The sequence below is a fragment of the Lacerta agilis genome, chromosome 7, assembly GCF_009819535.1.
Source record: "Lacerta agilis isolate rLacAgi1 chromosome 7, rLacAgi1.pri, whole genome shotgun sequence".
Lineage (NCBI taxonomy): Eukaryota > Metazoa > Chordata > Lepidosauria > Squamata > Lacertidae > Lacerta > Lacerta agilis.
In genome coordinates, this window is record NC_046318.1 from 62,969,306 (window position 1) to 63,041,029 (window position 71,724).

Consider the following 71,724-nt stretch of genomic DNA (forward strand, 5'->3'; position numbering starts at 1 on the left):
CTGAAATAATGAGCTGGCTACGCAGAGACATTCTGCTCTTTATCTACAATAAAGTAGGTTTTAGCCAAAAGGCTTGTGTGTGTTGTTTTCAAGCTGGGAACAACCGCATATTACAAACGTGCTCCTGGACTCCAGAAGCCAGAGGGCACGGAAACTTCGTCCGCCTTGGGGGTCAGTCTCTCAGTCTGCCCCCGCGGGAAGTTTTCATAACACTAACATGAGTTTGACCAAACTGCAGGAGGCAGTAGAAGACCGGAGCGTCTGGTGTGCTCTGGTCCATGGGGTCACAAAGAGTCGGACACGACTAAACGACTAAACAACAACAACAACCCATATAGAAGCATATGACTACGGTTGAACAATGGACCAATTGAAGCAACCTTTAAAGGGAAAAAATGCAATTAAAACAACCCCAAATTTAGTTGTAGAAGTACATTTTGATCCTGCAGGAATAGCTAAAGCAAAAGTTTTGCAAATCAAGCCCTTTCCAGTTTGTTGTTGTAAAATAACCTCTGGCGAAGATAAAACCCAAAATGTGTTTGGCTGTGCTCATTGGATCAAGTGGCCATCTAAAATTAAAACTGGGGACAGTCTGATCTGCACAACTTTTGCTTTCAGCGCTTAGCAGTCCTAAAATGATCAAGTTTACTTCTGCAGACAAATCTGGGACTTTTTGATTTGCAAAATATTAGTTACAGCTTGCATATATCCAAAGACAAAAACTGAAATGTGTTTGGCAGTTTTCATTGAATAAAGTGGCCAATTAAGATTAAAAATGAGGACTGTTTGATCTCCCTGACTTGCTTTGGTGGTTAAGCAATCCTTATACAACCACATTTCCTTCTACAGACAAATATGGAACTGTTTTATTGCAAATTATGGCTTTACAGCTCATTTATATCTGGAGAAATGTCTTTCATTAACATGATAGGTTTTATTCCATAATTTCTACTGCATGTTTTATATGGAGACTGTATTAAAGAGAGTGGTTTAGATGAATGTTGTGTGTACTCCCAGATCAACCCCTATTGATGGTAGGCTTTATGAAATCACATTCATATCAATGGAACAGGGTACATTTTTGTGCTTATCTGCAAAGCTGGGATGTGTTAATAATGTAATATTATTAAATAATTTCTGAGTAGACGTGTAGGATTGTGCCAGCTGTTAATGGCTGCTTACACACCTACATTTAAAGCACATGACTTCCCCTAAAGGATCTTGGTAACTGTAGTTTACACCCATAGAACTACAGTTCCCAGCTTCTTTAGACTACAGTGCCACAGCACTGGAGCATTGGAAAGAGGAAGCGCACAGCCTAGAATTAAATAAATATGTGGGAAGAGATAAAAACAAGTTCGTAGGAATTAGGGGGTTGGACTAAATGACCCTTGGTGTCCCTTCCAACTCTACAATTCTATGATTCTATGAATTTACTTATTGGAAACTTTCTGAATTCACACTTCTCCAACTTTTGCAATGCAGATCTTCAGCCAGAGTGTGATGAGGTGTTCATATGATTGCATATATTCTTGGAAGTACCATGAAACGTGCATTATATTATTGAAGATTATTTTTGCAAAAAATGTGTACTTTAGGGAAAATTGCACTAATATGCCACAAGAACTAAAAAAACAAAAACCCAAACCCTGATATGGAAATGTGGAGAACTGAACATTTAAGATCAGGGGTAGGGAAATGAGAAACTGAAATTGAAATATTAGCCCATTCCTAGACTCAACAGGTTTAAATAGAAGAGTTTTCAGCTCCATGCGAAGTTGTGTGGGTTTGGCAGCTGGTGGCGTTCTGCTTGGCCATTAGATAAGACAGCTATTTTGTGCTCTTTTGTAGACTAGTATTTGCCCAGGGCTGACCTGCATTTGACCTGCTGAGCGAACAGTGCTTTTCGCCAACCATCAGAATGTTCTCCAAATACCTGCTGGCTGCCTTGAGACAAAAGCCAAGCCGCGTTTTTGCATGGTGGGATGAAAAAGAGAATGTGGCTCATCTTTGTTAAAAGGCTCTCCTCACAGCCCGGTGCATTTCATGAGAGGAGGAGGCGGGTAAGGTAAGAAGACTGCACCTGTCATGGAAGAGTGCGGTAAGCAAACAACATTCTCCTGCGGTGTTCAATAGAATTACTCAGGTTCCTTGCATGACCCTCTTACTCAGCTCCCCAACGCTAGCTGCCTGACAGATCTTGCAAGGCTAAAAGATCAAGCTGGAAAATGCCCTCTTAATATACCGAGCAGATGAGGTAGGTGACCCTTGACTCCCGCCCATTAAGTTAGCAGTTTGAGCTTTCGCTTTTTAATCTGGACACTTCCTCAGTAGCTTTACGTGGTTCGTACATTCATTGTACGTGCAGAAAATTCACTTGAAACACTTCCTTGCTCCACACAGTCCAAAAATGCTCAACATCCATGAGGTTCTTCTGTGACCTGCCCAAGGACACCACACATGGTTCCCCCCTAGTCTCCGAAGACCATGAGAATACCAGTTGAGATGCTCTTTTATTAATACTATTTTCTTGGAATTGTTAAATTGGCTGAAGGAAAGAAAGCTGCTACCAGGTCATGGACTCAGCTTGACAACAGGATGAAGCAAGATCTGATTCTCCCATTGGTCAAATGAGCCAGAAGCAGGTGACATGGTCATGAAGGGGCTGGAGGCACCTGATACAACCTGATACCAGATCAGGCATGCAGGAACCAGGCGTCAGAGGCAGGACACATGGCTATGGGCAGACTGAAGGTCAGGTGCTGGATCAAGAAGACGGACAAGGGAAGCATCTGCTTTGCTAGCTTACTTGTAGGGAAAAGTTTTATTTCAGGAGTGGAGAACTGGATGCAGCTGGAGTGTCAGATCCTGAACTGGCTTGGTGTCCAAGGACCATTCTGACATTTAGTTGTGGTCTAAACCACTGAGCCTCTTGGGCTTGCCGATCGGAAAGTCGGTGGTTCAAATCCCCACAACGGGGTGAGCTCCCATTGTTCTGTCCCAGCTCCTGCAAACCTAGCAGTTCAAAAGCGCACCAGTGCAAGTAGATAAATAGGTACCGCTGTGGTGGGAAGGTAAAGGTTTCCATGCCATCACGGTGTTCCGTTGCACTAGAAGTGGTTTAGTCCTGCTGGCCACATGACCCGGAAAGCTGTCTGTGGACAAACACCGGCTCCCTCGGCCTGAAAACGAGATGAATGCCACACCCCATAGTTGCCTTTGACTGGATTTAACCATCCAGGGGTCCTTTACCTTTTACCTTGACATTTTAGTTGCCTATGAATAACCTGATTTTCATACAGCATCAGATGATTCAAACATAAAGCTGCAGCTCAGAACGGAGCAATGGAGAAATTTCTGGGACAACAGTGGGATATCAGCTCCGCCCAAGGCATGATGGAGAACGGCAACAACCAGGAAAAGAGAGACAAAACATTTTACAAGGACAGGAAGAAACACCACGAACAGAATAATTGCCATACACAGGAAGTACAAGAATATAGTCTAAGTGCCTCACCTGTAGTTCTATAAATAATTTAATGTGTCAACATGAATGGAAGTTATTGATATTGCAGTCGTTGTATAATGGAATATTATTATGATTGGAATGTAATTGAAATTAATAAGATTTTGGAACGCAGAAATGAAGAAAATCATCAAACCATCAATTCTGGCATGCAGGGGGCCACCTAAAATTATATAATTCGGTATTTGAATGATCGGTATAAGTAATTGTATTATAATTCGGCATTGTTATAATGAGGTTATTATTGGATTGTAATTGTAAATTAATTTTAAAAAATTATCAAACATAAAGCTGCTGCAGCAGGAGTGTGCACGGACTAAGATTGTTTGCTCTCTGGTGGTAAAAGGCAGCAGCATGCTGCTTTTTAAAGGCTGGACAGAGGCTTATCTCAGATCCTAGCACTGTGGAGAGAGAGGTACTGCCTGCTATTTGACAGCAGGCAGAGGCTTAGCTCCAATATCAGCACTGTGCTGCTAAGTGCTAAAATCAGAGATTAGAGATCGCTTATCTTAATGCTTAGACTGGAGATAACAGCTCTCTACACTTGATGTCATATGACAAAATATGACTGTCAAGAGGGCGTGGTTGGCCCAAAATGGTCTGGTGGGCCTAATTAAGGTCCAAAAAGTCCCCGCCAATATTGGGTCTAGTGCTCTGTCTCCTAACTTGGTGTCCTCCATATGTTGTTGAAATACAACTGCCATCGGTCCCGGTCAACACAGCCAATGGCCAGGAATGAGAGAATTTGCAGTCAAACAACTTCTGGAAGGCACCAGGATGGGAAAGGCTGGGTCTAGGCAATGTAATTTCATTTATTATTATTATTTGATTTATTTATTAAATTTGTATAGTGCCTTTCATCTGAAGAGCTCAGGGTGGTTCACAGCATAAAAATACAAAATACAGATACAAAAATAAAATTAAATAAAACCCCCACCACAAAATACAATAGAAAAACAAGAGTCAAAACAAACCAATAGCACCCACACACAAGCACATCTAAAAGGCTGTAGAGTATTAATCAGCCTGTTTGAAGAGGAGTGTTTTTGCCTGGCTCCTAAAGATGTATAATGAAGGCGCCAAGTGAGCCCCTCTGAGAAGAGCATTTCACAAATGGGAAGCCACTGTAGAAAAGGCCTGTTCTCTTTTTCCCACCCCCTGGACCTCTAGTGGGGGAGGCACATGAAGAAGGGCCTCAGAGGATGATCACAGGATCCGGCTCGTTTCATATGGTAAGTGAAGTTAGCTAGATAGACCAATGGTCTGATTTAGCATAAAGCAGCTCCCAACGTCCCTGTTTGATGGCCCACAAGCCCTCCTCTACCATGTCCAAACAAGCAACCAAAATTAAGCCCCCTGCAAAGATGAGGGGCTTTTGGTGTTTTGTCTAATAGTGTCCCTCTGATGAGAAACTTTAGACCTCTTTATGGAATTGCAAGGTGTGAGCCGGGAAGGTAAAATGCTCATAAAGGGCAACGTCGAGGCAGGGGAAAGTGTGTTAGCATGAGCTGAAGATACATGTTTGCACAATCAAGTATGCGTTTTTTGTTTTTTGTTTTAAAGAGAGATTGAAAGTCCTGACAAAGGTTCAATGCAAAGCCTAGGATGGAAGGAACTGCATAATATTTGCCCAGACTGTTTTGATTGGTAGTCGGATAATATGGGAAAGAACCTGTGCTCACTTGTTCTGCAGACTCTGGAGTAAGAGTTGTCTATTTAGCTTTTTAGCACGCCACTCTGACGCTGAGCAATAAACACTGCGCCAGGAGTGAGGAGCCTGTAGCCGTCCAGATGTTGTTGGACTACAGATGCCATTAGCCCTGGCCAGCATGGATGAAGGGCTGGGATGAAGGGCATTGTAGTCCAGCAACATCTGGAGGGCCACAAGTTCCTTCACTATATTGATGTGGAGATTGGTACTTACGTGTATTCTGCCACTGTTGCATGCTAATATTTATTTGGGCTCTCTGCACATTGTATGAATCTCTTTGCAAGGCTTTTTGCTCATGACATTTCCCAAACATCGTCAGTTTTGTTATGAAAGGATGTGGAGCAATAAGACCACTGGCTTCTAAATGGTTTTCACAGCAGAATAAGGCCTGACCCCTGAATTCCAAGTGACAAGTGAAATGTACTAATGACACATTTTAAGAGTTCTATTGCAACAGATCTATCATTCCACAAATTGTAGGTTATAAGTAAACACATGTAATCTTTCAAAAACTACAATCTCTAAACAAAGTCATAAATTGAGCAGGTCAATGCATACTGTGCAAAGGTGATATTGTATCTTCTGTACTGGAGGTGTGGAATAATATTATTTTAAAGACATTGTTTATAGCACACAGTAATTTATGCAAGAGAATCCTTTGGCGTCAAGTATTTCCTAATTGGAAACATTCAGTTTTATACATTGTTAGCCTTACTCAGGACAGACCCATTAAAAACCAGGGATATGAACTTAGGTTCATAAATTTCAGTGGGTCTACTCTGAGTATAGAACAATTAGATACAACTCATGGGGAATCAGAAAACTCTGGGAGCAACTCCATGAACAAGAAGCTGGTGTAAAAGAATCCAGTGTAAATTAAGACATCATAAAGTTACACCCTGTTCAGCTGTTCTGTCTAAGCCTGGCAGAGGGGAAACATGTCTTTAAAATAGTGTTCTTTGCCAGGTTGCCAGGTCATGTGACTTAGCTGAACAGGCTTAGGATCCAGTCTAAGTCCTCTCTCTCTGGTCCCACGCCTGCAGACTGCTCCCTTTTGGGGGCTCACACTGGCCTTGGCTCAGCCAACTTTGACTGAGCCCCAGCTAAGCTAGGATGGACCTACACTGGCTTATCTTCAGCTGAGCCAGAGAGCCGCTGAATCCTAAGCTGCTCGTCCCCTTGGATCTTGCCATAGGTTTTCCTCCTCGGTGCTTTGGGCTACAGTTGCATGCATGCTTATTTGGGGGACACATTAAACTCAGGACTTCTCCAGACTATCTTTCTTGCCACATTTCTAGGCACAGGGCTGAGCTTTAAAGTGCTTGCCTGCCTTCCTTCCTTCCTTCCTTCCTTCCTTCCTTCCTTCCTTCCTTCCCTCCTTCCTTGCTTTCCCTGTGAAAACCCACTCTTTACTGCTGAATTGGAATGAATGGCAATCTGCAGAAAACACGGATTGCTATTTGTTCTGGTTCTTCATTAAAAAGCGGGTTTTTCTAGGGAAAATGACAGGCAATTTTTTTTAAAAGTGCTTTGACACAGAGCTATAAAGCATGGACATGTACCTAGGAAGCGTAGAGACAAAGGTAAGTGTGGATAAGCCCTCAGTGGGGATTTCTTCTGAGTAAACATGGACAGGATTATACTGCAGTTTTCTTCCATACACCAGATCCCCTTACAACACAAGACAAATGGTAAGGCTTTTAAACACTACCTAGGAAGTTGCAGTCCTCACAAGACACTAATAGCCCATAGGTTGGAAGAATCTTGTTTTCCAGTTGTCTTCCTTCTAATAGATTGAATTAATCTCTTATAATCGACTCACATTTTAATTATTCATATTTTCAATATCTCATACTCTCTAATGCCTGCCTCCCAAAGAGGGAGGATAATCTTCAGTTAACATTTTTGCTAATGAATTCACAATCATTTCTAATTCATGCACTAACAGATACCACTAACATGGTTAAATGGATCTGTTTTCTTTTTCTTTTGGTGATTACTACTGTAATGTCACTGGGGAAGGTCTTGATAAATGGTGCTTGATTGTAAGTGTGTGTGTGTGTGTGTGTGTGTGTGTGTGAGAGAGAGAGAGAGAGAGAGAGAGAGAGAGAGAGACATAAGTTTTTAAATTGTTGCCCTGGAGTCCTTTGCCTCTCCTCCCTTCCCTTGAAGAATTAGTGGTCTTTGACATCCACTGGTGGGCGCCATATCTTTTTACACAAAATCACGTTTTTACCTGTGAAAGGTGTGCTATCTGTACAATGTAAGCACGTACAAATACTCCCATATGGCCATGGAACATTGTTTCCAAATTTCAACGGAATCGGTCAAGCGGTTACGGAGAAGATCGATCGGTCACAAACATCCACCTTTTACATTTTTTTATATATACATATATGACGGTCTTTCTGGCCCCACAGCCCAACTCCCAGCAGCTGTGAAAGAGGCTCTGCTTAACTCTCCTTGGCACAGAGGATCTGCAAGTCTAGCTAGGGTGCTATAATAATCAAAATCCTTTTGGGGGCATGGGTTAAAAGAAATGCAATGTATGTGGGTGTGCCATCTTCATGGGATTTGGGTGTGAACTTTGCATACTGTTCCTGAAAAGAACACTCCAGAGGAACAGCTGCAGATTGGCAACCGGGGGTGAGGTTCCCTTAACTTGGTTGTACAAATCAGACCATGTAAAGTGCCCACATTTCACTAAGGGACAGGGACTCTGATTTGGAAGCAGATCTGGATGCTCTTGCAGAGGGGGAAATATTTAGATTCATAAATATTAATAGTCCAGCTATTCCTCATGTTTAGGATGGCTGGGTGGGATCAGGGGATGGTGACTTTGGTGCTATTTGGGGGCAAGAATGCTCTGGGAACAAACAGAGAGGGACAGAGACTAGGTAAGTATCTGCATCTGGGGATCGGCTCCAGCATGAGTGTCACGCATATGCTCAGATGGAAATGGCCCACAGACCTCTGCATCCTCCTTCCCACCAGCTGTTGTTGTTCAGTCGTTCAGTCGTGTCCGACTCTTCATGACCCCATGGACCAGAGCACGCCAGGCACGCCTATCCTTCACTGCCTCTCGCAGTTTAGCCAAACTCATGTTAGTAGCTTCGAGAACACTGTCCAACCATCTCATCCTCTTGTGTCCCCTTCTCCTTGTGCCCTCCATCTTTCCCAACATCAGGGACTTTTCTAGGGAGTCTTCTCTTCTCATGAGGTGGCCAAAGTACTGGAGCCTCAACTTCAGGATCTGTCCTTCCAGTGAGTAAACATGGACTGACTGAAGGTAAGACAAAGATAAGTCTTACCTTTGTCTTACCTTCCCACCAGCTACACTATTAAAATGAGACTTTTGCTGAGGGCGATCCAGCTATGTTAAAATACTGAGCCAATCTACTGGTGTGCCATGCATTTTTCCACTTGTTTCATGAACACCATTTTATGATTGGTTTGATTCCCACAAGAGGCCGTGACGGACACCATCTTGGACGGCTTTGAAAGAGATTTGACAAATTCACAGAGGAGAGGGCTATCAATGGTTACAAGCTACAATGGCAGCGATGCTTTTGAATGCCAGCTGCTGGAAACCACAGGAAAGGAGAGTGGTCTTGTTCTCAAATCCTGCTTTTGGGTTTGGCTTTTTCATTCGGAACAGAAAAGGGCAACCAAAATGATCAAGGGGCTGGAGCAAGTTCTCTTATAATGGAAGATTCCAGTGTTTTGGGGCCAGGTCATATCTATACCACACATTTAAAGCATATGGCTTTCCTCAGAGAATCCTAGGAAGTGTGGCTTACACCTTACAGAGCTATAATTCCCTGGACCTTTAACAAACTACAGTTCCCAGGATTCTGTGGGGGGGGTAGACCTGTGCTTTCAATGTACTTTGTGGGTGTGACCAGAGATCTCTAAAATTATTCATGGTGTGCAGACACTTTCCCCTAATATATACACTTTTGCAAACATTGGCTGGAGCATTGCAAAATTTGGATAAATGCAAATTTCAAAAGGAATCTGAGTTTTGGTTTGCATATTGTTTTGGAAAGTGCAAAATTGATAGATATTGCATTAAATGTGTAATGGATCATTGTTTTCTTCCATCCTTCATGGAGACCTTTCCCTGGTAGGAATGTTGGTAGGAGCTGAATTTTGTTCATTGAATTTTCATATTGAAGTCTGGTTTTTAGCTGATTTTTGCTGATTTGCATTTTATGCTGTTGGAAGTGGCTTTGAGACTTTTACACTAAAAGGGACAGATAAATGCAATAACTAATAACTACAAGTCAACATCCTTCTGCCCACTAAACTTCACAGACTGATTCTAGTTTTGCTTCCCTTCCCCCTCAATTCCTGCACCTTGCCAGACTTCCAACAGGCTTAATCTGAACATCTTCCACTAGATGTAAACTGTTAATGGACACCAGCATGTCAAGATAAATATTTGGCTCTCAAAATATTACTGAAGTACACCTGGTCTAAGTAGGTTTTGCACTGATTCAGCCTGCAAGAGACATCACACAGGAAGCGTTTGACTCTCATGCTTGTCCTCTTACAGGCTTCCAGCGATTTTATGCAACAAAATGTGCCCATTTCCAAAAAAAGAAGGAAGGAGACAATAGAGTACTGTAGAGTGTAATAGAAAACAACAGCTAACATTTCATGGAATCAAGTTATTTTGGGATCTGATGCTGATAATCAATTTGGGGTGCAGTCTGGCGAGTATCCGATGCAAATGTATCCAGCATTATTTTTTTTTGCCAACTGGGAGCAGTCAAGAAATGCAGATAAGTTAAAGTGCACTATCAATGAACCATTCATGAACTCAGATAGTGCCCTGCTTGTGTACAAAGTAGACACAGGCAAACCTTTCTGCCTGTCATTCTGGATTCTTTTTTTAATTAGCAGTTGTGAATCACGCTTATATGGTGTGTCAGGTACTAAGGAGGGAGCTGTGTGCCTTTTGCAAATCAGCTTCAAGTCTACTTAAGAGGGGGGAAATCCCCTGAAATACAGGAAGGACTGGATATCATTCCATCTGCAAATAACTGAATTCCATCCAAATGATAATGTGAACCCTTCTCATAATTCAATCCATTAAAAATGGAGACATTGAAAGTCAAGCCGCTTTTGGGCTGCTATTTGAAACAGCTGCTAGAGCAGTATCTCCCCTCCATGCTTTTAAAATTAATCTAAGCTTTGTGACTTGCTGGATGATGAAGGACTGGATCGCATCCAGGGTTATGCCATGTCTGAAAAAAGGCCCCTTTAGAGGCAGACGGGGCAGTCCGTTGCATGACTACTCAGCGGTAAGCACCACTGAGTTCAATGGGACTTACTCCCTGGTAAGTCACTCAGGGATTTCAGCCTAAATTGCCTGAAGATTTGGCCCTGTGATTCTAAGCTGCAAAGAAAACCTGCTAGCAGATCAGCAGCTGGGTTCATCTTAACTTACTTCTCTCTCTTTTTGTGTTGTGCATGCTTGTTGGGTAAATACAATATTCAGAGGCACATGAGACAAAGGTAGCTAGATTTCTAGACCTCTTTTTTTAAGCTTTTTAGCATTTATTAAATTCACTCTGTAAAAAATCTGACACACATAAAACCAATGAGAGATAAGGAATGGAAAGTGACCCCACCAAAAGAAACTTTACAGTACAAATTTAAATCCATACAATTTAAATTGGCTTAATCTTGAAGTGTAATCCAATGAGACTGAAGACAAGACACTTGAGGTCCTGGACAAGGTAATAAAACACTCTAAGACCCTCTGGATCCTTGGACTGATTTACATCAATAAGAGAACCAATTTTTGATGTGGTAAAAGAGATGTGTTCATCACCAATTACAATTTCAAGCTTCTGCCGGCCAACTCTGTCAGGAAGCAGCCATAATGCATCATCTTCTTTCGTGATTTCGCTGTCGTCGATTATCCTCTTTAGCTCTTCCATCACACTTTTGTGTATGTAGGCTTCTTTTCTGATCATGACATCATTTTTATAATTGCTATTGTTTGCATATCTCAGTTTCCCGTCAGGGCGGAACTCGAACTCAAGAAACTCGTGGCCGAACTTCCCCTTGTGCCCAATGTAATAACGCAAATAGAAATCGCTCGCCATGGCTGCATATGCCCCACCGGCCCGCCGAGACACCAGCATGCAACGCGCCATTTCTAGACCTCTTAAACTGCCATAACTGGGTTAGAGAAGTTGAGCATCTAGGCATCAGTCTCATCTCAGACAGTAGGCAATACCAAATTTTTTAAAGTGAAGCCTGGAAACCACTTATATTAATGGAAGGAGCTACACTCTTTCAGTCTTTGACAATTATAGACTGGGGTGGGGGGGTGGGCCTTGTACTGGAAAACTTAAAAAAGCAATGCATGAATAAAGAAGCACAAGAAAACAAGGGCACACAAAAACAAGGGCCCGCTTTCTGGTCTGGTCCTGAGCAGGATTGCTCCTGCAAAGAAAGGTGGTGAAAAGAAGAAAGGACGACCAGCCATCAATGAGGTGGTTACTCGGGAATATACTTTAAACATTCACAAACGGATCCATGGCGTGGGCTTCAAGAAGCGGGCTCCTCGTGCTCTCAAGGAGATCCGTAAATTTGCAATGAAGGAGATGGGGACTCCTGATATACACATTGACACCCGCTTGAACAAGGCTGTCTGGGCAAAAGGAGATAGGAATGTTCCTTACCGTATCCGTGTGCGTTTATCCGGAAACGCAATGAAGATGAGGATTCGCCTAATAAATTGTATACACTGGTCATGTATGTGCCAGTTACCACATTCAAAAGCCTACAGACTGTTAATGTGGATGAAAACTAATCTTTCATTACAATAAAAAATGTTAGGACATTAAAAAGGGGGGGGAAACAAGGGCCCTTCCAGACTGATATAATAATGTGCATGCATTTTGTAACATGTTATTGACACAATACTAGTGTATTAGTGCTGGATTTATTCTACTTCAGTTTGTTCTGTGGTGCTCCCCCAACCCCACCCACCCCCATTATTGCTATCTGGAGGAGCTAAAGCAGGACAAAAAATAATCCAAACCGTTTGCAGAATAAAAAGTTACGGGATTTCATCAGGAAGTGACGAGATTTGAACTGGAGGCGTAACAAGTATTGAAAGCAGGATGAGTGTGACCACCCCAGTAGCATCATAAACACAAATAATCATTAATGCACAATAAAAAAGCATGTCTAGGGGGCCAAAATAAATAAATAAAGGTTGCTATGTACTACCCAGGCAGGGGTTTGTTCAAAGTGGAAGGCCCAGTGATTTGCTCCCTAACGTCCACAGCCAGTTGTGTGGGTATTATTCTGCAAGCTCAGAATGGGATGTTGGGAAGCACAATTCTATTATTATTATTATTATTATTATTATTATTATTATTATTATTTATACCCCGCCCATCTGGCTGGGTTTCCCCAGCCACTGGGCGGCTTCCAGCATAATTCAATGTTCAACTGTAATAAAACCAACAAACGCAAGGTTCTAGTTGTTATGATTGCACAGATAGGTTTGAAAGTGTTGGAGATGCTCCCAGTCCACACATGTTACAGCAGGTTGTTGTGCACATATGGCTCCACACAGATTGTGGACTAGTTTTAAAAAGAATAATTGTTATTAAAGATTTCCGTGGGTTACAAAAGTACATGCATTGTCTCTATTTTCATTGAGAGCCAGTGTGGTGTAGTGGTTAAGAGCGGTAGACTCGTAATCTGGTGAACCGGGTTCGCGTCTCCACTCCTCCACATGCAGCTGCTGGGTGACCTTGGGCTAGTCACACTTCTCTGAAGTCTCTCAGCCCCACTCACCTCACAGAGTGTTTGTTGTGGGAGAGGAAGGGAAAGGAGAATGTTAGTCGCTTTGGGACTCCTTCGGGTAGTGAAAAGCGGGATATCAAATCCAAACTCTTCTTCTTCTTCTTCTATTTGAGGAGTAGAAAAAGAGGCTGAGTTTGGGTCAATGCTCCCTCCACACGCTATCCAAAAGGAGGATTGGAGTTATCACCTTTGAGTGGACTGACACTGCATATGAAGGATGGGATCTGGAACTATGCATGTCTTACCCTATTTTTGCGTGCAGTCTCTGATCCAATCAGGGAATTCATAGAAAATGCATTGCCTATAAGAAATTACATTGCTACATTCATGAAGCACAGTTATTTAATTATAAGAAGAGGAGGGTCTCAGCTGAACCGCAAGACCCCGCACAACAATGGAGTCCTTACTCCTCAGTCCAGAGACTATACACACCTCTGTGCAACTGCAGAACTATTAATTTTCCATGTAATACCACTTCGGCGAGCATGAAACCAGATGCTGAAATATGTCTATAATTATTGACACATTAGCACCCTGCGAATTAACACCATTAACACCTACCAAATCATCTTTTTACACCCACTCGGGCAGGAAAATGTGGTCACGTTTATGTCCATTGTGTCGTGAAGCCAGCACAGTTGGGGAAATGGTAATACTGAGGAATGCGGCAGTGGCTGCAAAGGCAGGAGTTTCTTGGCCCAGAGAAGAGAACCTAAACTTGCGCAATGAATGAGAAATTGATATGAATGAGGCCCATTCAATTTAGCTTTCATTTGCTGCCATGCCACGAATAACCAAGGAGTAAGAATGGGTAAGAGTGGACTTGTTTTCGATCATCCCCTTAATTTCATTGCCTTCCGTAGTCTTCCATCTCTTTTCTGATGTTGTCCTTCTTTTCATTTTCTTTCATGCCACTGAGTGCTTTCACAAGTGAGATAAAACTGATTGTCTGAAGCAAGGGAAGTCTTAAAAGAAAAAATTAATAATTCGGCAATTTATTTGGACTTATTTGGACTAATTGGGTTATATGGATTAATTGATATTTATAAATATATGATGTGATTTTTATGATTGGAAAAGCTAGTAAAAATGATTTGGGGGGAAAAGAGTGGACTTGTTTTCATTGTCCCATTCATATCCATTTGTCATTCATTATTTTTTTGTGGGAGTGGTGTCTTACTTTTTCTAGTGACAACAGCTGGTTTTGGAGCACCCCTCCTTGTAGCAACTATTTTATTGTCTCAGAATACCCCATGTTTTGCATCATTCTGGTACATTCGTGGAGGCACAATAGCAGCTACCGGGGGGCATCTTTTTGTGTGTAGCAGGAGGCACCCACCTGAATGCCCTGGAATGATGTGGTGCAAGGCATTCTGGGAAATTAACTCACCCTGATGCCACCATTATCAGCAGTGGTGAAAAAAGAGAGAGAGTAAAATCCATTAAAATTTACTACATCCTTTATTGTGGACAGTGTATCCTGTGATTGGTCCAGCACAACGAACCTGCCTGACTCATTGTACTTTTGCAGGGTATTCCAAACCATAATATCAGCATGTAAGAGCATCAACAAGACGAGATCTCAGAAATCCCCGAAAGTTCAGCTTGCAACAACATCACTTTAAAAAATGGCACTGTTGACCAGCCTGTGCCATGGCTCAATGCTGGAAGATTCAAACTTCATCTCCAGAGTTTCCTGCCTTTCTATGGATTGGATCAACACGAGGACAGATAAGGAGGTTTCAAGAAGGATTGGGAACCATTCACCACTCCTCCATAACTCTCCTTGCAACATGAAAGGCTACCCCGATTGTATAGACAGGCTAAGCAGCCACATGGAGCAGCAATCCTCTATCCTATATGATTGTAAAGGGATGGTGGGGTCACCTCCCTCAATGCAGCTGCTTGACGAGGCGCCATATTCTGGGCTGGCCCCGATGGGGCAAGAGTTCCAGTAGACTGGATCATTTCATAACCAACCATTGTCCAATGACACTGAAGTCTGCAGAGTAAAAATCACATGAAACATGATTGAATATGGCAGCACCCTGGGGGAATGTGTCGGCCAAGACATTTTGGAGATCCCAGTGGAAGCACAAAGGAATTTGATATCAGGAAATGGGAGCGAACTGTGTCAAGACCTACAAGGGGGTGGGATTATCAACTGATCTTAGACTGTCACTCTAGAAATGGGAAAAGGGGAAAGAACTACAAGCTCTGAGTTGTTCGCTGGAACCCTAAGAGGAAAGCCGTGCCAGGAGTTATTAACACACATTATTGATAGTGACTACTTAAGCATTTGTACAGAGTGGGCTCTTTATCATTCAAAGGGATTCACTCCATCCTTACAACCAGGGCTGTCTTAAGCATATGCAGTGCCGGGGTGCAAAGATCTGCCTGGCACCCCCCCCCCCCAGTTGCCCAGTCGGTTGGATTTGCCATCTTCTTCTTCCTCCTGCAGCCCCATTTACCTCCTGAAAATTGAATTGGAGGGCTGTGAGATCTGCCAAAACAGGTGGTGCAGGAGGTGGTGTGGGAGTCTGGGTGGGTAGGGGGGGTTGGTGAAAATCCTCTCTTGCCATGCCCCCTCCTTCCTACAGCAGGTGCCTCCCCTGAGTCTTAGTTCCTTCCATGAACATTGCATTAGTACATGCAAGGGATGCCCTGGACCCAATCCAATATGCTTGCAAGTCAACAAAAAAGGATCTCAATCATACTTTTTCAACGTGGCACCCTCCACATGGGAGTTGTAGTCCAAGACATCTGGAGTGCACCAGGTTGACCAAGGCTGATCTCTGTTTAGCTGTCTAAAGCTGAAGACCACAGAAAGTTCATTCTTCATGATAACATATTACGTAGCTCCTCTTTAGTGCCTACCTAATGACCAAATTGGCACCTCGGCCAAAGCATTTAGCACTTCACTATTGCAGTTGTTCCAACAAAGTTAAAGCGAAGCAACACACCAACCCCGAACACAGCACACATCACAGTTTTGTGTTGACATTGGCAGAGTTGAACTAGTCCATCAGAGGAGAGCGGAGGGGAAACTGATGACATCACTTAGCCCTCACCCTTACACAGTGACCCACATCAAAGGCATTTTAATCACTGCCCAGAGGAATGGACATTCTAGAATGCAAAATGAATCACATTTCAAAGTCCTCTGAGGTCAGACGCAGCTTCTGGCAAATCCAGGGGAGAAACACGATGTGGACAACCTCTCTTTACAAGCAAACCCAGAGAGACTGTAATACTGACAATTCATGTGAAGGACTGCCCCAAAGGGGTTAGCCAGAGTCCTTCATGATGACTGATTAATGAGATGTGATCAATGGCTCCCCGGAGACCCCAATACATAGATTATCTTACTGTTAACATGTCTGGCCGAGGAAAAAAAATTGTTATAAAAATTCTTAGTTTTAAAATGGCCAGAGCTGAGTTGGGAGATCAACTTGGTTGCTTGGCCAAAGAACCCACTGTGTAAGCAGAATACACTTCCATTCATACTGGGAAGGAGGGGGGGCATCATTTTTCCCATGCTCCAACTGCAGCCTTCCACACTTCTCCCCGCAAACCACTCTGGGGGATCCTGTGACCACCTAAATCTAGTTCGTAGGACAGCATAAGGGATGACCCTGCCTCTGCTTCCCTTGTGCTCCTCCCCTTAAAAACAAGCAAACCTTAAACTTAACAGATGAAAGAAAACAGTTCATAAAAATAGATGTTGTTTCTGAAACTTTGGCTGACTTTGCTTGACTGAAAGGCCATCTTCACAAACATTCCAGTCACTCAGACTTCCTCTAAAGGATGTTGCATGAATGAGACTGGCATATGAATGGCATATGTAAGTAGTGTGAATGGGGATGTACATATATGGAAATGGGGGTGCAAATGATGTCAAGCTTTGGCTGGGTAGTTTGGTGTTCAAAAATAAATAAATAGAAAAAGCAGAAGATTTGATTGTCTCCATCTCAGCTGCACAACTGCAAAGGTGATTAATTGTCATAAAATTGCCCAGTCATTTTTCAAACCCAGCCATGGTGTTTGACACACCAGCCTCTTCTGGTAGCAAATCCCATGAACTGACAACACGCTGTGCAGAAGAAATTGTTCCCTGCCTTTCTTTTCTCTTCATTTACTGGTCATTAATTTACAGCCTTTGGGAAATTAGAAATATGCACCATCATGTGCAAAATTCCAGTTTTATTTGTACCTTTGCCATAATATGGAACACATTTTGCTCATTTAATGAAGTCCCAGATTGGCTTGTCTTTGACAGGAGCAGCAGGAGTGACAGAGTAGTTCGGAAATCATTTGGAGGAGAACAAAACGCCAGGTGTTAAATGAGCAAACGGGGATCAGAGGGGCACAGTGCAGAGTCTACCTGCCCCAGCACAAACCTAAAGGTGAATTACCCTAGATGAGGCCTCCACAACTAGTTTGGGTCTCTGAAATATTTTTAATTAGCTTTGTCTATTAAATGTCCAGATGTCATAAATATGTCAGAAAACCAATCAGTGCATTTGAAATACTTCCTAACATCGTAAGGATGTTCATTGTTAAAATACAATAAAGAGAGTCCAGCATTCCTTAAATACATTTGTTCTTAGTCTTTTCTCTCTGCAAAAGTTTAAATAGTTTTTAAAGGCAGTTTTTCATTTAAAAAAAGCACATTGGTGCAGACAAGTGAAACCTCAAGCAAAATGTTGCAGTTTATCCTACCCTTCCTGCTCAGGATACTACTACTACTAATAATAATAATAATAATAATAATAATAATAATAATAATAATAATTTATTACTTATATCCCACCCATCCAACTGGGTTGCCCCAACCACTCTGGGCAGCTTTCAACAGAATATAAAAACACAGCGAGACATCAAACATTAAAAACTTCCCAATACTTCAGATGTCTTTGGAAAGTCATGTAATTGTTTCTTTTGTTGGCATCTGATTTGGAGGGCGTTCCACAGGGCAGGTGCCACTACTGAGAAGGCCCTCTGCCTGGTTCCCTGTAACTTCACTTCTCGCAGTGAGGGAACTGCAAGGAGGCCCTCAGAGCTGGACTTTAGTGTCCAGGTTGAATGATGGGAGTGGAGACGCTCCTGGTCTTTAAAAGTCTTTAAAAGTCAGCACCAACACTTTGAGTTGTGCTTGGAAATGTATTGGGAACCAATATAGATCTTTTAGGACGGGGTAGGCAACCTTGGGCCCATGGGCCAGATGCGGCCCAATCGCCTTCTCAATCCAGCCCACAGACAGTCTGGGAATCAGCATGTTTTTACACGAGTAGAATATGTCCTTTTATTTAAAACACATCTCTGGGTTATTTGTGGGGCCTGCCTGGTGTTTTTACATGAGTAGAATGTGTGCTTTTATTTAAAATGCATCTCTGGGTTATTTGTGGGGCACAGGAATTTGTTCACACACACACACACCCCACAAATATAGTCTGGCCCACCACCTTGTCTGAGGGACGGTGGACCGGCCCATGGCTGAAAAAGGTTGCTGATCCCTGTTTTAGGACGTAACACATAACATCCCCCAAGGCATTCTGGGAACTATAGTTTTCCCCTCACAGAGCTGCGATTCCCTTAGCAAACCTCATGATTCGGGGGGGGGGGGTATTGTGCTTTAAATGTGTGTTGGGTGTGCTTCCATCGTACAATGTGGATGTGCCTGAGGTTGTGTTTTCATGCTGCTCCTAATGATTTCAGTGGGCCTTGGGCAGGAGAAATTCCCAGCTGACAGTGCCTTAAAATTCTAGCCTTCTTTTTGAAGGGCAATCCATTCAAAGGCGCTGCCTAATTTCTTAGGAAGGGCCAGGCATTTGATGGGTAACAAATGGGAAAAGTCAACAAGGGGAGAGTGGCCGGAACTGAAAGGAGGGAATTTCAAGTGCTCTCACCAGCAATGCAAACACTTGAGAGCTCTTGCTCTTTTCATTGTGCTAATTGTTTAGAGGAGGGGTATGCTAAGACATGCATGAGTGGCTGATATTTCAAAAGTAGAATCGGGCTCTTACTGCAGGTTTCTGTAAGAATCTGCCACTATGTAACAGATAAAAGGATATTACAGTTTCCCTTATTTCTAACCGGAGTCCCACCACTTTGCTTTTCTAGCACATACTATTTTATCGCTGGCATATTTTATAGAAGACTTGGTTTGGGAGGGTTGCTTGGAATGCTTTTGCAAACAATTCTCCAGCAAAAGCATTCTGTTACTCTGGGAAATTTAACTGAGATGGCATCATCCTGTTTTAGAAACACTGCCGTGTTAAGTAAACTTGACCTGTAGCACCAAAGCATTAGTTTTTCTTTTGTGACATCAGACCATTGAAATGCATAAGGGGAAGATAAATATATATATGTGCCTTCCATAGCTGAAAGGAGGGGAATTAACCATTTTAGAAATAATTAGGCCATTAACTTTGCTTCCTGTCTAACAGAGCAAAACTGGGGCTGAAATGTAGAATCTAACAGCTTTAATGGCCTTATAAAAATGAGATTAAACTCAGAAGCTGTATGAGTTGTAAAGACTATCATGAATGACTTGTGGAGAGGGGAAACCAAGCCCCACATCCCATTTAATAGGATGGCTCTTATTTTTGCAGCCCTTGCTAAATATAATCTTGGGTACTTTGTTAAAATTATGCTAAAGTTGCCACCTTTTAGGTTTTAGCAACGTACAATAGGTATGTCTGATTCAATGGTTTTTGCACATGGTGTGGAGGGAAGTGAGGGGCAGGTGAGGCTTGTCAACCTGGGAAGGTAGCCCATCTAGGAGAAGGAAAATTCTGATCCTAAACCTCTGATGCTTTGTGGGTTATCCTCAGGAAAAGAAAAGGCTGAGGAGTAAACCCTACACCAGGGATCCCCAAACTAAAGCCCGGGGGCCGGATGCGGCCCAATCGCCTTCTAAATCCGGCCCGTGGACGGTCCGGGAATCAGCATGTTTTTTACATGAGTAGAATGTGTCCTTTTACTTAAAATGCATCTCTGGATTATTTGTGGGGCATAGGAATTGTTCATAATTTTTTTTCAAAATATAGTCCGGCCCCCCACAAGGTCTGAGGGACAGTGGACCGGCCCCCTGCTGAAAAAGTTTGCTGGCCCCTGCCCTACACAAATCCGGAGTGGAGTCCCTAAGACGGTTCTTTTATCTTGGCAATGCCTTCCCACCTGAGAGATGCCGGAACTGAGTTCTGGTGAGTTCCGGCTGGGGGGGGGAGCCCTGAAAAAACTTACTGCTTTTATTGTAGAGCAAAAACAGGCAGTTTTCTGTTTGCAGAAAACCACACCTTTAGGAGAAAGTAGCATCCTGAAGAAGATAATAATAATAATAATAATAATAATAATAATAATAATAATTGGTGTTGTTGTTGTTGTTTTGTTGATTATGATTCTTTATACCCCGCCCATCTAGCTGGGTTTCCCCAGCCCCTCTGGGTGGCCTTCAGCATATATAAAACATAGTAAAACATCAAACATTAAAAACTTCCCAATACAGACTTGCCTTCAGATGTACAGTATTCTAAAAGTTATGTAGTTCTGTATCTCCTTGACATCTGAATGGCACAGCCTCTCTCCCCTACTGCAAATAGACTCAATTTGTATTTAGAGCTTCATCTGAATTGGCCTTCTGGATAATTCTGACTCTTGCCTGTTCTTGTTTCCTTTAAAAGACAGAGAAGTCAGTGAAGATGACCCATTAGTGTGGGGAGAAAAGGATGCTTACTCACCCCATCCCCACCCTATAGGGAACATATTTTAAAGTCCTTTTAGGCGCTACTTTAATGATCTGCAGTCTATATTTAAACACTGGGCCACGGCACCGGTACATCTCAGCAATTCTGAAGAGAAGGAAGAAAAAGTTCAACTCCTTATGCAAATCCAGCAGCTGTGCTGCAAAGTAAAGAAGAAGATGAAGAAAAAAGAACCCAACCCACCAACCAGCACCTAAAACCCCCCAAAACTATTAGCTGCTGGCAGAAAGCCAACAATCCATTAATGACAGCCTGGTATCTCTCCAGGAATGTAAAATGTTTAACTGAATAAACATTAAAGCAGGAAGCATTCGGTTTCTGTCACTAAGCGAAAACTTCAGCGTGATCCTGCCCCAGTAAGAGTTCAGAAGTGGGCAAGAAAACTTTGTGGAGCTGATAAAAGAGCTATTTGGTACCAGGAGAAGCCGACGAGGTGTATTCTTACTCTGTCTTCAGAGGCATGATGTATGAGGTATGATACTTTTATTGGATCAAGCCCCTGGTGATACATAAAGGAGAGAAGAAAGAAGAACGTCAGCTGAGAACTCGCAACAACAGATAATGCTTTGTGATTGCAGCACAGAATTTCTGGGCACTTTTCATTATGAGAAAAGAGCAACGGCAGTGAGTTAAAAGACAGTAAATGCAGAGCATGGGGAGTATTTCTTCCACATGAGAACTTGTACTAAAACAAACTCGGATTAAATGTAAGGCTGTCTACCAATTAACAAAACTCTGAGGTGTGTTTAAATGGCCTGGATTTGATATACATTGGAAATAAATGTCCATGTTGCAAAAATCCCAATTGGTGGCTTTTTGAAACTCCACGTACAGAAGCTGCAGTTCGTAGTAGAAGTGATGCAACAACAACAACAAACAGACTATTTCGGCTACCTCACCCAAATGCTGGTTTCTATAGGAATCCACTAAGCTTTAGCTGAGATTCCTTCATTGCACGAGGATGAACTAGATGACCCTTGGTGTCCCTTTCAACTCGACAATTCTATGATTCTATTATTCTTCTTCAAAACTTCCATTCATTTCATCTTTTTCACTTTATTTCCTAAGCTATGGTTGTTGTTGTTGTTGTTGTTTTAAGATTCAGTACATTCTTAAGTAATAACTCAATCCTAACCTTGCCTATCCAGAAGTAAGTCCTGTTGAATTCAATGGGGCTAACTCAGAGACAGACTTTGGTCTTTCAGATTTCAGCGGCGCCCTGTGCAAGGCCAAAATTCACCGCCTCTTGCCTTCCGTTCTTTGTGTGCACTGTGTCATAGTTGTGATGCCCTGCGGTGCACCCCTCTGCTTGGCGCCTAGTGAGGGAGAAACGGTCACACTGCCCTAGATCCATGTCTGGCTAACTCCCAGGTCAGTGGGGTTAGGATTGCAGCTTTACTCCTTAGCTCTCGTTCTGTTACATTTCTTTCAGTTTTGAGCAGCTAGAAAGTACATTCTGAAAGTACCTTGAACTACAAGGGCCCGTCCTGAGTGGCGTTCTACGTTTCTTTGTTTTGCAGGTATATTGTTCCACATGCCATCGATGTACTATGTTTGTTTGTTTGTTTGTTTGTTTGTTTGTTTGTTATACCCTGCCCATCTGGCTGGGTTTCCCCAGCCACTCTGGGCAGCTTCCAGCAAAATATTAAAATACAATAATTCATCAAATATTAAAAGCTTCCCTAAGCAGGGCTGCCTTCAGATGTCTTCTAAAAGTCATATAGTTGTTTATTTCCTTGACATCTGATGGGAGGGCGTTCCACAGGGTGGGTGCCACTACCAAGAAGGCCCTCTGCTTGGTTCCCTGTAACTTCGCTTCTCGCAGGGAAGGAACCGCCAGAAGGCCCTCAGTGCTGGACCTCAGTGCTGGATACCAGTGCATCAGTGGTGGATTTATACCGGAATGTCCGCACATCATTCAGCTTTATTAAACATTCTGCAGTGCTTCCCCAATGTTTCCTCTTTACTGCTGAAGTGTAGGCAAGACACAGTGATAACAGCAATAACCTTTCTTGAACTAACAGAACTGGAGAACAGGGGCAAAGCAACTGCTTATATACATTTCTGAAGGCCTGGGCCACTCCCACTCCCAACGTGATTGGCTGTCTAAACTCACTAGCTGCAAGTCATGACTCAGAGTTTAAGGGCCAATGGCAGAGGCCCAAATCCTGAAAGGTTCTGTGATTGGATATCATGCACTGAATCGGAACACAGGGGCTCAGAATCCTTAGTCCAGACTCAAGCTCAGGCAAACACAGACCACTGAATACGTAACAACTGCCATTCAGAGAAGTACTTTTGCACTATTTTGCAAGATTTTAAAACCTCCACAACATTTGTGGTTTGGAAAGTTATAGGATTTCAGCAGAAAGCTACGGGACATGTACTGATTGGAAAGAAAGCAGAATGCCCAGCTTGAAATTTTTACAGGCGCAAGCAATGTTGAAAGCAGAATCAGAGGTGGATTTAGGGGAGCACGACTGGTTTCCCCAAACTGGGCACTGAGCCGAGAGGGCACTGCAGGGGGCACCACAACAATGACTTGGAACAGAAGATGGGAAGCAGGGCAGGGACAAATTCTGGCAACACACAGGGCACTGCTGAAATTTGAAATCCGCCACTGGCAGGATCACATATAACCAACCTGATACTATCATGAGCAAAAATCAACATGCATGCATAATAAGTAGGACATGTGAAGGAGCCAAGGCTGAATTAACTGCCTCCTCCTTCCAGCTCTGAGATCCTTCAAAATTCCTCAAAGTAGCTTTTTCTTCATTGCTCTTCATGGGATCTATGGCTATGTTCCCATCTGCAAGAAACTATGAGCAGGAGCAAATTGTCTGTGTCAACAACCTTCATGCAAGTGCTCAGGGAAAAAAGAAGCACCACATAGACTTAAGTGGGGCTGCCTGTAATCTGTGCTGAAGTCTTTGTAGCTTTTGAGATTTCACCAGCTCTCTCACTTTCAAGCCACCCAAATAACTAGAAACCTGCTTTAAAATATACATGTGTTCCGGGTTTTGTTTTTATGTGGACAAATGCTCAGTTCTCAGTTATGGGGGAGAACAGGCAGCAGTGGTTTGGGCTACAATAAGCAAGGACCAAAAAGCAAGGGAAGGGAGGACTATAGGAACAAATCTCTGAAGGAGTCAATCATCCAGACTCTGGAGGTTTGGAGAGGAAGGAAATCTTTGCCATTCTAGTGTACAATTTTCAATGGAATTATTGACCCAGCTGACACAAGGCTGCTTTGGTGTCTCAGCAGAGTTTGGAGTACAGTATTCTGTGTGAGATTTTTAAGGTTTGGCACCGATGCACTATTAATAGGCTATTACTTAACCAATTTTTTAAAATCCTCAAAAGAGCTAAAAGTATAAAGATATAAAATAAATATTTTCTCAATACTGTGAAAACAATTTTTTTTAAAGAAATAGAATAGGCAGCCAGTGGCCCTATCTAAAATGAACAGCCATGGAACAAGTGCAGCATTATTCGCCAAGAACCACATCAAGCAATCTTTCCCTCTGTGTCAATAATATCCACACTGTTTATGCCAGCGTAAAAGCTCCTTTAAAAATATTCATTATTGGTTGCAATATTGCTTACGCACTGGAATGCAACACACACTACCAGCGACAGAGACATGCCAATGTTCATTTCAGAGATCATGCAATATGGAGCCACCTGTCTCTTCCCTCGGGTCACGCACATATTTCTGAAACCACTGCTTTCCACTGCCTTAAAAGGGAGAATCTCTCTTTGATTTTGAGGAAAGAGAGTGGAGCAATTACGCTGTGCGTGTTGTGTCAGGCTAGGTCAGGTAATGGCCCCCGTGGTATGCACAAAAAGTCTCCAATGCTCAATGCACTGTTACAGTGTCTATAAATTGCTGTCCACCAACAGCATCTGCTTGAGGAGCTGATACAATACAACACAATGCAATCAAGATGCTCCTTCCTCAGAAAGAAACCCCAGGTATCGCCATTCCCACCTCAGAGAAGCAAATGAGAGTCAGGAACACCCACCGGGGTGTGTGATAAATAATGACAACCCCATAGCTACATCCCTTCTAAAAAGGAATAAAAAATATTTCTTTTTACCAATGCAGACATTTACAACATTAATACCAAGCCAACTGCTCTCTCTCTCTCTCTCTCTCTCTCTCTCACACACACACACACACACACACACAAACTGCTCTGCTTAATATCCAGCCTGATACACAAATGCATAAATTAGGGCAAAGTGTGCATAAAAATTTATTTACTTCTTTCACTTATTTCATAACATCTATACATTTTATTTATAATCACTTATTACTTTATTGTTTTACATTTATAATTTTAAAACAATAGAATTATTGGCAAAAACAGAGAAAAGCAACTGGTGTTTGTTTTTTTTTTAAAAAAAAAGCAGTGATAAACTGAAAAGAGAATACAAATTAACATTCTACATATCTAAGTAAGCTTGTCTAAACAAAATGTTTTTAGCAGGTGCTGAAAAGAGTACAGTGAAGGCATCTGCCTGATGTCAACACCCCTGCACATTTTCAGCTTTCACTTCTTTAAAAACTAAGTCAAAGTCCTGGTTATGACCTATAAAGCCATATATGGCTTAGGCCCAGGATCTCTGAAGGACTGTATTCTCCCATCCAAACTTGGGCAGGCTCTGAGATCTTCAGGGGAAGCCCTTCTCTCAGGCCTGCCCGCCATCACAGGTTTGCTTGGTGAGGACAGGAGAGGGCCTTCTTGGTGGCTGCCCCCATACGTCAGCACTCTCTTCCTAGAGAGGCTAAGCTGGCTCCTTCCTTGTTGTCCTTCCTCCAGCAGGTGAAGACAGTTTTATTCTGGCAGACTTTGCGGAACTGGCTAGGATACTTTTTTAAAAAAAGGAAGAGCTTTTAATTGTGCTGTGCTGCCTTTACTATCTGTATTTTCATAATTTGTTTTTCTGTTGATCTTCAGGTGAAGGGTGGTACACAAATAAATAACAAACCCTATTTTGGAGTTTATTTGCTTTTAAAACTTATATCTGTTATATGTCTTTTATCTGTGTTGTTCAATTTGTGTAAGCTGCCTTCAATCTCAGGAGGAGGAAAGAGAGCTGGGAGAGTTTTAGATATAAAGGATAGTTTTTAAACTACATACAGGTCCAGTTTATTAGAATGGGTAGGAGTAAGTCTCTAGGCCTTCTATTTATGGAGAGACTTTTTTCTTTTTATTTCCTTGTTTCTGAAAACGCAAAGCCATTCAATGCATATTCATACATCTCAATGCATAATAATTGCTCGGTAAAACTTATCTTGACTTCCAGCATTATGGCTATTCAGTACAATGGTTTCCTCCCTTTACCTAATGGGAGAGCCGGCTCTGGAACATATTTTACATCCCTAAAACTATTTAGAAATGAGGAAACAGATTCCCAAGTTATCACCCAGTGGTTAGGTAACAAGCCCTTCATTTCAGCACCTGGGGTACACCAAGTAACAAATTGTGAATGCCAAACCACAACGTCTCGTATCTTCTGTGTGCCGTATACAGTGCCTCATGAGCACATATTTTTGTGCCCAGAGTCAACAGCGAAGTCTTTTCTAGGTGCGCCTCAATATTACACTTGGTTTCAAGAGGGATTTGAGTGACAAACGATCCTCAAATACCAGAAATGATCCTGCTCTCACACTGTTGTATTACTTTACCAGACTTCACAACAGAGAAGCCTCTCCATTCCAAACTGAGAGCAGGCCTTCAGTTTGATGAGGTGGGGGCACGGGGAGGGAAAATGTTATTTCCTTCTAAATCATTCTGTAAGCGCGTTCCATTGCATCATATCGCAGCCCAGCTGCAGGAAACATAACATTGCACAAAACAAAAAGTGACCTTCTGCACTTTGGGCACCTTGGGTGACACATTTAAATGATTCTGTCTCTCTGCCGACTGACCTCCCAAGTATTTCAGAGTGCCAGAGCTTGGCAACTCCTTTCTAGCCAATTTTGTCTAGCCCAGTGACATATCATCAGAGTTTTGTGTCTATGTTATTCTGCAGGGGCACAGACAATTTACAAAATGTGGTACAGGGTGCAGAAACCAGCTTCCTAATAATCTCTGTTCTCAGTTTATAATCTATATGAGAGAGACAGTGTGGGGTTTGTTTTTTAGCCCTTATGGATAAATGGATGTGCTTGAAAGTGGGTAGGCTATTTCTGCTAAAATCTTAAAACCACTAAAAACCCACTGGTTGGGGATGGGGTTTCAGGGTTCTCCAGAGCTTTCCACTACCAACAAAACTGGAATAAAGAATGCAAAAGGGTAGCATGAAATATGGGGGGCAGGGGAAATCACTTTAAAATATACAGATCTGCTTAATTTGCCTAACAAATATGGGTAACATCCAGCTTCTCTTGGCACTGAATATGAATTTCCTTGGCACAGAATTTTATTGTGCAGATTGCATGCATACCTTTTTTTAGCGTGCCTTTTAAGGGTCTTCCTGCAAACCCCAGAATTGCTAGCAGCCCCTGCTGAATTCCTAGCTTGCAGCACTTTGCTTACCCTGGCCTCTGCCAGAAGCTAATGCCTGGTTCACGAAGAGGCATGGATGCAGATCCTTCCGACGTTACACTTTTGCGTACCCGAACAAAATCAGAGAACAGCCCTGAATGCCAGGCACGTGGGCCAAGGCAGACAGGGGAGGGGAGACGCGGAGAGTATGAGCAGGAGCCAAATGCTAGGTAAATGTTCAGAGCCACATTCAAAGGTTGGTTAGCAAGAGCCAGGTCACAAAAGCTAACCAAAGCATAGCAGGGATCAGCAATCAGAAAGGAGGGCAGAGGGGAACTAAGTTGGAAACTCAACAAGCAGGCAGCATACCAAAAACAAACTCAAAAGGATGATAAAGACCAGCCAGAAGGTGTAGGATGAGAGGTGGACCTGAAGCAAGGGGAGGGGGGGAACTTACATCTCTTTCGATATTTGGGGTTAACAACAGAGGCTGTGCTATTTTCCTCCTTTATGCCTTCCCCCTTTTTTTTGTCTGTCCTCCTGTGGCATCTATGAGATGGACTCTGGCAAAGCCTCTCCTGTTGGTGACATTGGGGAGCCTATATCTCACCTGGGGGGGGGGGAGGATGGAATGGCCAAACTGCATAATAGTGTCTGAAAGGTAAAATTTAGAGGCTGGATGGGAAACCTTCAGGGACAAAATTTAGCCACCTCCCTCTCTCCATTACCTAGTCCTACAGGTGGCCTCCTTTAACCTGTTGGGTACCAAAGAAGGAAAGGACAGCCATATTTTTTTTTCTTCATGTGCCACAATGCAATTAGGCAAGTGGCAATATCCGATTTCAAGCTCAGCAGGTCTTTTGCCCTCTTCTGGCCAGCAAATGCACTGCATACATGTTATTTCAGCATGCTCAAAAATGTTGAGCTGAACGGTGAACCTGAAAGAGAAGGCATATTGCTTTGCATCCCAGATAAAGAGAGATGTCCTGTTTGGGTGTTCCTCCATTAAATAAATATATTTTAATTTATCCTGTAACACAGAATGGGTTTCTGTAACATAGAAAGTATGCTAATAGGCCTGGAAGCTATGTTAGTACTTAGGCTTGAAATTACACGGCAGGGGAGGAAGTCTAGAAAAAAAATTGTTTTATCTTTCCATTGCCATCTCCTTTCCCCTCAGATATGTCAACTTAAGCAATTTATTTCCTTAAAAGAAAAGACACGTTGCATTTTTAAAATACAAAATCAAGGTCACAATCCAGCAAATTTGAAGCATGCTGACATTTCTCACCAAGAATGTTTCCATGAAGTTCACCTGGACTTTGAAATGCTCAGTTTGGATGTGTGATGACAAATCTTTGCTGATTTCAGACATTAGGAACAACTTGTGCCTCCTCCCATCCACCCGGTCTAATCAGCCTTCCATCCCTGCTTACGGAATCAGGTGATTTAATGCATGAGTGGTTCTAAACTTCCACCAAATTTTGGCTCAGGCGAGTTTACACTGTACTGAAGTATGCAGGTTCTACACAAGGTGGAACATGAAAAGCGACCCTTTCACCTTGTACTATGTCAGAAGATTGTCCCATCCTGGTGCTGCTGCCAGGTGCTATGGCAGATGTCTGAGATTTTGCCATGCCTCTGAGTTAAGGCCCCTCCCCACAGGCACAAACTGCCCATCAGGGATGAGGAACCTATGGCCTTCCTGGTGTTACTGGTCTGTTATTCCCACCAGCTTCAGCCAGTATGGTCAACGCTCACTGCACCAACCTTCCCACCCCCTTATCCATCTCTCTCCCAGGAAGCACAGCAACATGGCTGAGAGAACAGGTGAGTTGTGGTACCCCACCCCATTGGCCAACCATCTGAAGGGCCACAGGTTCCCCATCCCATAGAATGTTTGACATGAAACCAAAAGGTAGTTAGGTCCCATGGACCAAGACTGCTCACATAAATGCTTGTTCATCAGCTTTGGCTTGTACTAAATGATAACTTATCAGAGCATGAACTCTAGGCTTGCACTGCATAGAGAATCCAGACCACTGGGCATGAGTCAGCCCCTAGTGGTTTAATTGGTGCGCTTCTTCTTTTAACAGGTAAAGGACCCCTGACAGTTGAGTCCAGTCGCAAACGACTCTGGGGTTGCAGTGCTCATCTCACTTTACTGGCCGAGGGAGCCGTTTGTCCGCAGACAGTTTTTCTGGGTCATGTGGCCAGCATGACTAAGCCATTTCTGGTGAAACCAGAGCAGTGCATGGAAATGCCGTTTACCTTCCTGGTGGTACCTATTTATCTACTTGCACTTTGACGTGCTATCGAACTGCCAGGTTGGCAGGAGCTGGGACCAAGCAACGGGAGCTCACCCCATCGCAGGGATTCGAACCGCCAACCTTCCGATCGGCAAGCCCTAGGCTCTGTGGTTTAGACCACCTGCCACCCGGGTCCCTTCTTCTTTTGCATACCACCAAAGCATGCCTGGTATTTGCACAATAGGTCCCACACTACCGTCAGAAACAGAAGAAAGTTACCTAAGTAAAGTTAGCGGGAAAAGACCTTGAAGACAAAAGAAATTGCATTAGAGGGAGTGCTCATTTTTAAATTCACTTGTCTGCTCCATGTAATGAAGCCATGAACATTTAACTTCTAGTCAGATGGAGCTGTGAAGAATGCATTGCTGAAGGGATGGAGACAAGGCTGTCGCACCTTGGTACAATTCAAAATCAGCTTTTCCTGCCCACAGACCTGAATCCACATAGCTCCAAAAGGAGGAATGGTCCACAATGAATTGTCTTTCTTTGTAAGAGAAGACAAACACGTCTGTTCTCATTCACATTTATAATCTAAAGGGCATTACTTCTACACAGTAGGCTTAACACAGAGAGCATTAGGAATGCTTAAACTCCATTGAAACTAGTAAGATTTAAATAATATTCACTTACATCTACTGCCTTCAAGTAGGATAAAGAATGGTCTACCTTCTCCATACAGAACGGCATCACAGCTACAGAAGCCCTGGTGTGGACACAACACTAAGCCACCTCCAACCACAGCTGTACCACTGCCTGGAGCTGTATGTGAATATCTAGAGGGCACCAGGTTGGGGGAGAGGGTTCCATCCATTTCAAGCAAGCAGATGCAAAGGTGTGCTCCCTCCATTTAAAGTACTGTGGCACAAACCGTATGTAGAAGAGTACTGCAACTTTCCACCGCAAACTCAACAGTGTCTGAGTTATAGACAGTTGTGCTGCTGTTATTAATATAATGATCATTATGAGAGGAAATATTTCATGATTCCTTTCTATTGCATGCAGACATGTTCACCTTCCCCCCCCCACCCCCTTTGCGCTGCATAGAACATAATGTATTTTAAAAGTATCAAACACAGCTGCCATTTATATGCTGCTTCTCCTTTTTACTGGGATTACCCAACAGACGTAGCTTCCACTCTTCATGAAATCCTTCCATATTTTTAGAAGTTACCCTTAAGAAGTTCTTGAGAATATATATTAAAAGGGGGTTTTAAATCACAAAGGTCTGTGAATTTTGTTTTTTTAATTGGTGTTTCTTTCAGGTCGACTAGATTTTAAGAATTGTAGCCAACATCCTGATACAGTTTGGTTTTTAATGCACGGGTATTTAATCAAAATAGAACAGAAAAAGCAACTGGCTTCCAGGGAGGAAAGAGTTTAATAATACAGTTGTGGTTTTAGTACCATCCAGTAAAAATGTTCTGAATATTAATTTACCTTAAAGAGTCTTAGGCTCCGTACACACTAACCCATTCATAGCACAAAAGTGATATTTTTTCTCAATCAGGAACTGTTCATTCTTGTCCACAATATGTTACTTTCATGTAGATTGATTCTAGACCCCGCTATCCGCAAGGGTGGGTGTGGTTACCTGATAAGACATTTGAACCCCCCCCCCCTTGTTTAGGCTATCCCCTCCTTTTCTTCCCTGCACATGCCCCTGGTTAACAAAGCAGGAAGTGGTGACTGGGAACTTGATATATATGTCCACCCATAGCATCACTGAGCAGGTGTAGGGATACACACCCACACCCACTGCTGGCACTGCCTACAGCTGCTTTCATCCATTTGCAAATGAGCACATTGCACAGCAATGCAGAATCCATCCGCAATGAGCTTTTATTTCCAGAACAGAGCCAGTTTCTCAAGAAGAGCTATTCAAGGGGGGGGGGGATAAGCAACAGATCTAAATTGTGTGTGGACTACAGGGGGGGGGGGTAGAAAAGCACTGTCTCCATTGGTTCCCGAATAAAATGCCTTGGGTATTCAGCCTTAAGAGTTGCATATTATTTTGGCGCACAACCCAACAGGAAGTTCTCCTTCTTCAGCCTCACTGAAATAGGAACTGCGTAGCAGCGTGAGAAGTTGCTTAATACCAATGGCCCATTTTGTTCAGTATTGTTCGCACTGACTGGCTGCAACTTTCCAGGGTTTCAGACAGGAAGTCTCTCCCAGCTCCACCAGGGGATCGAACCTGGGAACTTCTGCAGGCAAGGCGGATGCTCTACCACTAAGCTACAGACCTTCCGCAGCAAGGCATGCAGACCTTCCCAGTGGATTGTGCTCTTGCAATGTAGTGAGGTAGACAACAGGAAAAAAAGAACTCTCCATTATTAACACGGAATTTTAACTCTTGCAATAACATTTCAAGAAGGAGGGGGGGCGATAATGTTACAGACATACAGCTGAAATATTGGATTAATGCTCAACTCTGTACAGCTCAAATATAAACTTTTTTAACCAAAAAAAAATAATCAGACATTTGAGTGCATATCACGTTTTGGACATTTAGGGGGAGGGGAGAAATGAATGTTGTTTGCCACCATTTCTACACTTTGCAGTCTGTTTAAATAAACAAGTATTTACAGCTTCAATACGAACAACAGTGCATCCAAACCGAAGTGTGCATTAAAGAACAATTATTGCTCCTGGCCGAGACTTTCCTTTATTAGCATCATTATATTATTTATTTACTTATTTACTTTTTTTACACTTGTACTTCTCTCCCCCACTCCTGACGCCCCGCCCCGCCCCACCCCACCCCACCCCACCTCCAGCCATTTTGCAGCTCTGTGAAGTCAAGATATAGTCTAACCGCTCTAGAATTCACTGGAGGAAGGAATCTCCCCATGGACTTCAGGAATGCTCAGAAGTGCATTATCTTGTACGTCAAGCCATTCTTTGCGGAACGCTGGGGAAGAAGGCAGGTGTCCAAGCGCTTGCTCTTGGCATCACTTTGAGCAACTGTGTAATACTGCTGTAGCTTACAGTAAGGCACTTGCCTTTTCCTGGAACTTAATTCAGCTACCTGGCGAAACTTACCTTGAAACTAAAAGGCGTTTCCAAACCCATCTTTTAAAAAGGGGGGGGACCCATCTTGCGTGTGCTTTCTTTAAACTCCTTTCACAGCTTTTCATTACTAGGATCTAAAGCCCAACCTCACTGGTAATTACAGTTTGGCATTGCACTTTGTGTGGGGGTGGGTGGGGTGTCGAAGGCTGTTTCAGCCTGCTAATCTTGCAAAGCAACAGAAAGGAGAATACTTCCTGGTGTTTCTGGAGGAATATCAAGCCAGCTCTGTTCTGCACTTGCTCTTTCCCATTTCTCCTCTTAAAAGAAAGCCTGTATCTTCATACAACGCTAAGAATACAACCCGACACTTAACAAGAGGTATTTGGCATTTTTCTGTTCCCACGGCCCCTTTCCCCATGGCCTCAGCCTCCTGCTCTCATAGAATTGTAGAGCTGGAAGGGACCCAGAGGGTCATCTAGTCCAACCCCCTGCAGTGATTTATTGTCTGCTGATCTCTCAACAGGAAGTGTCTCTGAGGCAGGTGCTTTCCTACCTGCCCTCCTGGGTAAAACTACAATCTGGAAAACAAAACCATCCAGGCAATTTGTAAGCATGTGCTAAGTTACTTGTGGAGGATGGAAAAGTGGAAGGGGGACATGGGTACCCTGGGGTGGGGGAGATATCAGCCACCATGAGCATCACTTATGAAAGTGGCTATCACCATTTCTCACAATACTGATCTCAAAGGCACTGCTGATCTGGATTTCCTTCCTGGTCCCCTCTGCTTCCCTGCACCCCCTACTCTGAGCATCTCTGATTTGTAGGCAAGAGGAGATAAAACTAAAGTGACCCCCATCTCTGGAAAAACTCTGCCTGACCAGTACCCCTCCTAATATCAAATACGTGGGAACAGACTGGGGCCAGCTACCCCTAGCCATAGAGCACCAGGAAGATGCCCACTCTCCTCCTAGCCTTTGCCCAGTGTTTTCCGAAAGAGAGGGGAGCTAGCTGTTCTTGCGCCTGGCTTTCCTTGCTCCTTAAACTGCTGTCTGCTCCGTCTACCAAAAAGGAATCCTGAACTTGGAAAGCTGGTGGGCAGCAGGGAGGGGTGGGCGAGGGAACAATTTCTAGCGGGCCTCTTCTCCTCTCCACCCCCCTTGACAAGTGCACCGAGCGCTTGGGGGAAACGGGCTTAGCAGGGCGCAGGCGCGCTCCTCAATCCCACTCCAGAGGGCTTCCCAGGCGCGCGCGGGGGGTGGGGGGAGCAACTGCAGCAGCGGCCGCCCCCTCGAGTGCCTCTTTTGCTTTCTCCTCCCTGCGCAGGGCTACCCCTAGCGAGTCCCTCGTGTGCGCGCTCGCGCTCTCTCTCCCCAAGTTCCCTGGTGCTTCTTTTTCTTCCCTCCAGGGGGAGACAGAGAGGCGCGGCGCTACCTGCACCCGCAGGACTCGACGACCATATCCTCGTACTGCTTGTAGACAACGTTGTTGCCCGCGTCCGTGTACAGGATGCTGATGGGCGTCAGTTTGGTGGGCACGCAGCAGCTGGGCGGCGTCGAGCCCGGGTCCATGGAGTTCATGAGGGTCTGGATGATGGCGTGGTTCGTGGGCTCCAGGTGCGAACGCAGCGGGAAATCGCACACGCCCTCGCAGTGGTACGCCTCGTACTCCAGAGGGGCGATAATCCAGTCGTCCCAGCCCAGCTCCTTGAAGTTCACGTGCAGGGCCTTTTTGCTGCACCGCAGCCGCGCTTTCTTGCCGTGCCGCTTGCCGTGGCGGTTATGGTAAGCCGTGCGCCTCATCCGACGGCTCTGCAAGCGCAACTGCGCGGCGGCCGTCGATTCCTGGGAAGGCGCGTGCGCGCTCTGCTGCTGGGCTCCCCTTTCTTGGCGCAGCTCGGAGAAGAGATTCTTCCGTCGGGACTTGGTGAAAACCACCAGCAGTGCCTTCTCCTGCTGCGCCCGAGCGCCTCGCCCCAGACCCAGATCGCGCAGGTCCAGCAGGGGCTGCTGGGCGTGGGTTCGAGTCCCCGCGACGGCGCGCACCTCAAGGCACAGTTGCAGCGGCTGCTGCGGCTGCTTTTTCCACGGCTGGTGAGGCTGCAGCGCCTGCCACACATCAAACACCACCCAGCCGCCCCCGGCCTGGGCCGACGCCGCCTCGTGCAGGCCCCAAGTCCTGGAGTCCAGGAGGCGGCCCGACAGGCAGGGCGAGACCTGCACATGGGCCAGGCCTGTCTGCGCCTTGGAGGAATGATCGCCAGGGGCTTTGCGAAAGAGCCGCAACTCCGCTCCCACCAGCTCCTCTTTGTCGGAGAGAGTCGATACATCAAACAAATACTTCTGTCTCCTTAAAGCGCTGGGCGAAAGATCGTCTGCAAGATAAAACGCATAATTGCAGTCAGTTTCACCTCTGAAGCGGGAGCGTGCGCGGGGTGGGGAGGAGGCGGCCCTTGCCCAGGTAAAATTGACCTCTTCCAGCAGCCTGGCTTGGCACGAGAGAGAAGGGGGAGCGCGGCCTTGCTCCTCTGCACGCTGATAAAAGACGCCAGGGCCTACAATTCCCTAATGCAGGGGTGGCCAACTCCCAAGAGACCGTGATCTACTCACAGAGTTAAAAACTGGCAGTGATCTACCCCCTTTTGGGGGGTTCAGGTCAAAGTTGTTGAGCTTTTCATAGGAAGGAGGAAGGCCCGTTTTTGGGGGGTTCGGGTCAAAGTTGCTGAGTTTTTTCAGGGAGGAGGTAAAATGTTGAGCTTTTTTTTAGGGGGGACACAGTTGTTCAGCTTCTTTGGGGGGAACCAATGATCTACCAGTGATCTACCAGTAGATCACGATCTACCTGTTGGACATGCCTGCCCTAATGGAATCCAGGGGACTTCTTTCCTAAAGGGGGGTGGGAGGGCGATGCAATGTACTGCCACTGAAATCATGGAATTGAAGAATTGGAAGGGCCCATCTAGCAGAATCCCCTGCAATGCGGGACTCTTTTGCCCAACGTGGGACTTGAACCCACAACCCTGAGCTTAAAGAGCCTTGCACTCTACCAACTGAGCTAGGCTGCGCATCAGTTAATGTAACTGTAGATGGCGTTTATCTGTATAGCCCAAAGAGGAGGGCTATCTCCACTTTTTCAGAAGACAATTTCTGTTGCCTCTTGACATTTCAAGGTGTTAGGGAAGCTCTTAAGTGGCCTCCCTTGCAATTCGAATCACAGCGCTTTGGTGAGTCCTCACAGCGCAGTTATTGTGGTTGCTGCTTGTGGGTACAAGCTTTCTGCAGCATCCACATATTGCCATCCTCGTCAAAATGCTGCCCTGTATTATTTCCCGATTGACCATTTCCATAGAAAAATCTGTCTGTTTCGGATAAGGGAGGGTGGGAATGCAGGAGGCATTTGATGAGGACAGTGTCGTGTGGATGCTGCAGAAAAACTTGGCCTGAGCATTTATTGAAATTGCTGTGTAGAAGGGCCCCTTATCTTTCTCTCAAAAGTCCAGGCTAGCAGGATCCCCCAAGGCAGAGAGACTGAGGTGGACTGGGAAGGCTGCAGTAGTTGTTAGTGGAACCCCTGCTGTCCCCCTAAAACAAAACCAGGAGTACTGAGAGTAGATCTATAGTGCTGGGGATCTGCTGTCTGTTATTACCTTGCAAGAACCTGGGATCTTCTGCATGCAAAATAGATGCTCTACCACAAAACCCTCTTCCTTTGTTTTATACAGTATATATTTTTAAAAGGCGTTTTTGTTTTTCCAAAACCTGCTTATATATGTGCTCATGTGGATTACATTCACCCTGAGACAAACCTGGATTTCTTTTTTTGACACATTTTGTGTACAAAGTGTAGGCTGTGAAAAGCAAACCAGATTCAGCCCCCCCCCCCCCCCCCCGTGCGCGCCTTAGCTGCTTTCCAATAAAAAAAGGTTTACAGGCCAGCAAATACAAAAAAATTTCCCCAGCCTCTGGGTTTCCCCCAAGAGCTAATAAAAATCAGTATATATTTCAACAGTAAAAGTGTCACCACACAGAGCCTGCTCTCGTGAGCTCCGCGCTGCAGCTCAAGCTGGGAAAGGGAGGCTGAAACGGCTTGCAAGAGACGCGGTTATTTATTGATCGCGAAGGTCACTACTAGTATTCCTAATCAGTGTGTTTTTACAAGCTAAAAGACCTGGTTAAAAGGTCTTGGGAAGACGGGTGGGTCAGAGGGGAGGCGCAGGAGGGTGATGGATGGGAATCAAGACCTTCCAACTTGCCAGTGACAGGAAGAATCAATTTCACATTGGTGCCCCCACCCCAAAAGAGTGCCATAACCCTTCCAGCTAAAATTGGCTCAGGGTTCCTGTGCCCCTTTGAGCTGTGCAGTTCACCCATAGACAGGAGCTGATACGTTGTTTGGGATTGCATAGCAGAGGAATAGGGGAACCTTTTCCAGACCAAGGGCCACATTTCCTTATAGGCAGCCTTGGTGGGACACAGACCAGTGGTAGGCAGGGCTAGAGGCAAAAAGTAGGTGGAGCTATAGAGGTGACTCTTTCCCATGGTTAGGCAAACTAAGGCCGGGGGGCCAGATCCAACCCTATCGCCTTCTAAATCCGGCCTGCGGACAGTCCAGGAATCAGCACGTTTTTACATGAGTAGAATGTGTCCTTTTATTTAAAATGCATCTCTGGGTTATTTGTGGGGCATAGAAATTCGTTCATTATTATTTTATCAAAATATAGTCCAGCCCCCAACAAGGACTGAGGGACAGTGGACTGGCCCCCTGCTAAAAAAGTTTGCTGACCCCTGCTCTTTTCTTTGTGAGGGCTACATTCCACCCACCAACTGGTCAAATGCTTCTGCACCCTCTCCTTGTCTCTGTTCCACAACCAGAAAACCAAAAGGCATCTTCCGCACTTCAAGAGAGCCAGTGTGGTGTAGTGGTTAAGAGTGGTAGACTGTAATCTGGTGAACTGGGTTCGCGTCTCCGCTCCTCCACATGCAGCTGCTGGGTGACCTTGGGCTAGTCACACTTCTTTGAAGTCTCTCAGCCCCACTCACCTCACAGAGTGTTTGTTGTGGGGGAGGAAGGGAAAGGAGAACGTTAGCCGCTTTGAGACTCCTTCGAGTACTGATAAAGCGGGATATCAAATCCAAACTCTTTTTCAAGGACACACTCCCATTAAGCAAAAAGCACTCGAGGTATCACCATACAACTAGTTAGGGATGTGACCGGGGAAAAGGAGGATGACTCCCAGCGATGGGCATAGCTTGGAGAGTATCCTAGCTCCTGAGGTCTGTAGGCCCTAGACCTGAGGTTCCCCACCCTTGACGTAGGATAACAAAAAGATTTGCAGCAGTGTAGATTCAAAGCATATTCACATATTCTAGCTTTACATGCCTGGCTTGGTGCATATTTACTCAGCAGTGTGTCCAACCGAGTTCAGTGGCCCTTACTACTAAGTAACTTGGACATGGTTTCAGCCCAGTGGTGTTCCATTGTATTACTCTAAGGAGAGGATCGTGGCAGCGTTCTGGATGGAAGTCATTGTCCACATCATCTTAGTCCTGAGAAATCCATAAAATTCTTGGATTCTCACACTAAGTCATATTCCATTACCACAAGCCTTGACCAGACGGGCAAATGTACTTGGGTCAGGTAGGTGTGCCCTGTTGGTGGCCAAAAAGTCTGGTGTTGCAACACTGGAAGGAAAGTATATCTCACTGCATTGCTCAGTGGTCAGAAGACTTAGCATAAGAAAAAGATACTTTAAGCAAAGAGAACAAACACTTGAACATTTCGGATCCATACTTAGAATTGTTTGCATGAAGCACATGCCCAGGAGTATAGCCTCTGCTGGAGGCTATTCACCCAAAACCTTTTGGCCCCAGCACAAAATTCTGAGAGGGGCACAACTAGGTACAATGCCCACACCCTCTGCCCTTGGACTGGCCAAGCTGGGAGGTGGAGCTGTCAAGCCGAGAAGACACACGGCCACCAGCAGCCATGTGCCTCATAGGCTCCATGCCCAGCTGACCAATCCACCAGGGGGGGCACAACACTTGCTCTGCCCTGGCCACCGGCAACCCACACTACACCACTGGAAGGGTGGCAGGGAGAGAGTGGGGTTTGGATAGAGATACCTTGCAAATACCTTGACTCTCTTCTATTCCTCAGCTGCGTAGTATGTGAGAAACAGAGGATGCTGAGCCCTCAAATATTCCATAGCACCACCCCACAAGTTATTTCACGCCTGATACCGTGAAGTTCAATATCTCGCAAATTTAGAAGAGATGTTTTGCAAACACCCATATATCATCAACTGAACTTAACCTTCTGTAACTGAAAAAGGTTGCTGATACGATTCTATTCATCTTAAAGCTACAGTAACATGTATCACCATAGTTGTGGGTGTGCGTGCAAAGTGTGGGGCTGGAAAGAGGAGACGGCATGAAAACAGTGCTGTCAAGTATCCCGTTTTCCCCGGGAATCTCCCTTATTTCAAGCAGTTTCCCGCTGCTATCCCTTATTTTTTATATCCCTTTAATTTCCCATTTTTTCAAAGGAAGCAGCTCCTCTCCTTCCCCCTGCTGGCCAGGGACTGGGAAGACCTCGCCTCCTTGCAGCCTCAAAGCAAGCAGGAGCCATTTCCCGTGCTTACAGGTGTCGTAGCCCATGGGCAGCGTTTCCAAAATACAGTAAGCCTACTGCGCGCGTTCACACCAGTGCCGCCCACTTTTGCTTCTGGCTCCGCCCACCACTGCCATGTGACTGTCCCCAGGATAGGTGAGGCTGCTGATCCCTTATTTTCAAATCTGAAACTTGACAGCTATGCATGAAAATGGAGGGGTCTGTCTGTAAGGGGGAGTTGAGAAATGGAGGAATGAGGAGGTAAGGGAAAGGGGGTGGAAGTAATAATATGGTATATATTTTTATTGGGGGGTTTTTTAGATAGTATTGTATATATGTGCAAAGGCTGGCTATGCAATAGGAGAGAGAATAAGACATGGAAAATGGGGGTGATCTGTGAGCAATGAGGCGCTGAGAAAAGAAGGAGGGTGAGAAAAGTTTGTGAAGGTGGAAATGGGAGTGCAAAGGGGGTTACAAAAAAGGAGTGAGTAGGAGGAATGGGAATAGGGTTGAAGATGCCAACAGAGGCATGAAGGAATATGCAGAATAGGTGGAGGTGAGTGTTTAGAAAGTCCCCTTGGCTTGGGGAAACGTTCAATGGGAACTACTTTTGAATAAACACAGTTGCAAATTTGACTCTTAGTCCAGAGTGGATTTGATGGTAAGGAAAGTGCTTAGGACAGGGATGGTGAGGAACTTGTGGTCCTCCAGCATAATCTGCGACCAGTGGCCATGCTGGGCTGGGGCAGAGGAGAGTCCAAAAAAACAACCACCTGGAGCACTACAGGTTCTCTATCCCTACCTTTGAGCCCATTTGCTCTTGTTCAATACTGGTGGGTGGGTGTGTTGCTGCATCCATCCAAACCCAAAATGAGCACTTAGGCAACACGCATGTTGCACTCACGCAGGTAGGCATACAATCGCACATACGTAACACAGCACTCTACCTCTCTCCCCTTCTGCTTTCCCCTCAGCTCACACACCAACTTCAAGGGACTTGTGTGTGACGGTGGTAACAATACAGTCATACTTCATGTTGCGAACACTGTGGGTTATGCGTTTTCGGGTTGCGCTCTGTGCCGAACCCGGAAATACTGGAATGGGTTACTTCCGGGTTTCGGCACTCGCGCATGTGCAGAAGCGCTAAATTGCGTTTTGCGCATGCGCAGAAGCACCGAATTGCGACCCGCGCGTGCGCAGGCGGCGCTGCAGGTTGCGGCCGTGCCTTCCGCACAGATTGCATTCACAACCTGAGCATCCACTGTACTGGTGCCAGGCTATTTTGAGCCCCAGGCAAAGTAACTACTTGCAAACCCCCCCCCCCAATAGTTAACTTCAATGTTCAAAAACATGTGATGTAGAAATGATAAATTCTTCAAAATATGAAAGTAAAGTGTCAGATATAAATTAAACTGACCTGTATAAAGCTGTGTTCCTTAAAGATCAGTACCATATTATGCCTCTCTGAGATCTGCACTCTAGGCAGCTGCAAACATGGGTTGTTGTTGTTGTTTAGTTGTGTCAGACTCTTCCTGACCCCATGGACCAGAGCACGCCAGGCACTCTGCAGACCTGGGTGGTAGCTAACTATTCTTCTAGTCTTCCTTTGTTAGCCCCGCCCATTCATCATTGCCACGCCCCTTTGGCCACGCCCCTTCCTTAAAGAGACATGGAGTGGAATTTAGTTAATAAAGGGAAACACATACTGAGTTGCCCTATTCCTTGCTCTTCTATTTGAAAGGAAATCACTCGCCATCTCTCTCTTGCTCGCTCGCTCTCATTATAAGAAATCATATCAAATTAAAAGCAAAGCAAACGGGCTTAATCCCTTACCACTTCCAAATCTTTATTTCACCGGTAGACATCTGCTCACTTTCTCCTCCTTGGCTTGAATAACAAAAACTCGACCAATTCATGCAGGGTAGGGCTATCGATGGTCGCTAGCCGGGACAACTAAATAAAACTTCCATGTTCAGAAGCAGTATACAGTGGGACACTAGATGCGTGAGGACCACCACCTACACGCCCTGCTTCTGGGCTTCCCAGAGGCATCTGGCACCAGACTCTAGTACGAACAAGATAAAGCTGAGTCCGAGGCAGCAGAGCGATTGTTGCATCATCGCGGTATCCAGCAAGGCGATTGTTACGTCATCGCCTTGATTCAACAGGCGGACTGCGTTTGTTATTAGCAATGAAAATGTGGCTAAACCTCCCCGCACGCACCCGCAAAGGCAGCTGAGCTTCCCTACCTCGTTTTGAAGCTATGCGCATTAAGATCAAACGGCAGCGGGTGGAGGAGCGTGGCTATGATAACTGAGATTACACTCTAAAATGACCTAACCAGCCCCATTGCCCGGGAGGCAACACCACGCCGCTCCTCCTCCTGTCTGACGACTGCACCGGCAACCATCTCCCTCCGCATCTACCACGCATCTGTCCTCAGACAGGGACAGGGATGCCCAGATAGAAATAGGGGTGTCTCCTCTCTTAAAAACCTGGAGGGCAGCTGGCAGTCAGCTGGGTCCCCAGCTGTTGTTGGACTACAACTCCCATCATCCCTGACCACTGGTCCTGCCAGCTAGAGATGATGGGAGTTGTAGTCCAATAACAGCTTGGACCCAGGACTGAGAAGGGCTGGTGTAAACAACACTGAGCCCAATGAGCCTATTATCTGGTTCAGAGTCAAGCACCTTTCGAGGTCCCTGTCTAAAATCAGGCTGGAGACTTCCTTGCTTCCTTGCTGGCAGCATGCTAGGGGCCAGCAAGCTGCAGGGCGCTCTGAGGTCCCAGGTTCAATCCCCGGCACCTCCAGGTAGGGCTGGGAGAGACTCCCTGTCTGAAACCCTGGAGAGCAGCTGCCAGTCAGTGTAGACAGTATTGAGCCACCTCGACCCGTGGTCTGACTCTGCATAAAGCTTCTTCCTATTCCTTACGCAGCCCGTGTGTGTTCTTAAAGAGGAGAAGGGCGCTGAATCCCGTGGAAGTGGGGGTGATGGTAATGGGTGTGCTTAGGCGAGGCTTCCTCAAACTCGGCCAGCCAGATGTTTTTGGCCTACAACTCCCATGATCCCTAGCTAGCAGGACCAGTGGTCAGGAATGATGGGAATTGTAGTCTCAAAACATCTGGAGGGCCGAGTTTGAGGAAGCCTGGAGGTAGTGGTTAGCTTGTTGGACTAGGACCTGGGAGAGCAGGGTTCAAATTCCCACTTGGCCATGAAGCTGCCTAGGTGACCTTGGGCCAGTCACTGCCTCTCATCTTAACCTACCTCACAGGGTTGTTGTGAGGTTTAAATGAGAGGAAAGAGAAAAAAAACCATGTAAGGCACCTCAAGCTCCTTGGAGAACAATGATGGGGTAGAAATACTACACACAGAGAGTGCACACATACATATATGCCAGCAGAGATTCTGGCTGCAATCCACAATTTACTTGGGCTATCCCTCTCTGTAGCAAAGCCGCTCAGGCGAGGATTGGGAAGAGCCCCGTGACCACTGACTGAGTTCAGCAAATGTTCCCCAAACCCCATCAATGAAAATGGGAATAATCCAGGGCCCAGGAGCAAGGGAGAAGAATTCGGATTTCCAGTCTCCGGACAGTGGGCACAATCGTACACACGTCCCCAAGCGCCCTCCTGATAAGCTTTGGCGCCTCCATTTTATTGCCACTAATCGGAGGTGAGGAACTGGGCTGAAGGCGCACCATTTTCTAATGGTTTATCGAGTGGCCGGTCAAATTAGTCGATAATCCGCAAACCTCTAGAATAAAAATGGTGTCGCTTTCTTGGGAATAAATGCCATCAAAGTCCAAGGAATTTGCACAGAAGTAGGACCCAGACGGCAAGGCGCGTTTCGATTTATTCAGACTTGAAGACGTTTGCTTTCTGCTGTTGTTTGTTCCCGTTAAAACAAGGCGACAGGATTTATTTATCATTTCAAGACTGGCCAACGAAACACCCAACAACCAACACATCAAATCTGCAAAAGGAAGATCCAAAATTAATATATATTCACATACACACGATGAGATGTAAATGAAGGTGGGGTCTGTCCTCCCACATCCTCCAGTTTAGTTAGAAGTCTCCTTTCACCCTATCTGGAAACTTGCCGTTTTGACTTCTGCCTGGCTCGGTTTGGGTAAAGAAAGTGCATCGTTAAAGTGAGGGAAGATGTCAAAGGCCACACCTCATCTCAGGCATATCAAGGGCTCAGTAAGCAATTAAAAAGATAAATAAATATTTTTTTAGAAAAATAAATAGAACACGGTCGTAGCGAATGCCAGAACCGGCTTAGCCATTTCAAAACGCATAGCGGAGGAGTTGCTTCAGAGATGCACAAGCCAACACCGTTCCGTTCCCTTTTCATAGAATCAGAGATGGGACTTCAAGGGTCACGTAGTCCAATATTTCACCCAAAGTGGGGCTTGAACCCAGAGCCCTGAAATTAATCTACCAACTGAGCTATCCCAGGGCGGATCCATAACTGATCCAAGACTTATGTAAGATGCGCTGCAAAGCGCCATAAGAACGATGATGATGATGATGAAGAAGAAGAAGAAGAAGAAGAAGAAGAAGAAGAAGAAGAAGAAGAAGAATGAGCTAAATCTTTTCTGCCTGTTGGTTTATTGAGAATCTGATACGGGGAAGGGGAAAGAAGAGGAAGAGGTGTTTGAAACTTCAGAAGGAAATGTGGGTCCACACACTCCAACCTTCAACCGAGGGAATCTCTGCTTTGAAGTGAAAATCGTGCGATCCTTACTCAGCTATTTCCAAACCAGCTAATCTGAGGTTGCAGCCGCAAACCAACTCACTCACCTACCTAGGCGGAAAGCCCTACTGAAGGGAACGAGTCTCTCTTCCCAGCTTAGGATCTGCGCTGCAGCAAACGCCGGAGTCGCGCCTCTTAAAGCTCCCCGAGTTTCCAGCGCCTTAAATTAAATTGGGAAAAGGGGGCGTTTCTAGAAAGGGAAAGTTGCTGCTTTCAAACGGGGTGGGGTAACCCTCCGCCCTCTCACCGGCTCGCTGCGGTTATTCCTAAACGGAACTACAGCTCCGTCCTGACCTGTAATACGATCCCCGCGTCTGCCCTAATAAAAGAGGGGGGCGGGATCCAGACAGACTCATTGATTCCTTGGGGGGTTTTCAGGCAGAATTACGTCCCACTGATTTCAGTCGGCTTGATTTACGCAAGGAAGTAACTCAAGGGCGGCGGCCCGAAACGTAGATTTCTTGGGTGGATTCCTATTTATCCTGTTTCATTATTCCCTCTCTTTCCCATATGTTCAGGCTGTGAGTGCCGCTGATTTATGGAGCCCAAACGGCACCGTCTCCGCACACAGGAGCTTCCAGCAGGGTCGAAGAGTCCAATGCTTTGCAGAAATATATATATATATATATTGGAGAGCGTTGGAGGGGCCCAGGAGGGGCCCCCAAAACAACCGAGTGAGGACTGGGCAAGGAATGCAACAGTCGGAGAGAAGGGCGGAACATGGGCATGCAATGGATTCTCTGCGCAACGTTATTTTCCCCAAGGTCTCGCTTGCATTGGGCAACGATGTCCGAGTTATATTCTCTCTCTGCATCCCTTCCCCCTTTGGGTTCAACTATTTTGGACGCTCCAGTCCTCTTCGAATTTGTTGAGCAGTTCCTTCTGGTGGTTTCATAAAGGCGTGTCGTCTGAAGGAGGGAGGATTTGCAGCAGATCTACTCAGAAGCAATTCCAGAAATAAGTTTCTTGTCCGTCCCTATGCAGGTTTCTCAGAGACTCAACAGCGCTTTTTACATCTGCTAAGGTTTCTTCCTAAGCGTGCGTAGGATCGCGGCCACGATTTCTGCGCTCAGATATCGTGGCGGCTGCAAGAGAACTTAACCGTGTTTCAAAGAAATGAAGTTAAAGCTGCGAGCCAATCCTTTGGGAATTAAGTGGGAAAGGATAGGAATTCTAAGCGACCGTCAGCCCGCTTGCTGCGTTTCAACCGAGTACTCTTTCAAATAGGATTTAAAACAAACAAACAAACAAAACCGCGATGCTGCGACTTCAAAGCAGTTGCGCTATGAGCCAGTTCCCTTCGCATTTGTTCGTAAGTAAGACTACACGCGCTTCTACACCGTGTGTGCCTAACCTCTTCTGATCAGAGTAAGTCACATAGTCTTTGGTTGGGCTTACTTCTGAGTGAACGTGCTTAGGATAGGGTTGGGTGGCTTATTAATTGAGCAGACTCTTTCTATGCACCATTCATTTAAATCAAAGTTCCCGGGGTCTACCGCTATGAGGTGAGCAGTTTGGGGCAAATTTCTAGCTCCCGGAAGATCTTGACCCTTCCTAGGAAAAAGTCCCTCGGGGTAATTCTAGACAGCTCCCTGGATTCTCAGTCTTCATTAAACAAAAAACAAAAAAACGGCGCCTCCTTTTACTAGTGGAGATATGGGCGGGCAGCATTGGCCCGTCCAGCTGCTGTCTTGAGCTGCCGTCGAGGAAGCCTCGTGGGACTTCTTTGTGAGTAAGCAGACCTCTGGCTGCATGATTAGAAGCCCTACAATTAAACCAGGTTAAACATTTTAAGCTTGCTACCTCTTTCCGTTCCGGTTCCCCCTCCCCGATTCCCTTTATGCCTCACCACCTCCTCCTTGGCGTGCCAGGTGATCTCTCGCCCTTGAAAGGAGGGTTTTATTTAAAAAGAAAATAAAACAAATTCGAAAGGCGTGCACTGAGATGCAGCTGGTGTGAAGCGGCTCCCCCCCCCCCACGTCCTTCCCTGCACTGCTGCAAAAGTCTCTTTTCGCCGAGATTCGTGAAAGCCACCAGTATTCCCCGGAGATGGCACGCCAAGGCGCTAGTCCTCAAGGTTTTATCTTTTTCTCCCTCTCGTTTACCAGAAGATTCGGACGACTGCCCCGTTCCTCCCGTCTGTCGCCAAGCTGGGCTGAAGTTCAAGGAGCGAGGAGAGCACCCTAGCTGTTTGGGAGGCCCTTGGAAGCCCCGCTCGTCATTGGCGTCTGAAAGCCCCCGTCGAGGACCCTCCTGGTGGCTGGTCAAGAAACACCCGCAGCCTGCACAGTAACAGCCGTGACAGCCTTGTCTTGCGCCTCGGCCCGTCTGAGGCAGAGCGAGACGGGCCTTTTCGCCTTGGGTGGCATTGTTTTCCGCCCCAGGGAGAGTTGGTATATAATATATATTACTCCAGGACGGGTTTTAATTAACGGTGCGCGCTCCGGTCATTAACCGTCTTGGAAAGCGCACGTCGAAAGGGGAGGGTGCCTCGCCCTCCTAACCGAAGTCTCCACCTTCTGCAACCTGGTACCCCCTCCGGATGTTCCAACTAGGTTGGAGACTGCTGTAAAGCCTTGACACCCGGAATGGGGACTCTCCAGCAGTTGTTGGACTTCAATTCCCATCAGCCTCAGCTGAAAGGAACACCAACAGACAAGGATGATGGGATATGTAGTCCAGCCAAGGCCATGTCAGGCGACAGGAGCCTCCCTCTTAACTACATTAAATACATCAGCCTTCGCCAATTCTGCCGGAAGCGCTTAGACTACAACTCCCATCATTCCTGACCATCTGCTGTACTGGCCGATGGGAACTGGAGTGCAATGCAACAGGTTGGGGAGGCTGGCATAGACTGCTGTTAGGGAACATCAATCCAAGTAATCCTTGAAGCCTTGATAGATTTAGCCCGGACAGCCTAATCAGTCCTGGTGGAAAACTAGAATTTAAGCCCAGTTAACCAGACAGGTGTAATCGAAGGGGGGGTGTATAATCAAAATATTCCCGTTTCGGACCGTTTCAGCACCTGAACCTTCCACGACCGAAAATATATATGCCACAAGACGAAAATAAGGAAGAAACGCAGAATTGGGATTTTTCAAACCACAACCCGCAACAGGGTTGCATTCAGTCTTAGAGTAGACAAATCGAAGTTAATCGACGTGATTAACTTGGGTTCATTAATATCAATGGGTGTAGCCTATAGCAAAACACTATACGGGTTGTATACATTGCTAAATACCAATGCGCGGTTGAGAAAGACGGAGAGGCTGGGAGTTTAAACCGCTTTACAAAATCAGATTAAAACAACCGAGGTGGCAGTCAAAGCTGCTGCGATCAAACGGTGCTACGGAATTCCCAGGGTTTCTGGGCTTGGGACGGCGCTGCACTGCACACGAGTGAAGGACAGCAGGCCATTACCTGGCGAGGGGAGATACCTGGCCTTCCAGATGTTGAAGGATGGTGACTCCCATAATCCCTGACCACTGGACATGCAGGCTGCCGGAAGCGGAAGTGGAGTCCAACCATTTCTGGAGGCGCATGGCTCACCCAGCGCTAGACAGGTCCAACTGGCACTGTTTTCCCATTGTATTAAATGGGGACGATCATACGAGCCAGAGCTTGATTTTAGTAAAACCTCTAAGGGATTTACATTGAAATCATCAATAAAAACAATTTTAACGTAATTAAAAGCTTTAAAGACAATTCAAATTAACAGTAAAAAAAGATTAAAGCACGTCTACGTGTAGCGCCCGGGTTGTTGTTGTTCAGTCCTTCAGTCGTGTCCGACTCTTCGTGACCCCATGGACCAACCAGAGCACGCCAGGCACCCCTATCCTCCACTGCCTCCCGCAGTTTGGCCAAACTCATGCCAGTCGCTTCGAGAACACTGTCCAACCATCTCATCCTCTGTCTTCCCCTTCTCCTTGTGCCCTCCATCTTTCCCAACATCAGGGTCTTTTCCAGGGAGTCTTCTCTTCTCATGAGGTGGCCAAAGTACTGGAGCCTCAACTTCAGGAGCGCCCGGGTAGGCTTGCCTAAATGAAAATGTTTTATGCAGGTACCCGGTAATGCCGAGGGAAGGCGCCTGACTGGTGTCAAGAGTCAGAGACTTCCAATGTTTGGGTGCTCCCACACTAAAAGAACGCTTTCTTCCAAGTGCGGTCTGAGTAGCGTTTATGTGGCACCTCTAAGAATGCCCCTTCTGCAGATCCAGGTGGTCGAGTGGGCGTATCAGTGGAAAGGCGATCCCTCAGAGAAATCCAGCGGCTTCCTCCCGCTCCTCCCTCTCCACTGCTTCACTTCAATTGCGTGAGGAAATCCCTACAATTGCTGAGCCCAGGGAACGCCTTTAAAAAGTCTCCGCAACTTTCTGGCGGGTAAAGTTGCACTTTGTCGAACTGAAAGGTTCGCAAGATAAAAGGGGTCAGCTTGCGTTTCACTAAAAAGAAAACTTTTCGAGTGACTAAAATAAACAATATGTATTCTGAGAGCGTCCGCCACTCTAAGTTATCTCCCAAATGCAACAGAACATGAGACTGCAAGCTTCCATTGGATGTGCACGCTATTTACTCAGAAGTAAATCCCATTATGTTCAGTGGGGCTTTCTCCCAGGCAAGAGTGTATAGAATTGCAACCCTGGAAAAACTGTTGAGAGTAAAAATACGAGAGAGATGGCCCACAAACTGCTTGTTTTATTGTCTGCAACGTGTTCTTGGCTCAATAATCCTGTTTTAATGGTGGATTTATTCTGCTTGATTAGACAGAATCATAGAGTTGGAAGGGACCCAAAAGTTCATCTAGCCCAAATACTTGCAATGCAGCTACAGAAGTTTTTCTGCCATGCTTCCGCAACGTTACCACCTTATTGCTATCCGGGAGCGGGGCAGAGGGGTTGCGGCGCATCAACAGCAGGACGAAAGTGGACTTCTGGTGTGAAATGTTACAGGATTCCAGCAGGAAGTGTTGCAGGATATGCACTGGTGGGAAATGAAGCAGTATGACCCCCTCGGACTTTTGCAGGGGCAAATAGCATTGAGAGGGTTATCCCTTGCAGAATCAGGAGCAGAGCGTCATTAATGTGCAACAAAAGACGGCTGATAACATGGGCGTAGCTAAGGGGAAGGTCAAGGTCAATACAAATCTGAGGTTCTGAGCCCCCCCCCCCAACAAAATTCCTGGCTAAGCGCACGGGTGGTAATAAGGCCGAGAGAGGGAGAGTAGCTGTGTCTATTCAGCTTCCACCACATCTGATCATTGGATGGAGCAGCTTTGGTTTCCACAAGATGGTGAGAGAGCTCAGAGTCAGGCCCCTTGAACCCAGCAAACAGACCAAGGAGATTCAGCAGCGCGTGAAATAATTCCCTTCTTCCATTTTGTTACCTCTCTCTCTCTCCACCCCTTCCCAACACACACAAACATACTGTTGTGGCGGTGATCGGTAGGAAGGAAGGGGTGCCTGAGTTCGCCCTGGAGATGGAAGGAAAGACTGGCCCTCCCTGCTCTCCTGCACGGAGCCGCCCAAGCTAGAGTTCTAACTCAGGATCACGCGCAACCCGGAGAGGTAGGCAGCGCGGAGAAGTCTGCCTCGAAGCCCCTCGCCGTCCGGATGCAGCGCTGGACTTCAAGCGAAAAGAACCAGGTTCAAATCCCGTTCTTCGACCCAAAACGTGGCCTGGTTAATCATTTCTTCTTCCACTCTCTGGGTAACCTACCTCACAGGGTTGTTGTAAGTATTAAAGGGGAGGGGAGGAACCTAGTACAGGCACCACAGGTGCAAAATGGAGGTGTGGGTGTTGGACCACCACCCCTGACTACTGGCTATCCTTGGGCTGATGTGAATTGCCCAACAAAATCTGCAGGGCTATAACTGTCTGGCACAAAATAATATACACCGCATTTCCACAGCTAGGGAAGTGGCTAAAGCTTTGGCCCAGGAGTTCTCAAACAAGCATTTCTTGTCCTGACCTCCTTCAAGGGGGATATACATCTATCGCCGGCACGCCAAAAATGGGTGGCTCCAAGCGCCGCTATGAGAGGAAGGGAGAAATAGGATAAATCCCGCTTATTCCAGCCGGTCTGAGCAGCCACTTCCCCTTGGCTGAGCCCAGCAGAAGGCCATCTGAAGGTAAAAATCCAGCGAGGGCGAATGGGGATATGTGACACTGCAGTCCCGCATACGTGTTTGTGCTTGTTTTTTCCCCCTGTTGTGAACCGCCGGGGGATCTTCGGATGAAAGGCGGTGTACAAATTTTAAATAAAAATAATACTCAGAAGTCCTATTCATGGCAGTGGGGCTTATTCCCAGGTAAGTCAGCACAGGTCTGCAGCCTGAGGCAAGAAACCGCATTGTTGTTATTACTGTACATTTATTTCATATCATGGAGTTGGAAGGGATCCGAGGATTATCTAGTCCAACCCCCTGCAATGCAGGAATCGTTTTGTCCAACGTGGGGGCTTCAACCCACGATCGCGAAATTAGTCTCATGCGCTACCCTACCGCTTCATGCCAAAAATAGGCTTCTGGGCGGTTTACAGAATATAAAAAGGCAATTCAACGTCGATGCACGTTATTTATTTTTTATTTATATTGCGCATTATAAAAACCACTGGAACTTTAAGGCGTGTGATCATAATGTTTATTTGCTTGTTGGCTTGCTGCTTCCTTCCACAACAAACTTCTTCCGTGGTTTCTGATGTATAAAAACCGGTTCCATAAACAGCAGGTTTAGACGGTCCAAAGAGCTCTGCAATATCAAACCACCACTCGCAAGGACTTCCCTTCGTGGGAAGTTTTTAAACAGAGGTTGGCTGGCCCTCTGTCAGGAATTCCAGCATTGCAGGGGGTTGAACTAGATGACCGCTGTGGGTACTTTTCAACTCTGCGATTCCATAATTCTATGAAATTCCTACCTCGGTCAGCATTCTGCTCCCAAGCCTATGCCCCTGCGAAACCCCCAAGTGAGACGCAGGAGCTATAGTGCCCTCCCGCCAGCAAGCTCTGCACGCAGCGGACTCATAGGATGGGGCTGTTTTCCTTGGGGTACCTGCGCTTCCCTTGTGGAAAGAAATTTCCACGAACACACCCAGTTTACATCATAATGAGAACTCGGGAGCGAGAAACCCTCCAAACTGAGGTCCTAGGCCAATCCGAATCAAGGCCAGCTGTTGCGATGCTACTGGACAGACGGATGTTATAGTGAAGAAACAAATCTCCTCCCTGCGTAAAGTGCTGCGTTTTCGCCCCTCTTATCCTCTACGTCTCCCCGCTTAGCAGTACTGTGGTGGTGGATTCAATCCCCAGAGCAGGATCCGAAAGGCAGGCAAAGTTTTGGATACATAAATAAGTACCACGAGCCACGTGGCTGTATGATCCTGTTATGCCGTGTCTACCGTGCTTCCCCCTTAAAATAAAAAATACAAAATCAGGTTGCCTCCGGCTCAGACTTACAAATCTCCTGCCCCGGAATAACAGGCCTGGAGTGAACCCAGACCAATACCGTCAAAGAGTAACACAGAGCAATTTGGATCCAAACCCTCCCGATCTCACCAGAGGTGCCTGCCAAACGCCTCTAAACCCTGCGTTACAAACAAGTTATTTAACTCCCCGCCCCTACACCTAGCCAGATGACTCCACAGTCCTCTCGCTTGCGCTTCCTTCCCAAAGAAAGGGGGGGGGGAAGCGTCCTACCGAGTTCAGCGAGGGAAATAAGTCTGCCTAGGGCGGCAGCTTGGGATGCGGGTGGCGCTGTGGGTTAACCACAGAGCCGAGGCCTTGCTGATCAGAAGGTCGGCGGTTCTAATCCCCGCCACGGGGCGAGCTCCCGTTGCTGGTCCCAGCTCCTGCCCACCTAGCAGTTGGAAAGCACGTCAAAGTGCAAGTAGATAAATAGGTACCGCTCCGGCGGGAAGGTAAACAGCGTTTCCGTACGCTGCTCTGATTTGCCAGAAGCGGCTTAGTCATGCTGGCCACATGACCCGTAAGCTGTACGCCGGAGCTCCGCAACCCCAGAGTTGGACACGACTGGACCTAATGGTCAGGGGTCCCTTTATCTTTACCTTAGCGCGGCAGCTTAAAGTTAGGCTCTTTTTTGGGAGTACTACTGAACTCAGTAGGGATTACTCCGGAGTAAAAATGCTTAGGAGGGGGAGACAACAGTATTGTCCTCATCCCAGGCGTTTCCTGCGTGCAGACAATATGCCTCCTCCAACTCAGTTTAGTGCTGGCTTGCTGGGTGGGGGGGAAGAGAAGGACGCCCAGGCTGGTCCCCCTCCTTTCATCCCGGGTCTTCTACATCTTTGCTGGGCCAGGAAGCGCAGATTAGAACCGTCTGCGGGGCTCCGTCGCTCCGGCCGTCTGGTCTGCATTAGCGGTTTGTTGTTTTTGTTTTTTGTTTTTATAAGGGGCTCAAACAAATCGAATACACGGTCACCCCATCATTAAAAGCGGTGAATTCCCTTCTTCCCAATTAAAATACTTCCCTGCTTGTATTTCATTCGCCTTTCGCCAACTACAACACAGCCCCGAAGGCGCGGCCCGGATTGCGCTTCCCTCGCCACGGCCGGCCGGCGGATGGTCCCACCTAGAAACCCGCCGCTTTCCGTCAACACGCAGCCCGAGAGGAGCTGCGAGAGGGACCCGCATTCCTCAGCCGTCGCAGCCCAGCCCTGCTTCCCACCCAGCAGGGGTTGTTTTTGAACTGCGGGCGCTCCCCGCCCCTCGAAAAACTTCCCTTCCCTCTCGCCTACACGCGTCTACCAAGAAGGGAGGGAGATGCCCAACTCTAGTACAGCCGGGCTTGGCGGCCTGCTTGCCTGGCTTCCTTTTGCAGGAAATATCGCCACTAATTTGGATACAACCACATACACACCTCAAGGCTTTAAAACCAGCGTCTTCCTCAAGTTCTGCACCAGCGGCAATGCAAAAACCAGCAGGAGGGCAGTGTTCCTACGCTTGATGCCCCAGTCCACCTACTGAGGGACAAGTGAGACTTACCTCAGGGTAAACGGGCAGAGGCAGAGAGTCTCCATCTGTTGCTATTTCCTTAAACCTTAAAAAAAACAAGCTCCATTTCCCTTCCCAGTTCTCCAACTTTCACACACGTGTCCTCCGATTTAGAGGGAGAGGCTACAAGAGGCGTCACAGCAGGGTTACCACGCCTTCAGATGCTGTTGGACTGAGACTCTCAACATTGGGCCATGAGACTTGGAGTCTAACGGCACACGGGGGGCGCCACCTTGGTGACCCCCGAGGATAAAATACTCAGGTGTAAAAGATGGTGAAGCATGCGGTCCATTTCTCTTCTGCTTTGTACAGAGCCACGGTCTGCATGTGGTACACGAGGGATTGTATCCATTCCAAATCCAACCCAGAGAAGACCTGGAATTAAGGAACCTAAATTGCTCAGGTCTATTCACTTCAATGGGTCTACTCTGAGTAGGGCGAATATTGAACACAGTCCATGTAACGGAAGGGGAGCCTCAAAGAAGCTGGGGTGTTTTGGGGTTGTTGTTTTTTAGTGTCCTGCTTATGAAAAGGATCGTGCCACGCTCAGCCCTCGCTAGCTCCTCTCAGTCCCTTTGCTGAAACCTGCAGATCTTCCTGACCCCGGCCTGGCATCCTGATCCTAGACACCCGGAGGTACCCGCGACAGATGGAACTGCCCTGCAGCCCGTGTGAATTCTTAAGACTTTCATCCAAGGCAAACTCAGCGAGGCAGAGAGAACCGTGCTCCAAAACGGAGATCCGCGATTGTAACCAAGACAGCGCCTTGAAGACAAATACAAATATGTACTGTATTGAAATGGCATAAGCTTCCGCGAGCTAGGCTGCACTCGACCAGATGCACGGAGTGTAGCGTGCTATCATGAGTTACAGGAATACATACACGTGGAAGGAGTGCGTTAGAAAGAGGCAACAGCGAAGTCAGATGAAACGAAGCGCAGAAAGCAGAGACGCAGGGAGCGTAGCCATTCACAAAAACTGTTGCTGCTAATCCACACGAATTGGCTAATTCACATGTGAGCAGGTTTACTTGTTTTTGAAACCACGCAACGTGCTTTCCAGCCTTATATTCACTTGCGAGGAGATCAGTTCGACTGAACTCACGGACTTCGGCTGCGCCGTGAGAAACTGAAGTTCCAGTCCCAGTTGCTTTCTTCCAAGCAAGCCTATTTCTGATGCGCCAGGCACGTGTGAACTCCGTGGAAAGAAATGCCTTATTGATGTCATGTCAGTGGGCACTCCCAGCACCCACGAACTTCCACTGTTTCCAACCTGCCGCTCGTTTTTAGCATATACCTGGTCAAGGATATATCAAGCGTTTAAGAGCCTGCCTGCCTGCCTGCACTTTCCCTCGCCTTCCAACCCGATCCACAAATTCTGGGATTTCCAAGCCCTTCTTCAAACCTTTGAGCCTCACCTGCCTTTCACCTTCCTCGGGTAGTAAATCACAGCAATCACTCGCTCTCAGGCAGGCCTGCCGATTTCTCACCCCAGAACCTGAGCTCTGAGCCCCCATTGAACTAAATGGGATTTCTTTCCACCCAAGGATGTCTAAAGAGTTCTCAAGGAAATAATAATAATAATAATAATAATAATAATAATAATAATAATAATAATAATAATAATAATAATAATAATAATAATAATAAGTGCCTTTGCAGTTCACCCCTCAATCCAGCGGCAGTTCCTAATTGTTCTGCTTTATTGTGGCGTTTCTAAACGTGGGGAGAAGGGGAGAGGGAGGGCGGCGGCGGCGGCGGAGCGAGCAGAGCACCATCTGCGTTTTAATGAGTTTACTTCATGCGCCAACAGTAATTTTCCTACATTCAGCGAGGTCCTGTCTGATCTTGCGACCATAACTGGGAGGAGTGGTGAAAGGGGAGGGGGGTAACCGGGCTTTATGGTAAGGGGGGAGGAGTTAATGCTAACTATCCCCCACTTCCCCCCCCCCAAACACGTAACCACAAAAATAATAAAGCACGTGAGCGAACAGAGCCCTGTTCCATTAATAAACTATTCTGAAAGTTCTGCACCGAAGGGGGCTTTCTTTTTTTAGGGGCTGTTTTTATTTAAGTAATTAACGCCCTTCTAAAAACCACCAGCGAAGTCCTAACCATGCCATCCTAGATCTAAGCAGGTTCCATCGATTTGCAGCCGAAATAACTCTGGATTTATCCCCGTGGAAAGGATGGCTCGGGCATGCTCCTGAGGGTGTGTTTTACGACCCTCTCTGGCCCTCATCGGACGCTGCGCGGGGAGGAGAAACAGAAGCGAGACTTAGGATCGCTTCTCTTCGCTCCAAGCTCAGCTGAAAGCCAGAGAGGAACCCCATCACTCCGCGTTACTTATAATGATTTGGGAGAAAAGAGAATTGCTTCTTTAGCCAGATCCACAATAAATCACCCTACTCTCCAGCAGAGTGGAAGAAAAAAGGTGGGTGGGATTCGCGGGAGCGTCGATTTCTCAAAAAGAAAAAAGAAAAAGAAAAAAAGAGGAACCCATTCCAGCCAATCTCCTGCCTTTTCGTTTAAAGTGACATTGACCAGGCGAGCAAATACCAAGGCGATCCTTGAGGGAGGGCTTGGAGGAGAATTATTCCGCGTTAGGGAAATGGAAGTCTGTAGCTGCGCGTCGAGCAGCAAATCATTGGAGAGGAGTCCTCCGGAGCTGCTGCTGCTGCTGCTGCTGCATAAGCCCATCTCAGCAATTAACTGGAGGACGGGGGGGGGAGAGGGGAGCCCACAGGGAGGTGGGCTTTGAAAAAGAAAAAGGGCTAAAAGGGGGGAGCCAAAGCGGGGGTCGCCTGCCACTTCAGAGGAACGGAAGTTCTCTTGAAGTCCTCCCCGTCGAGGGTGCGCCATCGGCTGGTCCGCCTTCATTATGGGAGACTAGACAATCTTTGATATGTTATGACATGAACACTCAATTAGATCACTGAGTTGAACTACTCCAATCAGGGGCTTGATGCTAAGCAACCCTCAGAAGGTCCAGCACGAGGTCACAGCCTGTGACACATCAAATCAAAATCAATGGGGACGGCGGGGGGGAGGAATGAAGGCTTTTCTCCTCCTCCTCCTCCTCTCCTCACCCCCGCCCCCTTCACCAAACCAGGGCTCCTCTTGGGCGGAATCGCCCTCCCGCTTGCTCTGCCACCATCGCCCGCCTTCCCTCAGAGAAAAAATCTCCCAGGAGGGTAGAGTGAGATCCGTCTTTGGAGCCAAGTTTTCAGGGTCCTCTGTAGCCTACAAAATGTTCCCCTCCCTATCCCTTTTGTTTAGAAGGGAGCGATTTAAACTGGAGAGGTGTGTCCCAAGTTGTGTGGGGTGTTTGAAACAAACCACATTAAAAACATCAAGGAAGGGTGGGGGGGGGCATTTCCTAGCTGAGAAGCGAGATAATCTCCTTTAAAATCAGATAGCGTGCTATTCTCCCCTCCTCTCCTTAGAAACCCACCCCAGCATTCTTGGTGGGATGGGGAGGGGGAGAATGGAGAATTAAGAAGTCGTTCAGGTGCCACCGACCAGATATTTTTAACCGAGGCTGCCCCAGCAAAGGCCTCCTTTAGAAGGATTGCTCTCAACAAACGAGCGAACAGATAACCCATCCGAGAACAGTGTTTCAAATATGCCTAGCTAGCATCAATCTCTCGTTATAGTGGTGGGGGGGCCGGCGGAGGTAGAGGCGCACGTAAAAGCGCGGCTAACTCTTCCCATGAGCCGCAGAAGAGAGTAATCTCCTGGGCTCCCCTTCTCCAGTGAAAGCTACTTTACGAATCTCTGACTCATGTTAAGTTTGCGGTCCGCCATGAGAATGGAAGGGAATCGCCTGGGGTTCCCCCTTCCTAATTCACTTTCCGATTGCCCTTCGAAGCAATAAGGAGGCAAAATAGATTTAAACCTGGAGACAGGCTGCGAGATACCTGTAAGGTAGGGCGCAACGGTTGGTAAGGAGCCGGGATTTGGGGGGGTGGGGGGGAGAGAAAGGAAAAAAAGGGGTAGACAAACAGTTTAAACCCCAGGGGAAAAAAGTACTGTAAGTTAAAATTCCCCAGTAGGAAAATAAATAAAAGAACGAAGTAATTTGCCCGTTTAAAAAACAAACAAACAGAAGAAGCAATTTATTCCAGGAGGATAAAGATGGTCTTGGAGCATATAGGAAAATGCTTAACAATGCCTGGAAAGTGTCCATGCCTCATTAGCCGGTCTCAGGGTTGGTATGTGGGCTGAGGGGGTGTTTCAAGCCCCCCCCCCATTAATTGCTGGCGTCCCCATCTCCTTGGGGCAGAGACCTTTAAAGGACAGGGGAGCTACTCGGATCTTTTGAAACGAAGTGCAAGCTTTTAGTTCATTCCTTTTATTTTGCTCTTTTTTTTTAGTGGGAGGGAATCAACTACCATTTGCAGTCGGCGGCGGTTTTGCTGTTTGCTCCCTCCAAGGCTTTCCAAGGCTCAAGAACCACCGCCTGGCTCGGTTTGGAGGGCAGCCTGGTGCGCGCAAAGGGCCCAGACGAGGCAGGCAGGGAGACCTGAACAGGGATGTGGGTCGAGGTGGAGGGGGGAGACCAGGCTTTGGAGAAAGAGCGTGCTAAATGGGCAGGGGGGGGTGAGAGAGGGAGGGAGAAAGAGTGTGGGAATGACCGAATTTACAGTCATATTTATGGATCATTTATGATACCCCGAAGGATCCTCAGAGATTTCGGAAAGTGGGACAGGGACCATCCATTAAAGACTTGGAGAAGTGCATCGCCTACAAGGGAGTGAGGTGGGTGGGTGGTGAAGCGATCTTTAGGAGATACCGAGGTCTAGCTCGACCTGAAGATGCTGCGATTGTACCCAGATTTGTTTGTTTATTTATTTGTTTTTATTTTTTAAGAGGAGATGGCGGATTTCTGTGGGAAAGATACGAAGTATGTGTATGGGGCGGAGGATTCCCACGGAATCCCACGGAGGCTGCCATGCATTAGGGAGGGAGCCCTGTTCAACCCGGTGGGATTTGCTCATCAGTAACCGCGGGCCGGATGGGGTCGAAGGTCCTTTTTATTTTGCACCGGTTTTAATATTCATTGTGGCTCAATGATTCTGATTCTGTGGGAGCTGGCAGAAGCTGAGGCGCGCCTTCCTGGCGGTAAGAACCCGAGCAAGCGCTGACCCTCGCAAAGTTTTATTGGAAACTGACCGAAAAAGAACAATCGCCCCCGCTCCTTAATTTGTTTCATACAAAATCGGGCCCGGTGGGAGGATAACCCCCGCTCTCCGTCGCGATTAACCTGGATCTGGATTGCCACAAGGAATCTGGGGGCCGTCTTCGGATTACTCTGGATTCCGCTGCGCTTTTAATCCACCGAACGGAATAATTCCCGTAGAAACGGCTTCCTAACAGAGCACCGAAAAGAAAGCGCGACCCAGAACTGCAGCTCATCCAGATGGGGGAAAAAAGAAAGCATGCGAAACATTTCTGGCAGATGAGAGAGGCGCTTCCGTCGAAGTCCGGACGCTTTAAGGTTGGATCAAGTTTGGCAGAGGCAAGACAGTAGAGAGAAGGGAGAAAACTTGCCCCAGAAACCAAGCTCTCCTTTCCCCGTTTATTTCTGAGACGCCGGCGCAACGGAGAAACCAAACGCGAGCATTTGTCCCCAACCCCAACGGAGACCACCAGACGCCGCTTTCTCAAAGGGGCGCCCGGCCTCTTGTGCGCCTTGGACTCTGCGGAGAGACCCACCAGAGTCGACGGGGCACACGCCCCAGGAAGCGCGCAGAAAGGCGGAGGGGTCCCCTACCCAAGGCACGTGCTACTCCAGTGCAAGTGTTCCGGAGTGTGTGTGTTCACATCGAGACGCGCGTGGGACACCCTATTCAGACTGAACTCCAGAAGGATGCTGGCGGCAGAGCACACAGGAGCTGAGAGGGATTCGGGAGTCTGCAGGAATGACGGGGAAACCAGGGGAGTGCGGTCGGATCGGTGCCCTCTTTGGAAGAGGGAACGGAGGGGCTGCAGGCTGGAGGGAGGGAGGATGGGTGGGGGAGAGATATTTCGGGGGGAGGGAGGAGGAGACGGTGGATCGAGCCCGGGCAAGTGTCAGAAGGTGGATCGGGCCCGGGGAAGTGTCAGAAGGTGGATCAGGCCTGGGGAACCCGCCCGAAGAAAGTGCCTGTCCGCTGCGCCCCATCAGCTTACCTCGCCCCCTGTCCACGAAGCTGGTGATGGTGTTGGCGGCTTTGGAGGACTGGAAGAAGGTGGCGTTGATGCCCAGCTTCTCGGCGATGGAGTAGGTCCGGTAGAGGGAGAGCATGTACTCGTGGGGCTCCACTCGCGGCGGCGGGGCCCAGGCGGACGGTCCCTTCCGGGCGGCGGCGTCTCGGGGCGAGCGGGGCGCTTTGCCGTCCTGTCGGCTCCGCATGCCCTGGTCGGACTCCCGGAGAGGCTCGGTCGGCGCGTCGTCGTCGTCGGCGGGGATGGTGGCCTGCTGGCAACAGGGCAGATCCCCCCAGAAGAAGCAGGCGAGGAACACGGCGGAGAGCAGAGCCCGGGCCGCATTCATAGCGAGCGAGCGGCTGCCCCGGAGCCAAGCGCGCGCCCGCCCGCTCCGCCAAGGCGAGTCCCTCGCGCAGCGCGCACAGCCCAGCCCGGCGCAGCTCCCTCTGGCCGTCTGCGGCGCGGCGCTCGCTGCGAGAGAGGCCACAGCCCGGCCGGGACACGCCCCGCGACACGACACGCCCCTCCCCCGCGCCAGGACACGCCTCCTCCCCCGCCCGGGAGGTTTTTTTTTGGGGGGGTGATGGTGGGGGGAGCGGGACGCTGCCAGAAACAGAATCTCCTTTGCGCCTCCAGCCAAGACTCAGCTCGGGGGCGAGGTATGTCTTCCGAGCATGTGCAGAGTACAATGGGCGTGACCAGGATTTATGTTGGGGGGGGAGAACCTCAATTAGTTAACTATTTTTATTGATTTATTTGATTGAAGGAGGAGAGCTGCCCTCCTGCCTCTCCTGAGCCCCTCGCACTGTGTGATCTTCCCAGGGGACGACTGCTAGGCGGGGTTGAACTCCGATTTTAGGAGCAGGAGGGTCGAAGCCAGAGCATGCCAGAAAGGAGAGTGACTGGCCACTTCACAGTCTCGATTAGGCGCGTTTACTAAGCCATAAAAGGGTTGGGCTGGGAGATTTGTTGTAGTGAAATAAGGAGCTGGCACTCTGCACATGCTCCAAGGCATTTCTTTGCCAGCTTTTGCCTTGTATGTTCTGCTTTGTGAGTTTTGGCTGAAACGAATTCCTGGGAAGGGGGGGCGGGGCGGGTAGAAGTACAAAGCTTCTGATTGCTCCAGCTACTCAGCTGAGACAAGAGCTTGAGTGGAAATTTGGACTGAAAGAATGGCATTTCGCTCTCCGTTTAAAAAAAGAAGTTGGTTTTTACAATGGACAGGCTCACCTATGAAGCATACTCCAAACCCTCCTTCCACACTGGAACCAAGGAGGAGCCAATGGAAGGAGCGCTGTTCTTAGTGGTTTCCAAAGTTACAGAATACATTTCTGCCCCCTCTGGACATTGGGCAAAGTCTGAGCTTGAGCATGTTTTGAATATGCTCTTTTCCCCCTCTCCCCCAACAGACTATTTTAAAATTGCCTAGGGCCTTGGCAGATCACTTAATGATTTTTCTGCCTGCTGTAGCAATTGGAATGTGCTATGCTAGATGTTATTTTAAATTTTAAATTTAAATTTATGATTTATTTATTTATTTATTTATGTAACAAAGTTATACACCACTGTTCATAATATATATATATATATTAGAGCAGTTTCTGGTATGTAAAACCATAAAATTAAAATCATTTAACAAAGTTGAAATCAAAAATCATGTAACTATTTTGGAAATATGTGTTCTTAATTCTTGTATGGATAGGCCTGATGGAATAGAAAAAGTTTTTGGCAGGTGTTTAAAAGTTGGCACAGAAGGCATCTGCTGAGCCTGTGTTGGCACATTATTCCACAGTTTGGCTAATGACACAGAAGCCTAGACCTCTTGTTATTGTAAAATGAGCGCCACCAATTCAGGGAACAACCCAAGTTGCTCCTTGTAATATATAATAAAATAATTGTATTTTATTACTTTTGTTTATTTTGCTTGCATCTTTTTGTATTGCAGTTTGAATTCCATGGACTTCAGTTTGTATGCGTGCTCCACAGAAACACCAGAGACCATAGTTTGGGGGGACCTGCCTCTAATCATCACCTGCTTGATGGCTAGGCATTAATGTTTTTCTGCCTGCAAAACATTTGTTGTGTGTACAGATATAGCTGAACACTTCAAGCAAATTGTCACATGCAATGCTTGCTTTTCAACACATATCCTGGAATTCCATAACTGCGCATCTCAAGCACATGGGACAAGTGTTCAGGTCTGCCCTCACCACTGCAAAATCAGTATTTGATGTAGCTGAAATTTAGCTTATTTTAGTATATTGGGTTTTTTTTGTACTCGTAAAAGTTCAAAAAGGATTTTCAGTGCAACCCGCTCTGAAATTGCTCTGCGATGAAGACTGAGCTAAAAATGCTTTCAGCAAATAAAATATATAGGTTACATGCAAAAGATGTGCTTTCCGTGTTGTTGTTGTTTTTAATAAAAACCTATGGCGCTTTTAAAGGTGCCCTTGGTGGACTTTGGGTGGCCAGGATTGGCTCGTACGGGGGATCAACCATTCCTCCTATTTCTGGGAACCGGGTTCTAAGTACTGTACGTTTAGCCCTCAATTCTCTTGGTAGCTTTGAGGAAAATCATGTTTGCAGAAGAAAGAAAATGTAGTACTTCTTCATACAGTGCATAGTTATATGGGACTTGCTACCACAAGAAGCTATACTTCCTCTAGGATCAGCGGCAGCTTTCTAGTCACTGGGGGACAACGCTGGAATTGGGCTAATGTTCAGAAGTAATGCCATGCCTCTGCTATGAGCAGGGAGATAGTTCTTATCTATTTTCATTGCTCCATATTCCCTACCAGTGCAGTCGACCAACCTTTGACCACTTGTCAGTGCCTAGTTTGGTGGTGCCTGCTTGCCTAACCTGCCCTCAGGGTTGGCTTTATAGATTTTTAGAAGAACAAATAATGAGTTTGGTAAGAGCACGTGTGTGTGTGTGTGTGTGTGTGTGTGTGTGTGTGTTAACCACAGCCTTGACCAACTGTCCTTTCACTAGGCAGAGAGAAACCTTCTCCCCTGAAGAAGACAGGGCTTTGTGGGTTTTTTTTAAAAAGTTTGTATAAATTTTTATCCACTCTCATCTCTGAAAGCTTTGGTGTAGACCACAAAAGTTTGAAAAGCAAAGTCACCTCTAAATGGTGCTTTCTTGAAACAGCCCACCTGTAATTTCAGTAAAATCACTCGTATCATGTCCCAGGCTGTTTCTGCATAGTGTACTTCTGCAATGACACCTCAAAAGCTTGGGATTTGGTATGAGATACTGAACTCAGCATTTGGAGAAAATCCAATTTATTTTCTTTCCAAAAAAAGAAAGAAAGTAAGTTTCTAGTTCTCAAAGCTGAGAAAGTGCAGACAATGGCTTGATGGGATTAGGACTGAGTGGATGAGTCCTGAGTTGCCTTGCATAGATTCTTAACTCTATATAAAATGTATATGCAACAGAATAATAATAGTAATAGTAATAATAATTTATTTGTAGACCACCCATTGGCCCATTATCATTCATTGTAGAGCACCCCACAGTGTTGTAAAGTAATGATCTCATTAATTTTTTTTGTTGGGTTGAAACTCCCCCTTGCACTAGAGGCTGATGTAGACAGAGAAAGAAACTGCTGTGTTTCCTAGACTTAAATAAATTAGAGTTCTTGTTATTAAATATACCAAGAAGAAAGTGCACCAAGAACTCTGGCCAGTAAATTTCAATGGTGGGAATAAATCCTACTCACAAATCAAAAGTCAAACAAAAGTATGTATTCTGAAAAGAATTACAAATTTAAAGATTACAGCTTCAAACTAACAATAGTACGTGTGGCACAATAATTCGTTACAGTATACGGATACAAAAGTTTTAAAATGACAACAAATTCATATAAGCCGTTTCATGTATTGAGCCGAAGTTAAGAGTCGATTCTGGGTCGAAAACCAGGACCGGGCCCTGTTTCGATGTGGATACCTTCGTCAGCTATTTTTTTATGGGTCGTGTTAATTTGTAGTACTCATATGAATATATATTGTAATTTCTAGGTGTGAATTGATCAATGTGTATCACGAAGGTATCCACATCGAAACAGGGCCCTGTCCTGGTTTTCAACCCAGAATTGACTCTTAACTTCAGCTCAATACATGAAACGGCTTATATGAATTTGTTGTTATTTTAAAAAAAATTGTATCCGTATACTGTAACGAATTATTGTGCCACACATACTATTGTGAGTTTGAAGCTCTAATCTTTGTTTAAGTTTGTATTTTTTGTTTAAGTTTGTAATTCTTTTCAGAATACATACTTTTGTTTGACTTTTGACTTGTGAGTGGGATTTATTCCCACCATTGAAATTTACTGGCCAGAGTTCCTGGTGCACTTTTTTCTTGGTGTTTCCTAGACTGTCCTTTCTGTCCTAACCTGTGCTGACCTTCCTTCATTTCCTACTTACTTCCTCTTTTTATTCTCGCCTTGGGAGAAGAGAAATCCTTTTGTGTCTCTCCTGCTGAAATGCAAGAGCAAGCCTAGCTCAGGTCATCACCACCCGAGGTAGAGAGAACTGAGATCTTTCCTGTCAATCAAGCATGTATTTCATGCAGCAAACATAGCTTTCTTATTTTCCGAAAGTCGAGAGTCTCAGTGTGATTGTACCCAGGATAAAGTGTGCTCCTCCAACAGGGATCCAGCATTTAAGTTCAACGTTTGCAGAGCATTTTAACTCCAAATGCCAACAAGTTTTCAACAAGTACTGGTTAGAGTGTTGGATTGGGACCTAGGAGACCAGAGTTCAAATTCCCACTGAGCCATGAAGGTCATTGAGTGACCTTGGGGCCAGTCATTGATCCTCAAGGCTCATCCACATGGTCCTCTTGTCCTGCATATTCTAAGCATAGGTCTGTGTCCCGAGTGCTTTTTATTTTTTTGACCGGCCATGTCCCCAGAAAAATCTGATATTTACAGCGAAATTGGAGTGCATTTGAGTTGGTTGAAGAGGAAATTTTCTGCCTGACATCTAACCTACCTCACAGATCTACCAGTGAGTGCAAGCAAGAAAGACAGTCACTTGGAACAAAAAACAGGGCTCCTCTGATTTTGGGGCTGTGACACCCTCCCATTTACACTATATCAAGTGCACTCACAACTCTGGTTTGGGAAGCAATGTTCCTATAAGGTTAGCCACAATCCACATCTATCCTGTTTTTTTCTTACGAAATACTGCATTTTATTTTTTTTAAAAAAACAATTTTTATTAAAGATTTCTTAGTTTACAAAAATATGTGCATTGTCTCTTTTCCCAAGTTGTGTTTTCTACAGATCCGTTACATTTGTTGTGAGACATTAGTATTGCATGCGGTATTTGGTTGGGAAGAATAGAGGGGGGAGGGTGTGTGGGGTGGGGTGGCAATGCTTCTATTTTTCTACTTAGTGTTTGTGTGGGGTTTTGTGTCAGTGTCACTTGTGTGGGTTCTCTTTCTATTTGCTTGTTGTTATATTTCCTTGGTGGTGAGCAGTGGTGTAGGGAGGGGGTGCGGTGGGTGAGGGTCGCCCTGGGTGTCATCACTCGGGGTGTGTGTGTGTGTGTGTGACAAAATGGCAAAAAAATATGTGTAACTCCCACACCCACCGCACGCCCCTTCCTACACAACTGCAGAAGCACTCTCCTCTCGAGTGATTTCCAGAAATCAGAAGCATTGCTGCTTCCAGCTTTGCAGGCAGAGCACAGCCTTTGTGGCAAGTAGAATTTGGCAGCCCTCTCCTCCATGAACCTGCCTAATCCAGAGGCGTAGTTAGGTGAGGCGGAGGGCACTGGGCGCCACACCGTGGGGCCTGCAGCGTGCCTGAGCCACGCGTCTCTCCTGAGGGGGAGGCTGCAGAGAGGCTCCACACAGGCACCCTGCCTTGGCTCACCCCAGCCCTCATGGGCAGCTGGCCGTGCCTGCCACCCCAGACACCTGAGCGGCAAGCTATGCCACTGGTGGTGAGAGAAGTTGGGGGTGGCCTAGGGTGTAGTTGGTTGTCTTTGGCTGTAATGAGATTTGCTTATGTGTGTGAGTGTGTGAGAAGGTGGGTTTTTGGGCCAGCAGATTCTTGTTGTTGTCTTGTTGGGCTATGTACAGTCGGACCTCGGGTTACGTACACCCCGGGTTACGTACTTTTCAGGTTACGAACTCCGGTAACCCGGAAGCGCAACCTGGAGCATGCGCAACGTGAGGATGCACAGAAGCGTTCTGCGCACTTCGCGCATGCACAGACGCGTTCGTGCATGTGCAAAGCGCTACTTCCAGGTTTTCCGTGCACTTGTTCGGGTTGCGTACTTTTCGGGTTACGAACTGTAACCCAGAACCAATTACGTACGCAACCCAGGGTACCACTGTAGGTGAAAAAGGGGGACCATACTGGGGTGAAGGCGTCTTCTTCTATTTGTCCCCGTGTCAGTTTCAGTTTATTGGTGAGTTCATGGGTAGGCAAACTAAGGCCCGGGAGCCAGAGCCAGCCTAATCGCCTTCTAAATCCAGTCCGTGGATGGTCCGGGAATTTTATTTAAAATGCATGTCTGGGTTATTTGTGGGGCCAAGGAATTTGTTCATTTCCCCCCTCCAAAATATAGCCTGGCCCCCCACAAGGTCTGAGGGACCAGCCCCCTGCTGAAAATGTTTGCTGACCCCTGGGTTAGTTTTTCTAGGAAGGCTGTTTCTCATACTATTTGATACCATCGGTCCATGTTTACTCCTGACATGTCTCTGCAGTGTCTAGCTATGACGCTTCTGGCTGCTGAGAGTAGGTGGGTTATGAGCTCTTTATGATGTGAGTGGGCATTACTGTTTGGTAGGGCCAGTTATGGGGTGACGTCTAATACTTCTTTAGTTATTTTGCTTATTTATTGTACGACTGATGTCCAGAAGAGCTGGATTTGGGGGCATTTCCACCACATGTGGAGGTATGTGCCTGTAGAGGTGCATCCTCTCCAGCATTTTGGCGAGGCTCCTGGGCATATCAGCGCTAGTTTCCGTGGTGTTAGGTACCATCTGTAAGTTAGTTTCAGGGTGAGTTCTTTTAGCTGAGATGGATTTAAAGAGAGGTTTAGAAAACATTCTAGTCCATTGAGTGGGGTTAATTTCATTAGCCTATGTCACCCTCTCATTGTTTTTTGATTATGTCGAGGGGGTTTGTGGGATTTTGGAGTAGTATTTTGTATATTGCGGATACCATCCCTTTGCTGTATCCCTTTGTTGTTAGGAGGTGGCATTCAAAGGTTGTCAGGGGCCTAGTTGCTGCTGATTTTACTACTGGATTGTTTAAGAGGGCATGCAATTTGTGGTGTGCAGGGCCGTCTTAGGGAGATCGGCCGCCATGGCGTGGCGATCCCTCCAGCGCCCCCGGCGTGCCGCCTCTCCGCCGCTTCCCTCCCATGCTTGCCACCCCTTGGGGGGGGTGAGCAGGGAATGAGGGGCGTGGCACTGGAGCAGTGTGGGGCTCTGCACACCCTTCCAGTGCTCCTGGGACGGGAGGCGAGGGCGGCCAGCTCGCAGCCCACCTGGGAGCGGCATGGGCGGCAGCGGCTGCGCTGCCGGTGCACAAACGCCTGGCCACCAGAACGCCCGTGGGGGCGGGGGCAGGTTGGGGAGGAGGCGGCCGGTATGCCAGCGGGCTCGCGGGGGTGCCCCTGGGGGCCTGGCGCCCTGGCGCGCCGTGCCACTAGCCCCTATGGGTGAGACTGCCCTGGTGGTGTGTTAACCAGGGCATTGGGTGTATTCTAGTTTGTCTTTTGTTTCTTGTGTTGATGCGGGTTTGTTATTTTTTGTAGAAGGCTGAAATACTGCATTTTGATGTATCCTTCCACCCCCAGGCCAGCTTTGATTTGAATTAACAAAAGAAATGTCCTAGCTGTGTTTTAAGCCGGTATTGTGTACACCGCCTAGGAATTTGTTTTCAGTACTGGAACTGAACTGAGCTCACAGTTCTTCCACCCAAAAGTCCCCTCCTGGTCAGCTTTCTTCTCCATAGCTGCCTAATTTAAGTAGGGAAAGGCTTTTGTTGCTGCCATGGGCATAATCGGGGGGGGGGGGACACACACACAGCTGCCCCCAATAAATAAAAATACTTAACTAATCAATTGCCACAGATAACTCGGTTCTGTTCCCCCCCAACATAAAGCCTGCCCCCCCCCATAAAGTCTGGCTATGCCCATGGTTGCTGCTGTTAAACAGATGGGGGATGGAAAACGCAGAGATCTACCAGTACATACCAATCTACGGTCTACCCATTCCTGCAAAAAATATACTCAGCATTTGAATTTATCCTGAACAACAGATTTGAAAGGAAGTGAGAGTTTTGCACAGCCCCTTAAAGCCAAAAGAGATGGCCAGGGTTCTACAAATTGCACCAAGCACATTTCAAGCCCTCAAATACAGTATAACGAATATTTTACAGGACTTTTGAGTTGGTCTGACTAGCTGCAAATTAATAGCTAGTCTGCCTGCACTTGTTAGTAAATTAGTAAATTTACTTGTTAGTAAATTAGTCTGGGAATTTAATTGATGTTTCCATGAGCATAGACTGGGGGGGGCAGTAAATAAATAAAAAATACTTAACTAAAAGTAGAAATTGTAGAAAGATTTTGACAGATTTTTCGGAGCACTTAGGGGGTCAAAAGAAAGTAATTTAAAACAACTGTTGTTGAGACATTTCATTTTGAATCTGCTAGACAGAGTCAGACAGAGGATGGTGACAGGTGGGTGTCCTGCCCACCCTCCCAACATAAATCCTGGCTATGCCTTGGCCCAGTATACCTGAAGGAATGTTTCCCCTCCATCGTTCAGCCCAGACACTGAGGTCCAGCACCGAGGGCCTTCTGGTGGTTCCCTCACTGCGAGAAGCAAAGCTACAGGGAACCAGGCAGAGGGCCTTCTCAGTAGTGGCACCCGCCCTGTGGAACGCCCTCCCTCCAGATCTCAAAGAGATAAACAACAACCTGACATTCAGAAGACATCTGAAGGCAGCCCTGTTTAGGGAAGTTTTTGACGTGTGACATTTTAATGTATTTTTAATCTCTGTTGGAAGCCGCCCAGAGGACTTTGTAGTGTATTGCTACATCTTACATTGATTGTAACCCACCATGGGACCCTGAAGAAAACGAGAAAATGTTGCCATGCGCTATTTGCACAATTTTATCACATGTATTTATTTACAGAGTTTAAACTATGGTCCTGTAAAGTATTGGCAGTTTATCCCCGAAAAACCTGAAATCAGGGGAAATGGCACATTCTTTCAAATCCAGTTCTCCAAGAATCACTCACCTACCACCGCCCTTCCCTTGAACACGTTTCAATTCAGAAAATCTCGAATATTTGTCCTTCACATATTTATTTCATTCAGTTAACTCAGTGGATTGTTATGTAAAGCTCTAGGGACAGCGAAACAGTGACAAGAATTTCAGCTGGCAGAGTTATTTACCATGTGAACTAACAATGTTCTTGAACTCCACCCAGCAAGTCAGGACCACTTCTGAACTGGATCTCAAGACTACATTGTTTCGGTTCCTACTTCCCAGAAGGGAGGGAAAGAAAACTTCCTTATTTTACCGTACAGTAACTGATTTTGTTCTTGTGCCGTTGCAGGCATTTTTTAAATAGCAGGAAGAGCTCTTAAAAAGCCATTTTTAAAAAGGATGGTTAGCTCAGCCCAAAAATCAGTTAAGCCAAAGCCAAATATACACCCTTTAAAAACCATTTTTTGTGGGGGGGGGGGCTACAATAACTTGAACTTGGAGCTAACTATTCTTCTGCACCTGCATTGCCCACCGAGTACAGTGAAATGTAATCGGCACCGAGCAGGGATGGTGAACTGTGGCCCTCCAGAGGTTGTTGGACTACAACTCCCATGATCCCTGACCATTGGCCATGGTGGCTGGGGCTCATGGGAGCTGGAGTCCAGCAGAGTGTATATGGAGACAAAGGTTTGGGATAGTAGGTTGTATCCTGTGCTGGATTACCAAATGGGCAGAGTAGACACCGGCCTTTGGGCCCCACGCCTCTTAGGGGCCCCGCGACAATGGATCAAAATTGGTTTATTAAAACTGTTGGCTGGTAAAATGAAAAACTTATTAGGAGATAATTTGTGAGCCAACCATCCAGAGATTTCGACTGCCTAGGGGCCTCTACAGGGTTAATCCGGCACTGCTGTTCCACTCGCATAGGAGACTTCTGTTTTTGCAACACACATCCCCCTTCTCTCCTTCCCCTGCAGCCCCTGCTTCAGAGGGTTCGGGGTCCCTCCAGAGAATATTTGGGGGGGCTTTGCAGAGTGAGGAGAGGAAAAGGGGTTCCCGTTCCATCAGTGGAACACAGCATTGGATGTAACCCAGTGTCTTCTCCCTGTATCTGCCATAGAAATGTCATCTATTGATTGGTTTCAGGGTGAGAGATGGCTATCCGCTTTGTCGAAAACCTTAACACCGAAGCAATAAAAATAGGAAATTTCACACAGGGGATCAACAATGCTGGATAATTATAAGCATGTGCTTACTTTGCATGGGATCTCATCTATACTTTTATTTACTAGCACTTAGGGAACGAGAGAGGCTCACCGCGGCAGTGTTTATTTACATGTACAGAGAATGTCACACTTCCCATTAATTTGTCATAATTTGTATTTCTGCTTGGAGACTCCAGCTATGTAAACTCAACCCCTGGTTTTACTATCATTTGTAATTTACCCAGCTGTTCAGCTAACTCCAGAGGCCGCCCACTCCTGCAGCCGATTCCCAAAATGAGGCATTATCTCTAAAATTATGGTGTAATCACTTCTCCTGAATTCATTGCTGAGCCTGTGCTTCTCGATTCCTTGGGGGTTGTAAGTCTTTTAGAGCTTAACTTCGGAGCCTGTTCTCACAATCACCCCCAACGTTTGGGCCCAGAGGAAGAAAGTCAAGCCGTTCTGGCGGCTTCAGTCGGTGGCAAGGCTGTTGTGTACATCTGCTGCAAAAGGGGCGAAAATATACAGTCAGTCCATCGCTGCTTTTTGGCATGCTGCTGAAGTAGATGACTCATCTACGTATGTGCCTTTGATTCTTTATTTATTTTAGATGTTAGTCATTATCAAAATGACAAAAGAGTCTGTTAAAATGGATAAAATGCATGCTTTTAACCAGTGCTATTTTATCTAGAAAAAGAGGTGCCGGAACTCACCATGAACACCTCCTTCGTTCTCTTAGAATGGCAATGACACCTACTTGAGAGGTGGCGGAACGGAGTTCCAGCTGAAAAAAAGCCCTGCTTTTAACAATATAAAGACATAATTAGACTCCAAGGGGCCAATTCTGGAGTCACTGGGGTGAGCAGTTTAGGATGCAGCAGAGCTCCAGGTGAGCTGGGCTCCGCTGGTGGCAAATCTCCAATCTTGGCTCAGCTGCAGATAACAGCAGTGTAACTTGTTCATCCCATCTCAGCAAGGGCTCTGCTGACTCAGCTGAGGCCAGTGTAAGTTCCAGAAAAGGGGCTGGGTATAGATGTTGTGGGCGCGGGATTAAGCCCATTCACACCAGTCATGTGATCTGGCAACCCGGCACAGAACACTACAGTATTCCGCTTTCCCTCTGCCACGCTTAGGCAGAGCAGCAGCAGCAGCCCAACTGCTGAATGGGATTTGGATCTGGTGTGACTTTATGCCAGTGCTCTAAGGGGACCTGGTTTCAGACACCAGGCCTGATGGCAGACCCACTGAGCGCTACAAAGATGTCTGCAAATGTCCAGCAACATCAACCCCATCGGCAGTGTTCGAAACTCCCATTGTTCTAGGCGCGTTTTGCAACAGGAAATTTCATTAGCGCAAGCGCAGTACTGCACCTAAATTTTCAAATTAAAACTGCAGAGTGGAAGGAAAGGAGGACTTTTTTTCTGCCTCCACACTTCCAGCTACTCTCTGAAGGCTGGATAAGAGACCCCTCTTAATAATATTAGGGGGGGTGGGCAGGGGAAGGACTAGACCATGTGAAAAATGAACATAACATTTTAGCTGCAGTTCATTCATTTTCAGGTTTGTATTCTTGTTATAAAGAAAGCACGCCTAGACATTCCATAACCTTAGGTTTAAGGTGTCATTTAGCTTCTAGCTGTCATATCTCAGTTTCTAACACTGCCTACCAGGTGTGAACCCCTTGCAGATGACTGTAGCGCAGTCAGGTCATGCTTCCATAGCAGTGACCAGAGGAGGAATGGCCGCTGGGAGGAGTGCGGAGAGAAGAAACGCCATGGTGCATCTGCAGCAGCAGCACCGGACACCTTCATCTGCCCCAGCTGCAACAAAACATGCTTCTCCTGTATCAGTCTCCGCAGCCACAGCAGGTACTGTGACCTTCCAACAGTTTGCCTTCACTCCCAAAGGCATACTCTTCCATTATTTCCCGAAACAGACGGATGCCAACAATGTTTTATGCCAGCTTCGTGTGTGTCGGCTTGCTCTCTTACTTTAACATCATCTCAGGCTGCAATCCCATTCATGAGGGATCAGGATTGTTGGACTG

General features: G+C 46.4%; 2 protein-coding genes and 1 pseudogene across 2 annotated transcripts; 1 reads left to right on the top strand and 2 right to left on the bottom strand.

Annotated features, from left to right (window-relative positions):
- Nucleotides 1–10,788: 10,788 nt before the first annotated feature.
- On the bottom strand, nt 10,789–11,398 carry LOC117049393 (protein mago nashi homolog). The gene has a single exon (XM_033154053.1). It carries the CDS (start codon nt 11,393–11,395, stop codon nt 10,916–10,918), a length of 480 nt encoding a protein of 159 aa, XP_033009944.1. The 5' UTR covers nt 11,396–11,398; the 3' UTR covers nt 10,789–10,915.
- Nucleotides 11,399–11,671: 273 nt separating this feature from the next.
- On the top strand, nt 11,672–12,106 carry LOC117049394 (annotated as a pseudogene).
- A 21,809-nt stretch (nt 12,107–33,915) lies between these two features.
- On the bottom strand, nt 33,916–59,672 carry GDF6 (growth differentiation factor 6). Its single transcript, XM_033155614.1, has 2 exons — nt 59,210–59,672; nt 33,916–35,034 (listed from the first exon to the last, which is right to left on the bottom strand). Exons 1-2 carry the CDS (start codon nt 59,571–59,573, stop codon nt 34,091–34,093), a joined length of 1,308 nt encoding a protein of 435 aa, XP_033011505.1. The 5' UTR covers nt 59,574–59,672; the 3' UTR covers nt 33,916–34,090.
- Between the last annotated feature and the right edge of the window lie 12,052 nt (nt 59,673–71,724).

Excerpts from the sequence above, each read along its gene's own strand:
- LOC117049393 (XM_033154053.1), bottom strand. The coding sequence starts at position 11,395 with ATGCTGGTGTCTCGGCGGGCCGGTGGGGCATATGCAGCCATGGCGAGC.
- GDF6 (XM_033155614.1), bottom strand. The coding sequence starts at position 59,573 with ATGAATGCGGCCCGGGCTCTGCTCTCCGCCGTGTTCCTCGCCTGCTTC. Across the intron at positions 35,035-59,209 it reads CTTCGTGGACAGGGGGCGAG|ACGATCTTTCGCCCAGCGCT; the intron begins GTAAGCTGATGG and ends TTTATCTTGCAG.